At 35.1% G+C, this 72089-nt stretch overlaps 1 long non-coding RNA gene across 1 annotated transcript; it reads left to right on the top strand.

Moving 5' to 3' along the window:
- The first annotated feature begins 29205 nt into the window (after window positions 1–29205).
- LOC112415953 (uncharacterized) lies at window positions 29206–52571 on the top strand. Its single transcript, XR_003006398.1, has 4 exons — window positions 29206–29369; window positions 31756–31858; window positions 51783–51881; window positions 52427–52571. It is a non-coding gene; the product is annotated as an uncharacterized LOC112415953 (long non-coding RNA).
- Window positions 52572–72089: the final 19518 nt, after the last annotated feature.

Below are 72089 nucleotides of genomic sequence, written 5' to 3' on the forward strand. Positions count from 1 at the left end.
TACAGAATTGTAGAAACTATGTATATAGAAAAACACAATTTAATAACGATTAAAAAAAGAATTAGTTAACGGCAAAGACACAAAAATGAGTATAAAATATATAGCTGAATCACAATAATGGCAGAGCACAAGATCAATGGAAGGAAGCAATGATATCTTAATCTGAGTGATGAACAAGATAATAGGGCTCCAGAGATACATTATATCTTGAATGGTCCAATGTTCTTTTTTTTTTTTTTGCCACACCAAGTGGCGTCTGGTATCTTAGTTCCCCCTCCAGGGATAGAACCCATGCCCCCTGCAGTGGAAGCATGGAGTCTTAACCACTGGACTGCCAGGGAAGTCTCTTGAATGGTCCAATGTTTTTTATGATGCCTACTGAGTTTTCTGCTCTTCATCCTTTTCCATGTCTCCTCACTCTGGACTTCCAGTTCCGCAGACAATCACTGGTACACCTCCAGTACTGAGAAGAGACTGTGTAAGAGTGATCACTAAATATTGAATAAAGAAGGAAAAGAGTGTGTCTTTCTTGCTGAAAGAACCTAAAACACAACCTGCATCATGATTCACATTCACATATAATTTTCTCAGATACATTTCTCCATCTCCAAGGATAAAATCTTTGCGTAGACTGTGGGAAATGAAGTTGAACAACTGCAATTGCATCTTCATGGAGCTGCCTTTTAATGTGTACTATATCGTATTGTTTTTCCATGATACACATGTAAACTCCTCATTGAAAATAGCCATTACCCTTTCCAGGCATCAGCAGTCATACCTTCAGGCTACATTCTTTATTTTCAGCATGTCTATGTTTTGTGAAATTTAAAAGTTATTTCACCAAAGACTTGATATTTATCTTCTACCCAGGTTTTCAAAGAGCCTCAGTTCACAGTGAAAAGCTTAGGTCACCCAAAGCTAAGAGAAACTGAACAAATAAACACACACACAAGTGTAAACACAAAATCATGCACCCTGCATAAATCATAATTACTCACTCAGTCTTTATAATTGAAATGAAGTAGGACTAGAAATACTGTACAATACCCAATTTTAGAATAATTGTCAGCAGTGTGATTGCTTGTCCCTAAGATCTGTAATCACAAAATGTCTGAGATAAAATGGATAAGAGACATTATGTGGTACCACACTCTCATTTTCCAGCTGAAAAAAAAATAGGTTTCAAAACCAAGTGACCTGATGTCATATTCCAAGTATTTATCTTGATGTGATTACCACTGCCCTGCCTGTGTTGTCTCACTATATTATATTTTTCCCTCTCTCCTTCCTACCATGAAAATAGTGTCATCTGCCTACATTAAGTGACTTGACCAGGCTTTGTTTATTGTTGAGGTTTGATACCACCATCCAGGCTCAGCGTCACACAGCTCTCTGTACATGAGACGTCTACGAGTGGTTTTAATGATTAATCAATATATGTACACCTCTTTGAAAAATATCTGAAAATGAGTAAACATTTAGTAAATTTTAGGTGCCATAATTATGCCTAACTAGGCTGTGAGATTTCTATACCCTTACAACATATACTGTGTCCCTTCTATGAGGTGGCATTCCAATTTCTGGAGAAATAAATGGATTATTCATTGCCCATTCTGATGCAACTTTCAGTCTCCTGGAAGTGTGAAACGACAAACTGGTAAATTCTAATTTGCAAAATAAGTTTTATGAAATGAATATTTGCAGGACTTATAAGAATACAGAGGAAAAGTGAGTGCTTAGAGAATGAGCTGTTATATCAAATCTTGTTAGCTCTTTTTTTCCCCCAGATATATAGAATTATTTTTATTGCATTACGTTAGGTAGTTCAACTATGTGAAGAGGATGTGTATGGGTGGTGGTGGCCAAAGGAATTAGGTCAGTTGTTGTTATTGATATCTATTCTTACTATTTCCTTTTCTCTGTTTGCTTTACATTTATTTTGCTCATTTTCTAGGGATAGAAACTTAGATTAAGACCTTTTCTCTTTTATAATGCAAGCATTTAGTGCTATAAATATCCCTCTCAGCTTCATTCTACATATGTTAATTTATTTTCATTATTATTAAGTTCTCTGTATTTTTTATTTTGAGACTTCCTTTTCGATTTATGGATATATTAGAATTGTGTTGCCAAATGCCCAACTGTTTGTAGAATTGCCTGATGTATTTCTATTACCGATTTCTAGTTTAATTATTTCATGATCAGTGAGCATAATCTGTATGATTGCAATTCTTTTAAACTTGTTGAGTTTTGCTTTACATCCAAGGTGTCATCTATCTTGGTAAATGCTCCATAAATGTTTGGAAAAAAAGATGCACTCTTCTATTGTTGAATGGAGTGTTCTATGTATGTCAATTATATTTTTTGGATGATTATTTAATTCAGTTCTATATCCTTGACAACTTTCCACCTATTATTTCTACAAATTAATGAAAATGAAATGTTGACATGCCAAAGTAGAAATGTAGATATGTCAATTTCTCTTCCCATCTCTATCAGATTTTGATTTATACATGCTGTGGCTCTGTTGTTTAGTGTCTAATCATTTAAAATTGTCACTCCTTGGTAGACTGATCCTTTTATTACTATGTAATGTCTCTTTTTGTCTTTAGTAATTTTTTTTTACCCTGAAGCCTACTTTATCTAATAATAAATGTTTTTTTTTAAGGTAATATTTACATGGCATATCTCTTTTCATTCTTTTACTTTCAACCTACCTGTTTCATTATATTTTAAGAGTTTCCCACAGAGAGCATACTGTTGGGTTATTTTTTTCCACACTGCCAATTGTCAGTCTTTGTGTTTTCATAGGTGTAACCCATTTGCATTTTAGATAATTATTGTTCCATTAGATAATTATTCATAAACATTTAGATAATTACTTTATTAATTGTGACATTTTATATTCTTTCATTTGCTTTCTCTGATTCAAAATCCTCCTTTTTTCTTAACTTTCTTGTGGTTTACTCAAACATTTTTATAGGATTCTATCTTCATTTATTTATAGTGTATTTGAGTATATTGCTTATTATAAATTTTTTTTTAGTTTACTCTAGTTATTACAATATACATAAACAAGTAACTCTTTGAAAAGAAGCATAGAAAATGTACTTCCACGGAGGGCTTTTTATTCTCCTCATTTTTAAAATAAAATTGTCTTTGATATTTCTACTACATGCATTGAATACATCAGATAGTATTCTGATGTATTGTGATGTGCTTAATTATGATGTGTTTTCATATAGATTTTGTTAGGTTTATCCTACTTGGAATTCACTGAACTTCTAGAATCTGTAGGTTTATGCCTTTTATAAAATTCCAGAAGTTTTCTAGTTTACTATTTATTCAAATACATTTTTAACCACACTTTCTCTTCTCTACATCTAGGACTCTAATTATATGAATGTTATTTTTGTTATTGTCACACAGGTCCCTGGGACTCTGTTGTTCTTTTTTGTAATCTATTTCTCTCTGCTTTCCAGATGGAGTAAATTCTACTGATCTATCTTCAAGTTCACTGATTTTATCTCTGTCAACTCAACTCTATTACGGAGCCCATCTAGCAAGATATATTTTACCTGTTGCAAGAGTGTCTATAATTGCTAGGGAAGCATTTTACTTTAAAATCTTTGTCAGATAATTTCAACATCTAAGTCATCTCAGTATTAGTTTCTCTTGACTTACTCTCTCAGTCAGAGTGTGATTGAGCTGGTTCTTTTATGATGAGTGATTGATAATTGTATCCTGGATATTTGGGGTATCACACTGAAATTCCGGTATTTTATTTAGCAGACAGTTACTCTGTTTAACTGCAGTGCACAGGTCCTGGTGAAGGTAGATGCTCAGCTTTCTTTTGGGTTCTGTTGATACTACCCCAACAAAAGTGGAGGTCTGTCTCACACTACTCTGTTACAGTCAGGTGGGCATACAAGCAGCTCCCAGCTGGGCACTACCAGAATGGGAGGGTAAACCAGAGTGATGACTAGTCCTTGTTCACACTGCCTTATTCAGTCTTGATGCTGATGAAGGAGTGTGAATGTTCAGTTTCCCACTAAGTCCCACTGAAACTAGGTGCCAGGGGAATTTGGAGTGCTGAAAAGCCCCAACTCATACTGCCTTGTTCAGACTCTGGACTCTGCTGAAACACTCTGGCAGGGGAATCAAAGCACTGCCTGTTTCCACTAAGAAAAGGATGGAACGTTAGCTTCCTGCTTGCTAGATGAACACCACCACCATGTGAGAGTTTGGAGCATGGTTCCCTGCTTCTGCAAGGTGAGGGAATGGGCTGGAAGACCAGCTGCTCAGTCCTGCTAAAACCTCAAAGGTAAAAGTGCACATTTTCTGCTGATGTTTGGCTGGAATAGAGCAGGTATTTCCAAATTGCTTCCTGTTGGTAGTCGACTGTTTTCCTCCATTTGGCTAGAGAAATGAGGCTTTTCCTAGAGCTATTTTCATCTGTGCCTATTGGCAGGTCCAGATTGGAGGCTTCTGGAACTCCCTTTTCCAGAAGGGAAATGTGAGACAACTAGCTATTAGACTCATCACCATTTCATTCCTCGCATTCTAAGGTCCTTAGGCAGTCTGCTCCCTTCTTTCAAGCTTTTAAAGTTTCTGTACACTGGTTTGTTATATTATTCCCAGGGTTTTTTAATAGTAAAAGGAAGGTTTTGGGAGGAATAGGGCTACTTTATATTCACCAAATCTTCAGATTAAATGTCAAATAATTTTCCAGGATAATTGAATAAAACATTGAGGATTTACTCTTATATAAAAGGGATAGCAACCTCTGTGAATACTGTTCTCCCTCATTAACTTTATACCTTTGATTCAGTCTCTTAAATGTTCTGAATTTTGTCTCCTCATGAAATGGAATAGATGATTTGAATTGAATAGTCATGAAACAACACACTGAACACAAATATCAATATATACATTGACCTACTTCTCTCATTCTTGTTCTTGCTCCCATCACTTTTCCTCTCTAATCCTATATATAACTTATTCCTATTTCTAAAAGCATCCTGTCTTCTTCCCTCTAGCCCTATATACTCAGAACATACTTTCTATAGAGAAAATGTCTCCTGGGACTCTATTGCTGTCTTACGTGTTTGGTATTCCAAGAGAACCAAGGACAGTGCTCTGAATAGATGAAATATCTTTTGGCCTATGTCATAGCACTTGTGAAAAAACAGCTTGAAACCATATACCACAAAAATTTCACCAGAAAACTCATTTTTGTTGGATAAGGCATTGTCTTATCTGGGAGATGTCTCACTTGACATCCAATCAGTGACCATTAATGAATTAATGTTTTATTTGTGTTACTTGACACGTTAAAATAAAAAGAAGGGGTCATATGGATTTAAGCAAAGATGTTAAGAGGAGAAATACTGGTGAAGCAGATGAGGCACAATATAGTATCAGATGATTTATACATAACTCATGATAATTATCTCAAATTTCATCTAAGTTAAGGTAGCCTAAATCCATGTCATTGTGATACAAAGTCAGACAATGAATAAGACTGTGGCAATTTTCTGAACTTCAGTGGCCTAAAACTATTTCAATGATATGGAATTAAGAATAAACTTCTAGGTCCAATATAATTCATATTCAACCAAACAGGAATTTTGTTTGTCTATTTAAAATGATTTCAATATTTAACTTATAAAGTACTAATCTAATATTCTTTCCCTTAGAGTTTTTGTACTCTGACATATCAACTGATCTTCTTTTGTTATTGTTTATAGTTACACTTCTTCTTTAAAAAATGATTGAACCATGCATTCTGTTAGTTCCCTAAATTAGCTATTTCTCAAATACATCTGTACATGTAAATGTAATCTATACATGGCATGGAACGATAAAATAATGCCTTAATATTAACTTTATATTTTAATTTAACACAGGAAAAGTTAATTTATATATCAGTGTTATGCCAACAAGATCAAATGGACTTAGAAAAGTATTTTTTTTAATTTTTCCTGATTTCAAGATTACTATTTTAGAATAAAACTAATGATATTGCATTAATAATATCTCATTTGCCCCAGACAATCATTTCACCAATCCTGTCAATACTTTTTAAAATCCCTTACATTCATTTTTAGGTTTGGATAATAAAAATTCATTTCTTGCTGTTATGAAATATGTATAGTCCTTTCAAATAATGCCATCCACAGTTGATGTAATATAAATAAGAGTTTTTATACACAAAGATGCATAAATGCAACTATTATGAACAGCTTTTGTCTTCATTTAAGTATAATTTTATGCATATACTTGCATGTGTGTGAGAGAGAGAGAGAGAGAGAGAGATAATCCACATATGGGTTCAATATTTAATGTCTTCTTTTATGCTATTTCTATCAATCAGATTATCCCTAATATATACAGAGAAGTTGTTTATCTCCAAACTAGCAATTACAGTACTGCACTGATGGCACATCCATTCATATTCACTTTCTTTCTTACTCAATATATTCATTCCTTTTTCTCCACCTCCCAGCACAATCCTTCCTCATCAAATTCTAAGTGTTATCTAGTGTGTCTCTTTTCTGTTCTTATTTGACAAACATCAATTCTGAATCACTACCCTTGTTTGTGTCAGTTCTTTTCATATCCCCCATGTTGGGGATGCCAGTGAAGAGACAAATTTATGTTATGAAAACTGGGCACGTTTGTGTTTTGTGTCAGCTTGGCTGGGCATTCTCGCCTCTGGTTGCTGTCTCCTTTGTCATTGAAATATCTTTTGTATTGACTTACAGTACCCAAAGTCTTCATCAGGAAGGAAGCTGTTTTTGAATATGTTCTAAAGTCTACAGAGTAGTCCAATTGAAAAAATGATTGGGAATCATTAAATTGTCTCTAACATTTACAGGGCTGTGACGACTTTATTAGCTTTGTCACATAAACATTAATGTTTTCTCCTTCAAACTAACTGTGGTTTGTGAAATCTCACTCTGACTGTCATTAAAGACATCTCTGTTTCATTGAAAATTCTCACTGCACTGGTTCCTAGGTGCTTTCAAATTTCTGACTAAAATGTGTGCTTTCCTTGTGATTAGACTATAGGGCAGACCTAAACTTATTTTTTATATGTTCAATCACCTCTCTACTTCCATTTAGATTTAGAAATCTGACACCAGAGCTGACCAGAAACCCTTAAATCCACAAATACATATATTTCATAAGAATAGTTTTTTAATAAATAAGTTTAATAGGTTTCCTTTATTCCTTTGAATACTAGCACTGTCCAAATTAAACTAAGAACAAAATTTAATTGATTATTCATCCAGAGAGAACTTCTGGTTCCTTAAAAAGTACCTCAAGAGGACAATTATTTGGATGGAATAGGACTAAGGTGTAGGCCTCGACTTTTCAGGCCCAGAAAGATTTTCTACTCTTCATAGATGTGATTGTTTTTAAGAGAACCTAGCTCACACTAACCAAACAGAAATGGCTGATGTAAAATCCAGAGGTTCAATTTCTCATATCATTAAAATAATACAACTGGAAAACTAACAAATGTGCATGTTGGAGATCAGTGCAAGACCTTCCAGTGAGAAAGTTCTATTGAAAAGAAACTTCTAATCAATACATTATGTGTTAAGCACACTATCATAGCAAGGAGAAACCTTTAAAGATGCTAAAGGCCAGTGTCATCAAGTCATTTATAATTCATCTGTCTTTTCTGTAGGAGTATTTCTACTCAGCAGAATGCATGACTGCTTCAACTTATATGAAATATCTCCTCTTAACCTCTTAGGTACACTGACATATCCTTGCTGAATGGAATACATTTTCTAAGATGTTATGACAAGTCTTCCTCTTTTGCCCAATGTCTTTCCGAGGACAGAGTCTTATTCAATTAATTTGGGTAATCTTCTTAAGTAATTTTAGCTTAAAAAGTTAATTGGACAATACTCTTTTAAAAATTAGTTCAAGTTTACTTGATTAAGTTTCCTTAGCTACACCCTACCGAACAGGATAGTCATAATGTTTATTGTCCAAACTGAGACCCATGTTTGAATCCTATTTTGCTGAGACTACAACTGTAACTGGATTTTGTCAAACAAACTGGTGTATAATATTACCCTACTTGTAGGTAGTCTATACTTTTTCAGATCACTAATCGCATCTGTGGAATTTAGTTGTTTCCTCTTTTTACTTCAAAATTCCGGAATTAAATTTTTGTCATTCTTGACTTCTTAATGACTATTGTTCTTTCCTCTATATGGTTGCTTTAGACTCATTGCATACTGTTATCCATTTCTTTTTTTCTCACATCTTTATGATTTCAGTAGATTGCTGCAGACATTAGGATTGAAAAATAATAGTTGTTTGGTTACATATTATCCCTAACAGCCTTGTTAAGATGTCATATTTTCTCAATTTCATCTGAAAACTTCTTTTAGGGAAGCAAGGTTGGGACAACCTCAACACACATACTCCAAGTCACCCCAAAATGTATTTCCCTTGGTAGAGACAATTCTATGTGCTCATGTTATGATTAGCTGAGGCATTCTGGGTAATGCAATGTATATCACCTGCAGGTCTAAAGTTTGATATCTCCCAAGAAACCGCTTCTTTTCACCTCTCCTGGATGGATTCAAAGACACCAGTGGAGGATTCTGGTGCCATAGAAATTGGCAGAAGGATATAATTAAACTAACCTTGGCCCTGCCTTGCAGACTCTCTCTTGTCTAAGAAACAAACTTGTGTAATGGAAAGCCACAGTGAGTTGGGGCCATTTTACTATAGCAGTTAATCTTCCTTGACTGATACAGGTGCCATTGAAAAGAAATTAATGAAAACTCCACAGAAAAGCCTATCTAAAATCATGGGATACCCTGGTGAAATAACTACATACTTGTCAGAGCACATAAGGTCTTCCAATATTTTCTCCAAGCGTACTTCACTGATAGTTTAAATCATTATTTAATGCATCTAACAAATATACATTAATTGCAATTTTTCTTTAGATTTTATTCATTGAATAATGTATATCAAGGCCTTACTAAATTGTCTTATCATCATACACCTGTTCAACTAATCTACATTCTCAATTTACCACTTTGCCATTAATTCTTCTAGTCTCTAATCCATTCTGCCCAGCGTTTCCTGGTCAATCTTCATAAGGCACCATTGTCCATGCATCCCCAATGACTTCCTCTTTATGACAATATAAAGTTCAAACATTTTAGCCTTTTATTTAAACTTTTGCTAGCTTCTCTAAACTACCTAAAATGTCCAAATGACCAACTCCAATACTAATTGAACACCCACTATATTAAACCCTATGTTAGTCATGTATCATACTAACAAGTAATTTGTACTTCCTACTTCAATGATGAAGATAATAAGCTTTATAAGGAATGAATATGCTGCCCCAGATTGGATTGCTAGAAAGTGCCAGTGTGAAAACTATAATTCAAGCCATTTTCATTTTAAAGTTTGCCTATAATCTGCAAGTACTTTTGTCTTACATCATGTTTATCTCAAAAAGGATGAGTGAAGATATATAAATGGTCATGGAAACTGAAACCATTCAAAACTATCTTAGTAACCAATAGGAAAGAATTATGATTATTTCATGAACTTTAAAAAATTTTCAAATACTGCAAGCTTTCTTACTGATGGTAATAGAGATATAGAAAAATAAAAACAAAGAACGTAATATTTATTTAGTGTACAAATTAAAATATTAGAAACATTGAAAATTAAAGTTTTCTATTTTTTTATAAAAAACCTACCAAGAGTAGTTTGAATAGTGCTTGTCTTCTTCTTTCCCTATAACATACAAAATGGAGTGAGCATCTTTTCTAGTCTTTCTTAACATGGATCAATTTCTAACATGTTACCCTTTGTACTTTCAATATCATAAAAATTTCCAAGAATTTCTTAAATGTGAAGATTTTTTTGCCAACACTTCCTCTGGGAGATTTTGATTCTTCTCCTCACAACAAATTTCCCCATTTATGTAGATAAAATTTGCCTTTATTAAGTTCTTCCTCTAGAGTCAGTCTCTTGAGTGGTGGCAACATCAACATGTATATAGTCAACTCTTTTTTCTACAACTCCACTTACTTCCTATTTGAATTCCACTTTGTTTTGTTTCTCTGTTGCATTTTCATTTTTGCTGGCCAATCTCTCTTTCAATTCTCCAGTTTTGTAAAATGCCATGTGGGTTTACAACTGAAAGACAGGGAGGCAATTGCATGCTTACCTGTCTGTGCCTGACCTGACTAACAGGTGTGCAGTGACCAATCACGGACAGCATTTAAAATAAGTGGCATAGTTGGTCACTGATCATGCTATATATCTGTTAATTATGTAGCGATTTGTGGACTCAAGACCAAGTAGCAAAGTTTGTACTTTACACAATTATTTACAGTTAATATAGAAGCTGAAATTTGAGGCATGTTGTTGGGGGACTAGTGTTAGTTAACTAAACCATGACGACTCAAATTCATACATATTCATAAATTATTCTCAGTCAATTCCAATATTTATGGAAATTATTTTTTCTCTTATATATAATTTCTTTAAATCTTTACATGTTCTTGTGGCCCCCTTCCCTTCTTGATTTTTACCTAAGGATTAAGGCGGGGAATAGTCCATCGTCAGCACATTTATATTTGTTGTTTTCCTCCTTCTTCTTACTCTTCTTTTTATGTAGATTCTCTTAAGCTCTAGGGCAGGAGTCCCTAAAATATGTACCCCCAAGGGGCAAGCAAGGAATACAGTTGAGTATTGCAGAAAAGGGACTTATGGTTAACTGAAGGACTCATGCTCCTTGTGATAGACTATCTACTGGCTCCAGAAAAATCTCAGTGATTCTTGAATCTGGTCATGCCAGAAAGAGAACTCAATCCTCCCAGATATTTGGAATTTTTTCCAGTAGAAAGCAGAAAATTTTATTTTATAAAAATTGCCTTGTATGGCAGTTCCTCAAACAATTAAAAACAGAATTATCACATGATCCAGCAATTCCAGTTCTGAGTATATACTTAAAAATTTTAAAGCATAGACTCAAACAGTTATACACCAATATTTATAGCAGCATTATCCACAATAGACAAAAAGGTGAACACAACACAAGTATCCATTGACAGATGGATGGACAGATACATACAATAGAATAGTATTCAGCTTTAAAAAGGAAGGAAATTCTGACACATGCTATAAAATGGATGAATCCTGAAGACATTAAGCTAAATGAAATAAGCCAGTCACAAAAGGATAAATACTATATGATTTCACTCATATGAGGTTCTTAGAGTAGTCAAATTCACTGAACCAGTAAATGGAATAATGATTACTAGGGGCTGGAGGGAGGAGAGAAGAGAGAGTTATTATTCAATGGGTACAGAGTTTTAGTTTGCAAGTTTTTTGAACACTTAATGCCACTGAATTATATATTTTAAAATCATTCAGATATGCTATGGATATATAAAAAAGCATGCCTTACTTTAAAACTTGGTAATTCATTCATGAAAAAAAAAAAAAACAAACGTGTAGGAAGAGTTGAATCCAAGTGTTTTAAGGAACTAATGCTGATGAAACATAACGGTGGGCTCCATAAGAAAAGACTAAATAATTGAATATATTACTGATAGGAGAGAGCTTCTGTTTTGATTTGTTGAAGGTAAACACATTCTCTTAACATTTACATATCTGATGATTATATGACTTTCACACAGGCTAGCTTCTGCTTCAAGTAATTTTAAAATTATTTTTCCTCTTCCATTACTTACATAATTCAGATCCTAGTTCTGTAGGACATTTTCAGGTGATTTCTAGTTCTGCAAAATCATGTAAAAACTTTCTAGGCCTTTCTACATGGTTATAGCTAGAAATATTAGTCATGGAACTGATTGCAACCCCGTGGAAATATTCATCTAAACCCAAATAAAATATATCCCTCCTTAGCAGATTTTTAAAATGCTCATGGCCACTGTAAGATGAAGATGACTCATCATGAGGGAAAGTGAGACAGAAGAGAGGTCTTAGTGCAAAGAGTTAACCAGTTAAAAACAAGAGCATTCTGGGTTGAAAAATAAAAAAATTGTAATTCTGAGGGAGCAGTATACAACAAAAGAAAAAAGGAAAGAGTAAAGAAGACACTACAGAAAAGGGTAAAATGTGGTTTAATTAGCAGTGCTGATGATATATATTAAACAGTTTTACTTGGATAGTAAGATATAGACATTGGTATAACCTAGGAAGAAAGATAATGAGAATTATAACTCCATAAGATCCCTGGGTAAGGAAATTTTTAAATTTGAAAGAGGGGTAGGGAGAAGAAATAGAGTTTTGTACACAGAAAAATAATTATTTAACAGAGCTTTCTCAATAAAACAGGTGGAAAGAGATTCTGAAACAGAAGGCCAGTGCAATGAAGCAATGGTAATAGGACAGGGAATGTATGAACTTGGCTGAGTACTTGGCAGAGAGGGAACACCAGATTTACGCACTAATGGTGCAAGATATAACAAGGAGGTACTCAGAAGAGGAAGAGATGAGTAGAATCAAGAAGACTTACTTGCCCGATACATTTGCCATCTGTTAACATGACAGTGCGTCATAATGCAAAATTGTTCATAAACACTAATGAATCAACTTTAAAAAAATACAACCTGTGACATCTGATGAAGCACAGATAATTGAATGCTTGTCAATTTACAGATTAAGCAGAATTCATTGACAGCCTGAGTATTCAAACTGTCAACAAAATTGTGTGTCCTGTGAAAGAGAAATGTTATTCTGAATACTGTTTTTTAAAATAATGTCTTTATATTTTTTAATTAACAAATATTTTATGGTTATGTTCAAGATACTAACTAAGACTGAAGTTCTTAGAGAAAAGGTAAAATGTTGATGAATATGATACTAAGATTTGGAGATACCTTATATTATGCCCTGTCTCTCATTAATAGAAAATTGTGCAAATGTTCATAAAATCATAATAGAAAATTTAGAGGAAGATAAATTTTGAGCAAGAATGTATACTGTAATTATACCATCATTGAGTTGGTAGTTGATTAAGTATGTTTTCCTATTATTTCTTAGGATATGGTATATTTTGCCATGGAAAGAGCATTAGTATTTTGGATTGTAGAAGTGGAGGGTATTTTCAGAGGCAATCATGAGAGTAAAATCAAAATTCAGGTGTTTCCCTGGTGGCACAGTGGTTAAAAATCCACCTGCCAATGCAGGGGGCTAGATTCAAGCCCTGGTCCACGAAGATCCCACATGCCGCGGAGCAACTAAGCTCGTGTGCCACAACTACTGAGCCTGTGCTCTATAGCCAGCCAGCCACAACTACTGAAGCCCACATGCCACAACTACTGAAGCCCATGTGCCTAAAGCCCGTGCTCCACAACAAGAGAAGCCACCACAATGAGAAGCCCGCGCACTGCAACAAAGAGTAGCCCCCACTCGCTGCAACTAGAGAAAACCCACATGCAGCAATGAAGACCCAATGCAGCCAAAAATAAATAAATAAATAAAAATTTAAAATCAAAATTCAGAGATCTCATGTGTACAATTTATTTCTTCTCTAGCAGGATTGATTATTTTCCTCAAGGTAGATGACATGAAGACAATACTGGTGAAAAGAAAACTAAAATATAAACATCTCACTGCTACCATGGAGATAAGAGACAGCCCCACTTCTAGGCACTTCCATTTTTTTTTTTTTTTTACTTGATCTTGTCACACACTTTTATTTCTATCATTAGATCCTTAAAGTTCTATCTTTTTAAACTTCATAACAGTTGGACAGATGAGATGATCCACGCTTTTGTTCCTTCAAAAAGCAGACAATATCATGGTTAAGATATTATAAATGAGTAGTTACTGAATCTATTTAGTTGAGAGTCAAGTTGTTTACAGTCCATTCTCATGGAAAAAAATACAGCTCATCTGAGATTATAGCTGAAGTTGTATATTTTCATGATTTAGGCATAATGATGTTTTACTGATGACCTTCTATGTTGTTTGGTTGAGAATCTTAGGTGTTAGATGGTAGAAGGTGCGTGTATACATTATTTTAGCATGCCTAAGCCAAAAAATAATCATTAAATATTTTTGGATACTACTTCTGATTTAGTTCATAAGGATCATTGTAGTAAAAACTGAACTTGAACATTATTACTAAGAATACAAGGATATAAAAAATATATTCCCCTTTATTATAAAAATTTTACAGACACAGTTTGCAGAGATTACTTTTAAGTTTTAGTTATTAATTAGGATTAAAAAATAAATGAGCATAAAAATAGTTGGCTACTGTAAGGACAATCCTTTTAACTATAGTCACCATTTAGATTAAATATTAGATTTGAAATATAGCCTTTCAAGAACTGTAAGTGACAAACTAGGCCTTCATATTTTACTTTTCTAAGTAAAATAATTTGAGTATTGACTATATACTTGTACGTGAAGATGTCTCAAAAAAGTCGGAGCTTGTGAGAATCTGCCTAGACATTTAGGCATTAATCACTTTGCAATCCTTTTGTAACACAAAATTTGATTGACTATTATTACCAAAAATTGTTCCATGTGCTTCCAGATGAGTGTGATATAATATGTCAGGTAGTAATTTAAATAATTTCTCTTGAATTTAGAAATTAATGGTTTCTTATCAATAGATTCATAATGATATCACAAGATCATACAAGAATATGACAGTACTTAGTATTAGAGGCTCTCTGTTAAAAGAATTGAACCCTTAGGTTATTGTTGATTTTACATCATTGGCATTTGTTCTCTGGAAAGATAGTCATAAAAGGTATGTTTTAAATTAGTAAAGAAATGACAATCTGAAACTGCAAGCAAGACACAGTAAACTTTTGAAGAAAAGTAAATAGTGTATGATGCATAAAGTTTTTCTTTTTCTTTCTCTTTCTTTTCTTTTTCTTTCAGTTTTCTCTATTTCCTTTCATTATTTTTTTACCTAAGCATTGCTATTGCCTGGATTAACTAATGGGAATATGTCTCTAGAAAAATGGTTGTATAACAGACAGGAGAATGATAGTGTTCAAGGAAAAAAAAAAAAAACAACCCAGACGTATATTTTCTTTATAGTGATATATGTTCAAAAGGAATTTCAAAATGTAATGACTAAAAATATTTGTAATGATATACATAAAGTTTTTTGGCCTTAAGTAATTTCAGAACTGATTTTTCTTTTGCTACAGATTTGCTGACCAGTCATTACTGAGATCATCAGTTTTAACTAGTAAATTTATTTCATTCAAGTGAAAAATATATTTGCTAATTTATTCCTCATTATGTTTTCTTTAACATAGGATAAAACATGAGATTTTATTTCTTGAAAGGTTTAATAAAACTATTTTTATAGAACACTTCACTTTTAATCTACTGAAAGCCTCAATTCAATAATATTCATTGAACATCCAATATATATTAGCCACTGTATTTGACAATGAGAATATAATGTTGCACAAAAAAGAATACATTCCTGGATGACATGCAACTGGAAGGAGCCTAATATAGATAGAGTCAATAGAGGAGATTTAATAAAGAAACAGAAAAATGAGCTGTTCTGGATATTGAAGAATTAAAATTTCTATGAATAGAGAATTAGAATGCTCTGTGGAAAATAAAAGGAAAAAATGGGAAAGAGTGAAGTCTTCAAGATGGTGACACAGGATGTTCCAGATTCAGTCCCGCTCAAAGAAGACCAGCGATCAACTATACATAAATAAGACACCATTATGAAAATCTCAGAACCTGAGGATGAGGTTGAAGCAAGCTCATGGCCACAGAGACTTAGAAGGACAGCATTAGAAAGGTAAAGGAGTAACTACACTGACAGCATTGCCACTCCTGAAGCTAGGCCTGGGGTTTCTCTAGTGGGAAAAAGAGCCCATGGAGGACAGCCAGCACCCTCCAGTTCCCAGGTACCCCACTTGGGTCTCCCCTCACAAGGATCATTGGGGAAATCTGCTAGGCTTGACCACTGAGGAGCAGATAGAAACAGAGAAGCGGGTGCAGGGATTATAGCCACCAGCACTCAGATCTTGACAAAGCACATTCCTCTGGAAAGCTGTGCCCTGGCTGAGATCCCAGCCAATGACTGTCCCTCTGAATAACCAAGCCTGTGACTTGACCTGCCGGGGAAGCTAGGGGGCAGTTCCACTTGGTTTAGTTTACCAACCAGAGAGCTGTACAGACTTTGGAGCCCATCCTATGGCATCACCCAGGGAGGGAAGCAAATTCAAAGCCCTACCTACTGCTGAATATAGTTTACAGTGCCACTCAACCAGGAAGTCTAATCAGAGAATCCCCACAGCATTAGAGCTCACCCTAAAGCAGGGAACCAAGCCAACAGTCCTGCCCAAATGTGACATGTAGCCTCAGGCCCCATATAACAAGGGGCACTTAAGAGTGATCTTGGACAGCCTTGGAACCCACCCTACAGTACCACCCAGCTGCAGATCCCAGCCTTCGGTCTTGTTCAAGCAAGGAGCCCAGCCAGTGACCCAGTCCAGTCATAGCACATAGCCTACAGCCCCACCTGATAAGGGAGCCCAAGACATTGGCCCTGCCCAATCACAGAGCACAGTCCCTGGCCCCAACAAGACATGGTTGCAGCTGGAGGTCTCTCCAACCAAACAGCCCAGTTAGCACCCTTGTCCACAGGGAAGCACAATCAGCAGCCCACTTAATCATATAGCCCAGACTTCAGCCCACCCAACTTAGGAGGAAGACTTTTAAGATTTGTATTTACCCTTGAAAAATAATCTTATGGAGGTTGTGGTATAGATTTTGGGCAAGAGAGCTTCCACAGCAGTCTGTATTTTTAAAAAGCCTCTTTTGGGCTTCCCTGGTGGCGCAGTGGTTGAGTGTCTGCCTGCCGATGCAGGGGACACGGGTTCGTGCCCCAGTCTGGGAAGATCCCACATGCCGCAGAGCGGCTAGGCCCGTGAGCCATGGCCGTTGAGCCTGTGCGTCCGGAGCCTGTGCTCCACAACGGGAGAGGCCACAACAGTGAGAGGCCCACGTACGAAAAAAAAAAAAAAAGCCTCTTTTTTCTTTTTTTTCTGTTAATTCTCAAACAATCCTGGTCAGGGGTTTAGTATCTCCTGGGGTGTTTACATTTCAAAGATATGATGAGATTTACACCTTCCAGGAACAGAGAAAAAAATGCAAATTTTCTCCCAGGAGGTTTGTGTTATATTTTTCTCTTATCACAAGTCTAAGTAAATTACTATTGATATGTAAAATGTTCCTTTGTATCAGAAAATGAACTGCATAGGGAGCTTGTCCATCCCTTGCATTGTCAATCATCCCAATATCTTCTCCTTTTTTCTCCCCATTTTCCCAGGGATTCCACCTATTAGCATCCTAATGAGTCTCTGTCACAAGAGCTCAGATCTTAATCCATGGCAGCTTGCTCCCTCTGAGCTTTGCAAAATGACACTGAAGGTCTCCAATTTATTATCCTGTTCTCCCACCTTGTCTGCCAACCCTGAAGCCAGCAGAGCACTGGACCCCAGCACATCCTTCTCTATCCTCAGCTCTTCTTCCAACTTTCTAACTGGAGCACCAGCTCTGGTTTGGCATTGGTGTCCAGCCGGCCTGCCCACAGTAGAGGCTGACCAATGCAGCAGCGATTCTTCTGCCTTCTTTGCCCCAGTGTCTTAGATTCAGTTCCTCAAACAAGCATATCAGATCAGCCAGGTTTTCAGGGGTGTCCTCACACTCACATAGAGGTAGATGGCCAACTGAGGATTTCCCCTGTGGATGTCTCTTTCCCAAGGCCCATTTCTTAAGTCTCCTGGCTGGCTTGTCAATTGTTGGTTCACAAACTGGCCCCCATACACAGAGGGCAAGGAAAGACCCTGCAGAAAGAGGCTAACCACCCAAGATTGATAGGTGACAGGTTTAATAATCAAGGGAACTTACATACAAGGTTTGTCTTGGGTGGCCACAAGATGAGTAGAGTTCCACACCTACCTGCCAGAATCTAAAAGTTTATATACAGATCTTAACTGAGTTCTGTCACATGTACCATTAAGATAGTCTCAACAACACATTGCTCCCTCAAGGCTGGGTCCTTGAAAGCAGCTGCTACTGTTGGAACGATGGGCAGAGTGTAATTACTAAGGAGGGGGGTGGGGCATGGGGGGGTGGGGTGAGGAGCCTTTGATTGCCCACATCCAGCTCTTGGGTCAACAGGCTGTCATGTCTTCTTGACCAACTCCTCCGAAAGCATGTATACCTCAAAAGTTTAAGAATACTGTATATATTTATGAAGGTCAATTTAATTTAATGCAGAGAATAAGTTATAGATGCTAATCAGCTCTTTCATATAGGATAAAAAGATTTAGTTGAAATTTGTTGTTGTAATGGTTTTACAGTGAAAATGTTAAGCTAAGAGAGGTGAGACATTATCCTCAGACTATAGTAGAGGCTGCATAAGATGAGAGTATCTGATAAGAAAACTACACATGCATTTTGACAACAGGAAAAAGATGAGAAATCAGAAAAAACACTTCAAATATCAAAATACAGAATGATTTCAAAAACAATTCAATGCAATCAAGACAGAAAGAGTTGTGTTTTACATATGATATTTAACAAATGTCTATTTTCAATAGTAACAAAGAAAAGGAGGATGAAGATGATCAAATCCAATATTTTCAACAGTTTTTGGAAAGGGGACATTATTAGTCAATTGATAAAACTTGTGTCAAGAATCTACACGTTTTCACCATCTGTAATTCCATTAGAATTGATTAAACTTATCTAAGAAAATAGTCTTCTGAAATTACATAAAACATAATACATTCAACTGCTCATTCAATATACATTCATGCAGAGCAACCATCTTACTAAACCCACATAAAATGATCAATCTGAATTAGAATTCAAAAATTTCAACTACAAATTTATGAGGAGTCAATGTGAAAGAAGTTGAATAAATGCACCTGGAAGTAATGTCCAAAAGAACTGGAGAACAAAAATGTAAGTGTTGCATTTATCCTTAAAATAGGTTAGATTTGAAACTTTCAAAAAGAATGATCATACTTTGAACATTGATTAGAAAAAGCTAGAAATATAAATACCAGTGAATCTAGAGAAGCAGAAAAAATAATCTGCCTGAGTTAGAGAAATACAGAGCGTCAAATTTAAGGGATGTAGCATGGGCTAACAGCTCTTTGTTAAAAATCAAGGTTTTTGTGCAAATTGAATTGCTTATGAAAAGGAAAATTCCATTTTTCAAGCTTTTTATTTGACTATTAATGATTTATGAGTAAGAAAGTTGGTCAACAATGCATGCCTCAACAACAAAAAAAAGGCATGTCTTGTTCTTCAGACAACAGAGTACTATGAAGAGAAATTATTGCATATACGGTATTTTTAAAAATACATCACCACCTCACACTGGTCAGAATGGCCATCATCAAAAAGTCTACAAACAGTAAGTGCTGGAGGCGATGTGGAGAAAATGGAACCCTCCTACACTGTTGTTGGGTATGTAAATTGGTACAGCTACTATGGAGAACAGTATGGAGGTTCCTTATAAAACTAAGAATAGAGCTACCACATAATCTATTAATCCCACTCCTGAGCATATATTCAGAGAAAACCATAATTTGAAATGATACACACTCCGATTTTCATTGCAGCACTATTTACAATAGCCAAGACATAGAAGTTCCCTAAATGTCCATCTACAGAGGAATAGATAAAGAAGATGTGGTACATATATACAATGGAATATTATTCAGCCATTAAAAAAAGAATGAAATAATGCCATTTGCAGCAATATTGATGTACCTAGAGATTATCCTACTAAGTGACGTAAATTAGACAGAGATAGACACATATCATATGATATCACTTATATGTGGGATCTAAAAAAAAAAAAAAAGATACAAATGAACTTATTTACAAAGCAGACTCAAAGACTTTGAAAAATAACTTATGGTCACCAAAGAGGAAACGTGGTGGGGAGGGATAAATTAGCAGTTTGGGATTAACAACATGTATACACTACTATATATAAAATAGATAATCAACAAGAACCTACTGTATAGCACAGGGAACTCTACTCAATATTCTGTAATAACCTACATGGGAAAAGAATCTGAAAAAGAAAGGCTATACATAAATGTATAACTGAATCACTTTGCCTTACACCTGAAAATAACACAACATTGTAAATTAACTATACTCCAATATAAAAAAAATAAATAAATTAGAAAAAATACAATCAACAAACAGGAGTTGGAGGTGCAGTGGTACAACTATGTATAAAGTAAAACAAATATTAGAAAGCTAAATAACTTAAAGACAAAATAATATATCTTTCAGGAGCTGAAATGTGTCCCTCCAAAATTCATGTTAAAGTTTTAAACTCCAGTACTTTGGAATGTCACTCTATTTGCAGATAGTTCCTTTAAATATAGAGTTAAGTAGAGTTATTAGGGTGGACCCTAGTCCAATATGTAATCATAGGCCATAGGATTACAAACCTATGCCTATGTAAAACCAAATGAGTATAAATGAGTAAAATAGAAGTAGCTTCTTTCATGGTAGGCTAAAATATACTTTTTAAGCAAACAATTTTACTTTAAAATAACTAATACATGACAAAGTATTTAGAAAATGCAAAAATTTCTAAAAAAGATTCGCAAAGTGCAGTCAAATATTCCACACAATTCATCAAATTGAAATAAATTCCTAGAAAAGTAATTTTACCTAATATTATTTGTCTTAGTTAAAATAACATTTACTGGTGACTTCAATAAAGCAGTTCTGGTCAAAAAATCAAACATGGAAAGATCAATAACTGAATTAAATTCTATTAAGGTGCCCCATTTCCCATTTTAAAACCAAGCAAATAAATTTAAAAAAACTAGTTCCTGCCCTTCCCCTCCTCAAATTTTTATTTAAAATCTGAAATTCCATATTCAGAAATTTATAGCTTGGACACTTAAAACTCAATAAATATGCCAATATAAATGTATTTTAAGCTTCCTGACACCAAATCAAATAAATGCAAACTTGTTAAGTAAAAGAAAAAAATATTAAAGATGCCCTGGAATTTAAATCAAAAATAAATTTGAAGTGTATATATATATATATATATATATATGACTGCTCCTTGGAGAGTTTAAATTATTTGAGAGTTGAAATACTTGACTGTAAGTCAGAGTTCAAACTGTATCACTTGCTTGCCATGTGCTACTTTTTTAAACACTTAGTGTCCCATTTCTCAATCAGTGAAACCTCCTTTTACTCCTTTTTGCCATATGGCACCAGGGTCAGGATATTATATTATCATAAGAGCTCATATCCACTCTGTATTTGACTTGAACTCTTTGATAATTTTTTCCCTTCTGTCATTGTTTTCATACAAAGAAATTGAAGCTAAATGACTTATTCAAGGGCACTAGGCCAGCCAGCCTTATGCTATTGATTTAGATTAATAGTTTTTATTTTCCCAGTTGGGTTGACTTCTTGAGCCTTGTCAACTCTAATTCCATTTCCATAAAATTGGGATAATAAAACTTAACATCTAGATCAATTGAGTATCTCTGTAATTATTCTCTTATACATGTAAAGTACTTTGAACATGGAAAGTGAAGTGCAGTCTTTTAAATTGCAAGCTGCTTAAGAGTGAAGAGGTTGTTGAGAGATATTAGAGCTCTGTTTGATTTTTGGATGAGCTGACACTTGGCAGAGGAATTATATTTATTCCCTGTTGCTCAAGATAGTGACTTTTTTTTTGGATTGTTGGATTTTTTTTCTCTTTAATAAAGTCCAACAGAATTTAAGCATCCAAATATTATTGTCATCTCAAATAGTTACAATGGGCGACTGAGTTACTATTTATCGAAATATTCTGACCACCCTATTTTGTAGTCCAACCCTCTTTCCCAACAGTCTAAAACCCTCTTATCCTAAGATATCTTTTCTTGCATTATTTCAAATTACTTTTTAAATTATTTGATAATCACTTAATTACTTGTTTTTTATAAATTAGGTTTACTTTTAAAATTTTATCATTTTCTTGTCCTCCAATCATTTACTTATTTACAAATTTCATAGAGCAGGAATATTTCTTTATTGTCATTGTGGCAGTGGCTGTAGCGATTGACATCATTATTATGATTATGATTACTAACATTTTGATGGGTATACCTTAAACTTCTACATAATGTCTAGCCATGTTGGTGAAGGTCACAGTTAGTAGCAGAAGTTCCCTAAAATGGGACTTCTTAATCCCGACCAGTTATTCTTTCCTGATACCATGCTGTTTATCATTATCTATCTATCTATTTATCTATCTATCTATATTTATACCCAGATAAAATGTGTTCTTCTCCTCCTCTCTTTACATTTCTTCTTTCATTTTTCCTTTTGGGTGAGTGTGTATCAATCTGCCATTTGATACCTTTCCCAAAATAGAAAATTGCCTCTAGACTTAAAGTGCAGTTTGGAAATATAAGAGGTCAATTAAAATGTCTAACACTCAGAAATGCTGTATGATTGTCCTAAGTTAACAAATCACACAGGGTCATTTTAGTTTCCTCTCGTTGACTAATCTCCTTCTCAGCTTAAATCCCAGTTGTGACAATTAGTTCAGATAATGTGTGCATAACATTTATATTGCACTGCAAGACATACTCCACTTTTAGTATTACCTCTGCTGTGGCTCAAATATTACCATAAAACATGGATTTTGCTTATGTGTAAAATTAGATATTGTTCCCCAAAAAGGAAAACTATTTTGCACATGAGGTAAAACTGGCAAATAGTAGAATATTTTCCATCATAGTATTAAGCATTATATTATGCCCTGCAAAAGCTCAACACTCAGCTACAAACTGCTCATTTACAAGTGCTTTGCAAATGTAATAATTTATTGTCATGACATCTCCTAGAGTGGTTGGTAAAGTAATCCAGATATTTCACAATTTTAATACTGTCAATATCTCTAATCTAAATTTAACCAAAAATGTATTTTGTTGTGTTCAATATATTTCACAGTTAGGAAGTTAGAGCTATGTTGCCATAAAATATATATAGACTAATAAAAATTAGGGTGTTCTGGAGTTTGCAAATCATTCAATGTTAAGCTTTTCTTATATTTTTTACACTAGCAATGTTATAAAACAGTCTCCCATGTTATATAGGATGCCATCTTCAGTTTGAAAATAGCCTTTTTTGTTCAATTTCAGTGGAAAATATAGACTTTTAGAAGTTCTTCAATTTTCTAATTATTTTTTAAAAAATAGGAGTCAAAATTGCCTTTATCACTCCAATTCAAGAACTAATATGGAAGTTTTAAGTAGTGTTACAATACTATCATCTTTAAGTATCTGCATGATCTGTACTAAACATGTATATTTTATTAAATGTACATTGCAATGTAATGTATTACATAACTTAATACAGTGCACAAATGTACATTATACCCACTTTCAAATCAATACATTATACATATATTAAATGCACAATACTATTAATATTTTATTGAAATTTTATTAAAATATGATAAGCTCTAAGTTATCAGCACCTATGTGATATCTATGTTAAATGAAATAAGGATGACATGAATTTTCTGGTGCTTTACATTAGTAAGAATCCTGTTTAATGAATGCTTTCCATGGGCAAACAAAGAATAAATTATATTTTGAATATTTTAAAGAGTAGAAAGAAATGCAACTTTTCAGTTCCTCACTTTCAGGTGTTTAAATTTGTTCTCCTTGTAATAGGAACATTTAGATTACTACATTTTTAATAATCTGTTACATTTTACACATACATAGTCTTTATTTCTGAAAATGCAAGAAAAAAATGAAATTTATGACACAATTTAGGTATTTGCTTCAATAAAAATCATGCTTTAACAAAGTTAGGTAAACTGTTCTCTTCCTTTTTTTTTTCTTTTTTTGAAATTTAAAAATTAACAGTCCCACTTGGCTTATGCTTTGCATTATGTTATAAAAGATATTGTAATAACATGCAAGTTAATGAGATAAGTTGACTTTTTTTTAGTTTTATTTTTATTATTTTATACAGCAGGTACTTATTAGTTATCTATTTTATACATATTAGTGTATACATGTCAATCTCAGTCTCCTAATTCAGCCCACCACCACCATCCCCCACCCTGCTTTCCCCTCTTGGTGTCCATATGTTTGTTCTCTACATGTGTGTCTCTATTTCTGCCTTGCAAACCAGTTCATCTGTATCATTTTTCTACACTCCACATGTATGTGTTAATATATTTATTTTTCTCTTTCTGACTTACTTCACTCTATGACAGTCTCTAGGTCCATCCACGTCTCTGAAAATGACCCAATTTCGTTCCTTTTTATGGCTGAGTAATATTCCATTGTATATATGTACCACATCTTCTTTATCCATTCATCTATCGATGGGCATTTAGGTTGCTTCCATGACCTGGCTATTGTAAACAGTGCTGCAATGAACATCGGGGTGCATGTGTCTTTTTGAATTATGGTTTTCTCTGGGTATATGTCCAGCAGTAGGATTGCTGGGTCATATGGTAATTCTATTTTTACTTTTTTAAAGAACCTCCATACTGTTCTCCATAGTGGCTGTATCAACTTACATTCCTACCAACAGTGCAAGAGGGTTTCCTTTTCTCCACACCCTCTACAGCATTTGCTGTTTGTAGATTTTCGATGATGACCATTGTAACCAGTATGAGGTGATACCTCATTGTAGTTTTGATTTTCATTTCTCTAATAATTAGTGATGTTGAGCAGCTTTTCATGTGCCTCTTGGCTATCTGTATGTCTTCTTTGGAGAAATGTCTATTTAGGTCTTCTGGTCATTTTTGGATTGGGTTGTTTGTTTTTTTTTAATTTTGAGCTGCATGAGCTGTTCATATATTTTGGAGATTAATCCTTTGTCCATTGATTCATTTGCAAATATTTTCTCCCATTCTGAGGGGTGTCTTTTCATCTTGTTTATAGTTTCCGTTGCTCTGCAAAAGCTTTTAAGTTTCATTAGGTCCCATTTGTTTATTTTTGTTTTTATTTCCATTACTCTAGGAGGTGGGTCAAAAAAGATCTTGCCGTAATTTATGTAAAAGAGTGTTCTTCCTATGTTTTCCTCTAAGAATTTTATAGTGTCCAACCTTTAGGTCTTTAATACATTTTGAGTTTATTTTTTGGTATGGTGTTAGGGAATGTTCTAAATTCATTCTTTCAGATGTAGCTGTCTAGTTTTCCCAGCAACACTTATTGAAGACACTGTCTTTTCTCCATTGTGTATCCTTGCCTCCTTTGTCATAGATTAGTTGACCATAGGTCCGTGGATTTATCTCTGGGCTTTCTATCCTGTTCCATATTTTTGTTTTTGTGCCAGTATCATGTTGTCTTGATTACTGTAGCTTTGTAGTATAGTCTAAAGTCAGGGAGTCTGATTCCTCCAGCTCTGTTTTTTTCCCTCAAGATTTATTTGGCTATTTGGAGTCTTTTGTGTCTCCATAAAAATTTTAAGATTTTTTGTTCTACTTCTGCAAATAATGCCATTGGTAAGTTGTTAGGGATTGCATTGAATCTGTAGATTGCTTTGGGTAGTATAGTCATTTTGACAATATTGATTCTTCTAACCCAAGAACATGGTATATCTCTCCAACTGTTTGTGTCATCTTTGATTTCTTTCATCAGTGTCTTATAGTTTTCTGAATACAGGTCTTTTACCTCCTTAGGTAGGTTCATTCCTAGGTATTTTATTCTTTTTCTTGCAATGGTGAATGGGATTGTTTCTCTAATTTCTCTTTCTGATCTTTCATTGTTAGTGTATAGGAGTGCAAGAGATTTCTGTGCATTAATTTTCTATCCTGAAACCTTAACAAATTCATTGATCAGCTCTAGTAGATTTCTGGTGGTATCTTTAGGATTCTCTCTGTATAGCATCATGTCATCTGCAAACAGTGAGAGTTATACTTCTTTTCTGATTTAGATTCACTTTATTTCTTTTTCTTCTCTGACTGCCATGGCTAGGACTTCCAAAACTATGTTTAATAATAGTGGCGAGAGTGGACACCCTTGTCTTGTTCCTGATCTAGAGGAAATGCTTTCAGTTTTTCACCATTGAGAATGATGTTTGCTGTGGGTTTGTCATATAAGGCCTTTATTATGTTGAGGTAGCTTCCCTCTATGCCCACTTTCTGGAGAGTTTTTATCATAAATGGATGTTGAATTTTGTCAAAAGCTCTTTCTGCATTTATTGAGATGTTCATATGGTTTTTATACTTCAGTTTGTTAATATGGTGAACCACGTTGATTGACTTGCCTATATTGAAGAATCCTTGCATCCCTGGGATAAATCCCACTTGATCATTGTGTATGATCCTTTTAATGTGTTGTTGGATTCTTTTTGCTAGTATTCTGTAGAGGATTTTTGCATCATATTTGTCAGTGATATTGGTCTGTAAATTTCTCATTTTGTAGTATTTCTGTCTGGTTTTGGTATCTGGATGATGGTGGTTTTGTAGAATGAGTTTGGGAGTGTTCTTTCCTCTGCAAATTTTTGGAAGAGTTTGAGAAGGATGGGTGCTAGCTCTTCTCTAAATGTTTGATAGAATTCACCTGTGAAGCCGTCTGGTCCTGGACTTCTGTTTGTTGGAACATTTTTCATCACAGTTTCAATTTCATTACTTGTGATTGGTCTGTTCATATTTTCTGTTTCTTCCTGGTTCAGTCTTGGAAGGTTATACCTTTCTAAGAATTTGTCCATTTCTTCCAGGTTGTCCATTTTATTGGCATAGGGCTACTTGTAGTAGTCTCTTAGGATGCTTTGTATTTTTGCAGTGTCCATTGTAACTTCTCCTTTTTCATTTTTGATTTTATTGACTTGAGTTGTCTCCTTCTTTTTCTTGATAAGTCTGGTTAAAAGTTTATCAATTTTGTCTATCTTGTAAAACAACAAGCTTTTAGTTTTCTTGATCTTTGTTATTGTTTTCTTTGTTTCTATTTCATTTATTTTTGCTCTGATCTTTAGGTTTTCTTTCCTTCTACTAACTTTGGCTTTAGTTTGTTGTTCTTTCTCTAGTTCCTTTAGGTGTAAAGTTATATTGTTTATTTGAGATTTTTCTTGTGTCCTGAGGTAGATTGTATTGCTATATACTTCCCTCTTAGACTACTTTTGCTTCATCCCATAGGTTTTGGATCATCGTGTTTTGATTGTCATTTGTCTGTAGGTATTTTTTGATTTTCTTTTTGATTTCTTCAGTGATCTCTTGGTTATTTAGTAACATATTGTTTAACCTCAATGTGTTTGTGTTTTTTACGTTTTTTCCCTGGTAATTGATTTTTAATCTCATAGCATTGTGGTCAGAAAAGATGCTTGATATGATTTCAATTTACCAAGGCTTTATTTGTGACCCAAGATGTTATCTATACTGGAGAATATTCCTTGTGCACTTGAGAAGAAGGTATAATCTGCTGTTTTTGGATGCAATGTCCTACAAATACCAATGAAATCTATCTGGTCTATTGTGTCATTTAAAGCTCATGTTTCCTTATTAATTTTCTTTCTGGATGATCTGTCCATTGGTGTAAGTGAGGTGTTAAAGTCCCCCACTATTATTGTGTTACTGTTGATTTCCTCTTTTATAGCTGTTAGCATTTGCCTTACATATTGAGGCGTTCCTATGTTGGGTGCATATATATTTATAATTGTTATATCTTCTCGGATTGATCCCTTGATCGTTATGTAGTGTCCTTCCTTGTCTCTTGTAACATTCTTTATTTTAAAGTCTATTTTATCTGAGTTTTGCTACTCCAGATTTCTTTTGATTTCCATTTGCATGGAATAGCTTTTTCCATCTCCTCACTTTCAGTCTGTATGTGTCCTTAGGTCTGAAGTGGGTTTCTTTTAGATAGCATATATATGGGTCTTATTTTTGTATCCATTCAGCGAAACTTTGTCTTCTGGTTGGAGCATTTAATCCATTCACATTTAAAGTAATTATTGATATGTATGTTCCTATTACTATTTTCTTGTTTTGGGTTTGTTTTTGTAGGCCCTTTTCTTCTCTTGTGTTTCCCACTTAGAGAGTTCCTTTAATATTTGTTATAGAGCTGCTGAATTCCCTTAGCTTTTGCTTGTCTGTAAAGCTTTTGATTTGCCGGGTAGAGTAATCTTGGTTGTAGGTTCTTCCCTTTCATCACTTTAAATATATAATGCCACTCGTTTCTGGCTTGTAGAGTTTCTGCTGAGAAATCAGCTGTTAACCTTATGGGAGTTCCCTTGTATGTTATTTGTAATTTTTCCCTTGCTGCTTTTAATAATTTTTCTTTGTCTTTAATTTTTGCCAATTTGATTACTATGTGTCTTGGCATGTTTCTCCTTGGGTTTATCCTACCTGGGACTCTCTGCACTTCCTGGACTTGGGTGGCTATTTCCTTTCCCATGTTAGGGAAGTTTTCTACTATAACCTCTTCAAATATTTTCTCAGGTCCTTTATTTCTCTCTTCTCCTTCTGGGACTCCTATAATGCACATGTTGGTTTGTTTAACGTTGTCCTAGAGGTCCCTCATGTTTCCATTCTTTTTTCTTTATTCTGTTCTGTGGCAGTAAATTCCACCATTCTGTCTTCCAGGTCACTTATCCATTCTTCTGCCCCAGTTATTCTGCTATTGATTCCTTCTAGTGTATATTTCATTTCAGTTATTATATTTTTATCTCTATTTGTTTGTTGTTTAATTCTTCTAGGTGTTTGTTCTTTAATTCTTCTGTCTTTGTTAAACATTTCTTGCAACTTCTTGATCTTTGCCTGCATTCCTTTTCTGAGGCCCTGGATCATCTTCACTATCAGTATTCTGAATTCTTTTTCTGGAAGGTTGCATATCTCCACTTCATTTAATTGTTTTTCTGAGGTTTTATCTTGTTCCTTCATCTGGTACATAGCTCTCTGCCTTTTCATTTTGTCTGACTTTCTGTGAATGTGGTTTTCTTTCCAAAGGCTGAAGGATTGTTGTTCTTCTTGCTTCTGCTGTCTGCTCTCTGGTGGATGAGGCAATTTAAGAGGGTTGTGCAAGCTTCCTGATGGGAGGAGCTGGTGGTGGGTAGAGCTGGGTGTTGCCCTGGTGGGCAGAGCTCAGTAAAACATTAATCTGCTTGTCTGCTGATGGGTGGGGCTTAGTTTCCTCCCTGTTGGTTGTTTGGCCTGAAGCCACCAAGCACTGGAGGCTACAGCCTCTTTGGTGGGGATAATGGTGGACTCTGGAAGGGGTCATGACAAGGAGTACTTCCCAGAACTGCTACTGCCAGTGTCCTTGTCCCTATGGTGAGCCACAGCCACTCCGCCTCTGTCAGAGACCCTCCAACACTAGCAGGTGGGTCTGGTTCAGTCTCCTATGGGGTCACCGCTCCTCCCCCCTGGGTCCTGATGTGCACACTACTTTGTGTGTGTCCTCCAAGAGTGGAGTCTCTGTTTCCACCAGTCCTGTTGAAGTCCTGCAATCAAATCCCTCTAGTCTTCAAAGTCTGATTCTCTGGAAATTCCTCCTCTCATTGCTTTACCCCAAGGCTGAGAAGCCTAATGTGTGGCTCATAACCTTCACTCCAGTGGGTGGACTTTTGTGGTATAATTGTTCTCCAGTTTGTGCGTCATCCACCTAGCAGTTATGGGATTTGATTTTATTGTGATTTCACCCCTCCTACCATCTCATTGTGGCTTCTCCTTTTTCTTTGGATGTGGGGTGTCTTTTTTGTGAGTTCCTGGGTCTTCCTTTTGATGATTTTTCAGCTTTTAGTTGTGATTCTGGTGCTCTCACAAGCGGGAGTGACAAGCTGGCTTTTATAATTATAAGCAATAAGGTAAGTTTATTAATTTTCTATAAGGTTCAAATTGTTGAGTTTACCTCTACATTTGCTTTAAAGTATCCAAACATAGACATTTGATGAATGGTTTCTCATTTGCTAAATACACCACTATCCAGATTAATCCTTTCCTAACTATCGTTCACTCATGTTACAGACTTTATTCATTCATTTATCATACCTATATTGTGTCCTGTAATTTCCTAGCTAGCTCCTCAGTGGTTCCAGGAAGTTTTTTAACTCCCACCTAGTTTTCAGTCCTTCACCATAACACCTCCAACTTAACCACCTTTCACTTCTACTCTCACACCAACAGCTCCTATTTGGTGAACTACAAAAGCCCATTCTTATTCCCACCTGTCTTTCCTCATTCATGTCCTGACTAATCTAACTGTAATCTCTTTTGAGCCACAGCACTTGGAGTGTGTAATTAAGTTTTGTTACCACATAATACATTTTAGTTGTTTATCAGATAGGTTAATTATCTTTTCAAAACTGCAATATAAATTTTGCATATCTTCTACGGGAAGGTAGCATCATTTGTTCCAAATGTTTCTTTCTTTCCTAGTTAGGTAAGCACACATATCACATCAAATTCTTTATATACCTTTAATCCACGTTTTCTATTATCACACTCCCTGATTAGTAAAGACCCTCTTCATGTCACAAAGATTATTATAGAAGCCTCCCACCTGATAGTCCAGTTGACTCTTCTACACTGCCAACAAATTCTTATTATAAATTCAAACCTTACCACTCTATTTTCTTCATACCATACTCTGAAGACCTCCAGTGCAGAAGAAAGACCAATCTCATAAACACCAGATCTTTCAACATTGGCTTGTGTTTTGCTCTTCTGTTTCTTTGTTTTCTGTTTTTCTCCAAAGGTGTACTGAGCTTTTTACTATCTTCAGAAAACATCTGTCCCTTTCATGGTTTTGTGTGTTTGTTCATATCAACTCTTTGGAAAATCATAGAAAATGAAAGGAAAAAACAGTGATAAAATAACTTTTTGATACTCTATTGCTTAAATAGATAGCTACACTGTTAAAGTTTTATTTCTTGCTCTCCTTCAGGATAAGGCAATGTTATAGCTTTCAGTCTTCCTGAAGTCCCTTATTTATGCAGTGAATACACCCAGCAATAACCTATTTCTCATTTTGTTAAAGTACTTTGTCTATATCTCAAGTTCCTAAAATTTTGGTCTCATAACTTCTTTACAATTTTGAAAATTCCTAAGCTTGCCAATTAAGTTGGTTTTATGTGGGTTATATGGATTGAAATTTATTGTATTATAAATACAACTATTTTAAAGTAATTATGCATTAATTCATGTAAAATAATAATAGAGCAATTGCATGCTACCATAAAACAACTTTTGTGAAAATTAACTAGATTTTTTTTTAAAAAAATGGGAAAGAGTGGCATTAAATTATCTTTTACAAATTTCATTAGCATCTTGCTTAATAGAAGGCATCCATGTCCTCATATCTGCTTCTGCATACAATTGTTTGCAATATGTTGTTTTGGTTGGCATATGTGAAAAAAATCCAGCCTCATACAAGTAGATAATTGATGTGTGTAAAATTTCTATGTAAATTTTTGTTTCTTTTGATATATTGATGCTCAAAGTGGTGAATAGCCAATATGTCTTGATTACCAATACCCAAGTGGATCTGTTCTCTTACCCAAAAATTGATGCTGGTGTATTATGATCATTTTGTCTTTTTTGGAATCAAAATTTCATGTGAAAATATTGTGGGAGGGAGATACTTCTCAGAATTATCAACTCTGTATTACTGAGGCAATTATATGTGCAATCTTTCTTCTCCATTCTCTCCTCATTACTCCACCCTAAGGTTTTCATTACTCTTTTGATTTCCTGTGTTTGTGATACAGTTGGCCAGTGAATGCTTCCTCAAGGGCTGTCTTCTCACCCAGATGAAATTTTTACAGCTTTTGAGAGCACCAGCTTTACCTTCTAAAATATCTACATGGCTTGGTAAGGAATGTTCTTACTTTAACACCTCTCTTCTTTCATTGAGAGTCTCGTACAGTATACCCCCTTTTTTGTTTTTAACAAATGAAATGATGTCATATTTCTTAATTAAATTGGGCAAAAAGAGATTGAAAATCATAATGTTATATTATTATTAACTAAATTGGTTAAATTTAAAAAATTTGTAAGGAGGTAATATTTCGTACTTCTGTATCCCTTATATCTTATGGTAATAAAACATATAACATATACATTCAGTAAATACTTGTTGGTTGATTAATATTTGTGTTAGATTGGTTACAATGGTGGCCCAGTTAATGACCTCTTGTATACAAACAACATGATTTTGCAGCTTCTTCCTTCAACAAGTGAAATTTATTTTCTCACTTCTGAAATCTGTGCTGGACTTGTGAGTTTTTTGAAAAATGGAATAAAAGACATGCTAAACAAATTCTGATCTTTGTCTTTAAGATCCTTGAAAGCAAATTATCTTCCTTTTCCCCCTTCTCCTCCCTCTTTTTCTTCTCTTTCTCTCTCCCTCTCTCTGTCTCTCTCTTTCCCCCTTCCACCTCCACCAGGAGTAAAAGCATGGAGTAGCCTGCTGGAGTATGAGAGACAACATGTGAGAGTGTTCCATTCTATAGGTAGCTTACACCGAGAAGCAGATTGCAAATTCACAATTTTCAGCAGGCACATAAGAAATACCACTGAGACCAGAAGAATGACTCAAATGAGATCAGGCTAAATTATTGATCAACAAAATCATGAACAAGATAAATGGTTATTACTTAAATAACTACATTTGGGAAAGTTTGCTACTAAGCAATAGATAACTGATACAACATTGTACAGGATTATATATATATATATTTGTTTCTTTTTTATGTAATACTGTCTGGGAATTATATATTTTTGGCCTGAGATCTGAGGTGAAATTGATTACATGATGAAAATAAACTTTTCAGACTTAAGATTTATAAAATTCTCATTTCTTAGTGAATTTCATGTTCAATTTTAATCTCTTCCTCAGTCAAGATTATCCATGATTCCATGACTATGGATGGATAATCCAAGAAAGCAATAATACTCTTGTCTTAGAGAAATTGCTTTTATAAATAACTGTTAGATGCTAAACTTTTCTTTTTCAATTCAGCACTGCCCCAATATAATCTATTTAAAATATTTCTAGTACTATTCTAACTCTGGCCTCATAGTATATTTCCTGTAGATAATAAAGCTAAGAAATAGTGATCCCTGGTGATGAATCTCATAATTCCTTAAAACAATAGTGATAAAATGAGTGGTGCAAGATTAATTTCCACTTCCTATTCCCTCTTTAATTTTTATTACAATAAAAATGGAGCAATCCTTGGGCTTCCCAGGTGGCGCAGTGGTTGAGAGTCTGCCTGCTGATGCAGGGGACACGGGTTCGTGCCCTGGTCCGGGAAGATCTCACATGCCGCAGAACAGCTGGGCCCGTGAGCCATGGCCGCTGAGCCTGTGCGTCCGGAGCCTGTGTTCCACAACAGGAGAGGCCACAATAATTCACTCAACAAAGAGTGTATTTACTCTGAACGAGGTATGGGCTAGGATCATAACACCGTATACAATGGAGAATAAAATAAAAATGGACTCCACTATTATGAAGCTTATAGTAAAGCAGAGGAAGACAGAAATCATTCAAATAACTACACAAATTATATATCACAGTAAGAGCTATAAAGGAAAATAATAGGATCTATAAAACAAAATTGCAGAGGAGGTGGCCTATAATTTAGATTGGGGATCCATTAAAGTGTCCTGTTAAAAGTGACATTCATCAGAGAGTTAAAGGTTGAGTAAGAAGCAAAAATATTGCAAGTATGGGGAAGATAATGCCAGAAAGAAGGACTAACACATGGAAATGCCTTAACATGGGAAACACATTGCTATATGAAAGAAACAAAATATCGATGTGTTTGAGTTAGATTGAGCAAGGGATAGAGATGATCTATTAGTTGGAAAGGAAGGTAGGCAGTTGACCTTGTGTGGCTAGGTACACCTTGATGAGAATTATACTTTATATCCTAAGTGCACAGTGGGTCAGTGAAAGGATATAAGGAAGTTGGATGTATAATTCAATACATACTTTCTCTTTCTTTTTTCTTAGTTAAGCATTTTACAGACATAAAGTGCATAAATCATAAATATATATCTGTATTAGTCCATATTCTTCAGAGAAACAGAAATAGTAGGAGATAGATAGATAGATGATAGATAGATAGATAGGTAGGTAGATGATAGATAGATGATATATTTATCACAAAGAATTGGCTGACATGATTATGGAGGCTGAGAAGTCTCATGATCTAATGTCTGCAAACTGGAGATCTAGGAAAACCAGTAGTATAATCAGTCTAAGTCTGAAGGCCTGAGAACCAGGGGAGCCTATAAGGTGTAAACCCCAGTTCACCAATCAAAAGGATGGAGAGTGTGAGATGAGCCCAAGGAGGTATGCAGGAAGCAAAACAGGATAAATTCCTCCTTCCTCTACCCATTGTTTTATTCAGACTCTCAAGGGGTTGGATGATGCCCACTGACATTATTGAGTCCACTGATACAAGTGCTAATCTTATACGGAAACACCCTCGCAGATACACCCAGAATCTGCACCCCCCCAACCTCCATAGCCATGATACATAAAATTAACCGTCATAGTATTCAAAGAATAATAACAAGTAAATACACCTTTGTAACCTGTGTCTGTTGTCAGAGACCACTCTCAGTAACTTCTCCCTGTCTTTATCCCATCCTTTTCCTGGAATCTATCATCCTCTTGACACCCAACATTTTAGATTAGTTTAACCTCTTTAAAACTTTATATAAATGGAATCACATAACATTCTGTGTCTGGCCAGTTTTGTTCTGTTATGTTTCTACCTGCAGCAGCAGTACTATACTCCACCTATTTTCTGTATAATATTCTGTATTCTAACTATAGCACTATTTATTTATTTATGCTATTATTGATGGGCATTTAGGCTACATCTGGTTGCTCTGTAAAGCTAATGTGACCATGAATATTTTTGTACATTTTTGTTGTACCTATGCACACATTTTTGTTGAATATATACAGAGAAGAAAAATTGTTAGACCAAAGGGTATACGTACATTCAAATTTAGTAATAATAATAAAAAGTTTCCAAGGCCTATTGTGCTCAATTGCACTTCCACTAGTGGAATAAAGTAAAAGAGAAATACATTTACTATAGGGAAAAAATAACAAAGAAACTTGTCTGTTGGGATTTTGGCATTGGATGGAAAGAAAAAGAAATCCCTCCTGAGAATTCATACTCACAAACTGGTCCTCATCTGGATTTGCAGCTAGTGAGCTGAAACTTTCAAGCTGAGAATTTATTTTTAAGTGATCCCGTATAAGTATCTTCAGGCACCAGGCAGAAGCAAATGCAAGTACTCTCCAGAGAAATGCTTCTTTCAGTCAAGCCTTACAGGAATCTCATAGATAATGTTCCAGAAGAAATAAAATCACAATTAAAAAAAAAAAAAATATATATATATATATATCACACAACCAATAATAAAAGAAATAATCATGAGCAAGAACTTACAGAAGAGACAGAAATGTCAGATTGCCAAAAAGTACAGATATAGGGGTTATAAGTCAAAATAAAAGTTAATTAATTATATATAGTTTTAGATAAATAAATAAAATAATTAAAGTATGAACACTTAAGAGACAATGCAAATATCTAAGGAGTCAAGAAAAAGGATCAATTAACATGTAAATGGAATTATATAAATTTTGCAGATAGAATCACGGAAGGAAAAAAAGAAGTTAAATATGTTAAAGAGAAGATAAGCAATGTGAATGACTGAGAAGATGTAACATGTTTAGATGCATAAGAAAGAGAAGTGACAATATTCAAAAAGATAACAGCTGATAATTTTCCTATACTTAAAGAGAATAATCCTCAGATTTAGGAAATATAATCAATTCTTAAGAGCATTAAGTGAAAATAAACCTGAACTTCGACATGTCATTGTCAATCTGCTCAAAATAAAAGCTAAAATAATTTTGAAAATTATATTGAGAGTAAAGATAAATAGCCTACAGAGGCACCATGATGAGACTGAGAGCTGACTTTCCAATAGCTAAAATGGTACTTAGAGGACAACATCATTTTGTGCGTTGTGCTAAGAGAGAATAACTGTGAGCCTGAAACTGTATACCCAGTGACCATAGCAGATTATATAGTAGTTACATGGGCTACCTTGGGGGGCTGAGTATGGGGGGAAAGTTAATGTGGGGGGAGGAAGAGGAAGAAGATAAGGAGTAACCAAGTGAAAACAGGGGGGAGGCATATATCTGATCACATGATACACTGAGGGAGTATTATGTATTATCTGAGTATATATGTATAAAGAAATTAAACATATATTTTACAAAAGAAGAAAAAAGAATGAAGACAAATAAAGACATGTTTATATGTGGGTACATATAAACAAACATTTCTTGAACAAAGCAATAGTATTCTCACATTTGAGAGGTGTATTAGTTTCCTTGAGCTGCTGTAATAAAGTACCACAAACCGGGTTGCTGTATACAACAGAAATTTCTTCTTTAGCACTTTGAGAGGTAGGAAGTTGAGAGCTCTCTCTGAAGGCTCTAGAAGATAATCTGTTCCATGCCTTTCTCTTAGCTTCTGGTGTTGCTGGCAAATCTTGGCATTCCTTGTCTTATAGACACGTCACTCTAGTCACTGCTCCATTGCCCCATGGCATTCTCATTGTGTGTCTCTGTATCTCTTCTCTTCTTGTAAAGATACCAGTCATATTTGATTTAGGTCCCACCTTACTGCAGTATGACCTCACTGTAACTTGATTACATCAGCAAAGACCCGATTTCCAAATGAAGTCGCAGTCTCAGGTACAGAGGTTTAGAATTTAAACATATCTTTTGGGGGACACAATCAATCCACACAATGGATTAAAATAAGATACTAAAATCTAAACAAGAATTGAAAAGAAGAGAAAGAAAACTGAATTACATTAAAGAATTAAATGTTCTTCAGTCCCTGTAATATTCTGGAGGAGAATAAAGTTATTAACTTTAGACTCTATTATTTGAACACGCATGATGAAAATATTATTTGTATATAATCAATATTTAATAAAAGATTAAAGTGAACTTATGGACATGTTTATGTTCCTATAGGAATAGAAGAGTTCTTAGAAGAGATCCTAAAACATAAGCAAATAAAGGGAAAAAACTAAATTTTAGAAAATTTCCATATGCTAACAAAGGAGTTAAATGTATATGTTTTGTGACTTCTTTGTTACACAGAACTGCTCTACAAAATGACATTTGCATCAGTGGAACTTTATATTATTCAAGTTAACAAAAAAGTAAATATTTTCTTCATGATCTTTCTACCTGAACTTCACAATTTCTGCTTCACTTACCTGGCTTTATGCAGGCAAATATTAGATCCATCTAAATTCCAATAATAACTTTCTCTCTAGTTGGAGACAGTTGGAGCAAGCTTATTTGCTATTTTTACCTGCTAATTACCTATTTGCAAGAGAATTTTAAAATGCTACCTAATCTATGCCCCTACTTCCTTATGTTATATGCAATTCCCTGTTACTTTGTTTAAATAGGTTATGCCTTTAACAGTAATTGTCTGGAAGTGAGACTTGCCCCATGTCAGGTCACTGTTGCCTGTACCAGTTATTCTAATTTTAGGACATCACAGGCCATATGTGAGAGGGAACAAGATTCTATAAAGTTTGGGCACTGCATTTCACATTTACCAATTATCAAGGGACCTGAATGGAAAATGCAATTTTGTGAAAATTCTTCCTAGGAGAACTCTTTGCTGCAAAGGATTGATAGGTTCTTACGTGTACAAATTAATTACTTTTTTCACATATTATTTGTGGTTGGTCTCATTCTTCTTGTCAGAAATGACAATATCTGTTCTAATGTAGGTCAGGAAGGAGAACAGGCTGGGAAAGTCTAGGTCTTTCTCTGTTAGCAATTAGAAGCTGCTTGATGCTTTCAGTGCCTGTGGATAAATAAAACTACTGTAACTGCAGAGCCATTTTTAGAATTGCACACCCACTGAGACATTTTGACCTTCAGCAATAAACTACTAGGCAGTACTTGAACTGTTCATATCAGTTAATTAGAAAATGAATATGTAGCTGAATAGATTAATTCAACAACTTACCTAAGCACAGCAACAGCAACTTCACACCTCTACTATCTTCTGTTTCTCCCTTTTCTCTTTTTCTTTTAAGAATAACCACTCATATGTGAATTTTCCATTATAAAGAAGCCAGTGAAAACAAGTTGTCATTTTTCCCATTAACTGATATCAACAAAATATTTTATCCATGTTTCTTGAGCACAGAGGCTGTAACAGACTCATCTATGAAGCTCACAAATGGCCAGAACCTTAACTCATGTGTTCTGGCTTCTTCTCTCCCTCACAAAGAAACATGGCCAGCCCACCAAAGAGTAACTCGGATATTCATTCATTTACGTACTCCACAAACATTTTCCTGAATGCCTAGTGAAACAAGCATCATGGTATAAATGAAATAGAAAGCAAGGTCACACTGGCTTGGAAAACTTGCTTTTTGATGGAGCAACCATGAAATATATAAAAATGATCATCAAACATGTGAAATAATGTCAGATTTTGATATGTTCTATCAATGAAATAACACATGTTTACATGAAAGGATCTAGGTGGGTCTACTTTAGATAAAGTGATCAGGAAAGACCTCCATAGGGGAGAGTGTTTGCTTTATGAATATTGTAGAGTCACTCAAGTCAAAGAAGAGGAAAGAAAAATCAAGGTTACGAGAATAGGAAATGAATCCCCTGCCTCCATGTCCTATTCCTCTGTTGAAACTGGTAAAATGTGCTGATTACAGTTTATTAAGAAAAACACAGGGTTCCGTACGGTTAGAAGACAGGCTGGAGATAGATGAGCAAAACACTATGAAAAGGATTTTGGATTTTATTCTACATACTGCAGAAAACAACTTTAAGCAGGGGAATCATATGCATTGCCTTGCATTTTGAAAATAAGTTATAGGCTGCTATGTGAAGAATGAATTTGTTCTGGACAAGAGATAAGTGGGAAATCAATTAATTGGTGAAAAGTGTTCTCTTTCATTAGGATAGTGTTAATTGAGATGGAGAGGAAGGGATACCCTAGGATTTTTCTTGTAAAAGATTAATAAACAGAAACCTCGATTAAATAGGTTTGAGACACTGGACGGGGATCTATCATGTCCTATGAAGAGAGCAAAACCCAACAGGAAGGAGAAATAATTCTCTTCTTTCCTGGCAAGGACTCAGCCAATGAAAAGCCACGAACTCTGTCTACTATAGCCCTCTCAACTTCCTTTTCCTCTGTATAAAATGTTCTCCTTCCCTTGCCGTGTGGGGCTTGCCTGAGGCTCACCATGGTTACAGACCTGGGATTGAAATTCTCTTCTGATCCTGAATAAACTCTTCTTTGCTGGAGAAATATCTGGCAGTCCATTTGTCTTGGGTCAACAGTCTTCAGCAATTGGTTAAATGATGATGCCATTTCCTAAGATGAAAATCCTGGGCAAGAACTATATTGAAGGGAAAATCATGACTTCTGTTTTAAAAATGTAAAGTTTGAAATAATTAAGCTATATCCAAGTAGATTTGTCAAGCAAGCTGTTGTAAATGTAGCTCAAAAGAGATATCTAGTCTAAAAACTGTGTATTTTAGAGTTATTGGCACATAGGTGGTGTTTAAAATCATGGAGATTGATGGAGTCTTTTAAGGAGAGGAACTTCAGGATTTCAGTGTCAGGTCAAAACATGATCTTAGGAATGGAGCCTGTGAAGGAGTAGTCAATGAGGGAGGAGAGGCCCTCGAAGAGTGTTCTATGATAAGGTAGAAGATGCGTTTCAAGAAAAAAATGAGCAATCAGTAGTCTTGGACATCACTCACAGATCAAGTGAAACGAGGAACTAGAATTATCTAGTAGATTTGCTTCATGGAGGCAGTTGCTAGTGTTAACCAAAGTAGAGTTATGCAATGACTTGGTAGGTTCTGCTTCCCTGGGAGAGATTCACTCAGCACAGCCTAGACTCACTTAACTCACAAAAGAGGAAAATTTACATCAGTAACCCTTTAGGATGTCATGGGACCTCTCTTTCCTATGGCAAAAATTAGAACCAAAATACATGTGTATTTATGTAATTATCCACTTAGTAGTGGAACTTCTTACGAGTAGAAGTGGTTCTTCCTGTTTTCACCATTCTTCCACACATACATTGTCAGATTCCAAGTGAAATAGTGTTTTCTTGATTGCATTTTTTCTAGAAATAATTCTACTCAAAGTAATAATGGAACAAGTTTCTGTCAATGTGTGGTTGTACTCCCAGACCACTTGGCATATATTATCACTGGCAATATAAATCAGACAAAATATTTTTATAAAACAAGCCTTCTCTGTTAAGATAAATGGGTAGATACTACAAACGTCTTGAGGATTTTTCAGTCAGTTATTATATATGAAAGTAGTTTAATACTGAAGGCATACTATTTTATAGTTTCATGACCACGTGTGATGGGTAATTATTTTAAATTCATGGATATTATTTACATGAACATATTCAATCTATTGGATGTTTAATAAAGTTTCTTACCACTTCTCCTTACTGAAAGTCCTAATCACTTTTTATTCTCCTAGAGTTTTCAGAAACTGTGGCCTTATTTTGAAAATGTCACAATGGCACTGCATTATGATTTGCATTCATGATTTTCAAAGTGGACTCTGAAGCGTCAAAGCACACTTTTCCCCTGGGGAAAGGTTATCAGAATCTCAGAGTGTTGGGAGATGTGTGAGTTTCAAAGAGTAGCTTTTAAATAATCAATGTTTTCATTTAAAAAAAAAAATTAGAAACATCTCAAAAAATAAATATAAAGGGGGTATTATTTTGTCATATTTTTCAAAATGGATCCTGTTTAAAAGCTAAACAACTGTTTTGTCTTATACAACTATTTTTAGAGTAAAACTGCATTTTATGCAAATTGGAAAAAACATCCAATCAGAACAGAGGAATGTAAAGAGTAATATACAGTTCTGTCTTTTACCTCCTATATAATAATTTGTTTTCCATTCTTCAAGTTTTTATAGTAATTAATAAGTTCATATACATATAGCGTAATTTATGAACTTTAATCAGGAACTACTATGAAAAAAAGGAAGCATTTAGTTCAGTTACTCTACTAATTTTCTTTGTCTCTGTTTGACAACAGTTTAACCCTTTAATATGGAAAATCCCTAATACACCACAGAGTTGAGAGAATAGTATATATAATAGTGTATATAATAATCATAAATATATAATTTCCATCACCTAGATTCAAGAATTACCAGCCTATGGCCAGTTTTGTTGTTTTTATTCCCCCAACCAATTCTTACCCACCTCAGATTATTTTGGGATGAATTTCAGACATTGTGTTAGCTTCTCCCTAAATATTTTAGTACACCAATCTAAAAGATAAGAATTATTTTGCTTTGTACATAATCGAAGTGTTATTATCACATTAAAATTATAATTCATACATATCATTAATTATACATGAGCTTATTTATTTCACAAATTATTGTATTTAACAGTTTGAATAGTTAAATCAGGATTCATGTAAAATCTATATACTAGAAGTTGATGTGTCTTAAGTACTTTTTAACCTATGTGTCCTCTAACTTTTCTTTATATATTTCTCTTACTCTTTTATTGAATATTTATCAAAATTTTAATATGTACTCTATTTTTATATCTGTTATTTGATATCATCTTTTAATTAAATTTTGTTTTCTGATGCTTCAACTTTAGACGGTACATTCTGACTTCAAATTATATAGAAAGAGTAAAGTAGTGCACTTTCACTTTTTTTTCACCTCTGTCACTCTTGGGATTCTTTGAGACTTTTGGATCTGTGGTTTGTGGTATTTCCTTCATTTTTGGAAAATTTTCATCCACGATCTCATTAAATCATTATCTGTATTGCTCTCTTCTTCTTCTCCTCAGAGACCTCAATTGCACAAATGTTAAGCCCTTTAATGTTTCCTCAAACTCTTGGATTTTTCGTGTTTATTTGTTGCTTTTTATTTTCCCTCTTTATGTCTCAGTTTGTATGTTTTCTATTGAATTATCTTCATATTTACTGATTCTTTCTTCAATTGTGGCTGGACTAGTGAAGAGCCCAACAGGGCATTCTTCATCTCTGATGCTGCATTTTTTATTTGTGGCAGTTCAGTTTGACACTTTCTTTTATAGGAGAAAGAGATGACCATCTTACAACCATATAATAAGAAATCAACTAAACTTGTAAATTCTTAAAGTGTGGATATAGTATGTAAGTTTGGAATAGCTGTGGGGCTTAGAGAGACAAGAGTCATTTGCATTCACCACAATCCCTTTTCCATGGGCCTTGATGAGGTGCTTACAACTGGGGGAAAAATAGGAGCATGGAGGAAGTCTCCATCAGTTGCACAAGAATAGACAAAGAAGTCCTTGGTGGCTGGGAACAGGCATGAAACCCCACCTACTTCACAATACCATTTTTTCCTGTTAAGCAAATGCCTTAATAATCTACCATCCTTGGGATTTTACTTGAAATTGCATTCTGGCTAATCTTCCCCCTGGTCCTGTTTTTGTTTTCCTTACTCCTTTTGCAGTCTCTCATGGTAAGATTAATAATCAATTCTGGATGGATTCTAATTTCATAGTCTCTCCTGGAAAACCCAGGGAAGACAATTCTCTTTACTATAGAAAGGTAAATAAAATTAGTATGATAAATGCTGTAATCCAACTTATACATAACAGGCATTAGGACCACACAGCAGAAAGTGAGAAATTATTTGGGACTGGGGTGCTGAAGAGACTTGAAAGATAAACAATAGTTAACCATGCTGAGATTGGGTGGTTGAGGGAGGAAGGTTTTCTACATAGTTGTAAGTCAACATTTTTACTCAAAGTGAATTTCTATATCATGCTATGTAAGCCTATACTTCTTCTCAAATTTTTTTTTTTTAGGGGGGTGTAGAGGTAGCAAAAGAAAGAAGACATGAATTATGGAACATAGTCTCAGTGAGCAAACCATGTGTGCATGATGTTGTGTAAGACTGCCTTTGTTTGTAATTAAAAGTTCATATTGTATATTAGTACATTCATTGACTACCTACACTTGACAACCAGCTACTGAACAACATAAGGAGACTTCTATGCTAAAAAGACAGTTAAATTGTGAGAAAAAACTGATAGTGGAACATAAATAGTTTTAATTTACATAAAGATAAATATTAATAGATAAAAAGTTATTAAAGAGATTGAAGGTGACTTGAATTCTCTGAAATCAAATGTGATATATTTTGATGAAGGACTCCAGTGCACCTGAAATGAATGTTCTGCTCTTAGGTGGAAGGTTCTACAAATGTCAATGATTTCAAGTTGTCAATGTGTATTAAAAGCACACTAGATTGAGAGTGCTTGGCTTCAAGCACAAATCTGACATTTACTAAGTCTACAGAGAAGAACTTCTAGTTCTCAGTGTTTCATTTTCTCCTCTTTTTATTAAGAATTACATAATCTTCAGAGAGTTGTGAACATTGCTGCAACTTTAAAAACAGTTGACTATAAAGCATCACACAAATGAAACCTCTTTTTATGAATTCTTTGATTTAAGATAAACTGAGTCACTCTATAACCCTTACACACACCAAAATATAATAATTTTTATATTGACAGTCACATGTTCAATCTGGTGGGGTCTATCATATTGACAAATGTACCTGTCTCCATTTCCCTTTCCCTAAAATTGGGGTGAACTTGGCTTCAAAGGAACTTATTCTCTCCCCTTAGTGTTCTTGTTCTTTTTTGATTGACATATAATCCAATGACTTTGGAAATCACGTGATGAATCATAGGTGTACATGTCATGGAAAAGAAATGGCAAGATATAATGGAAAAGACAGCAGGAAAAAATAAGAAACACTAATTCAAATTGCAGATCTTTTACTATTTAACTTTCAATGTGAAGGAAAGCTAACAGTGTTGAACGTAATGAAAAACATTTTAGACTTTAATCCAAGACTATCCCATAAAACATGCCTATGGCAAGTTTCCTGTTGTATTTGAAATCTTGTTTTTTATGTACAAATTATTGAGTATTAATCATGAATTCATTAACTATGATAACATATATGACAGATATAATGCAGTACTTGGCAAATAAGTCAATTTTATTTTTTAAATACTTTTTCCTTCTCTTCCACCTTCTTTCCTTCCTTCCTTCTTTTCTCCTTCTTCCCTCCTTCCATCCGTAACTTACTTCCTTCTTTATTTATGCTGCTATTTATAAAATAATAATATTGGACTGTCTGAGCTCTAAAGTTTATTCTAGCTCAGTGATTCAATGATAAGCTAAGACTGCATATGAAACTCTCATCATCTCTGAGAATTTACACAATCATGTCATGGATGGTGCTCTATCCTCTGGAAATATAATCGCTTCTGCCCTGGATCAGAAGCAACTTAAATGAGTAAAATAATAACTGGAAAATTTGGCTCTTTTCCTGAGCCTAGAGCATATCAAAAAAAACAAGATGGGGCTTCCCTGGTGGTGCAATGGTTGAGATCCGCCTGCCGATGCAGGGGACACAGGTTCGTGCCCCAGTCCTGGAAGATCCCACATGCCGCGGAGTGGCTGGGCCCGTGAGCCAGATTCCCAGATAAGAAACCTGATTCAAAGAGGTCAAAGAGAAATTAAAGAATTCTAATATTTGAACAAGAAAGTCCTTCTCTAGGATTTTCTGTTTCTCTTTGGTAAGGTTACAGGCAGGAAATAGGTAGTTAACAAATCAAACTGAAGAATATCATTATTCTCATTATTATTGCTACCATTATAATTGTCAAAATGTATGAAATACAAAGCAAAATTTCTTCCTGATTTTCTATGCAACTCTTGAGCCAGATTTTCTCAGTCTAAAATGTCTTATAAATATGTGGGTCAATTATCAGAAGTTACATGAACTCTTCTATAACATTAAGATAGTGTTTTTATTTTAACACTTTTAATATCAAATAATTATATGGCTAAACGGGGGGGGCGGGAATTAACCTCTTATATAAGTAATGCCTGTAATATCCTTTCTGAAAAATAAATTTTTTAGCTGAAATGCCTGAGTTTAAAGCCCAACTTAACCATTTCTTGCCCAGGTCACTTGCCAAATTATTTACCCTCCTATGCCCCATTTACATCTACTGCAAAGTGAAGAAAGGAACTGTATCACCTGATTTTGTAATAAGGAATAAAAATTAGACCATATATAAATAAAGCACTTAACACACAATTGCATCCATATTAAATGCTTGATAGAATATAATTTTATAATTGAATTATTGGCTTTTCATTTGAATGATCAGAAAAGGGAACCTAGAGAAGGTAGGTGACTTGTTCAAGGTCACATTGCATGCTAGTGGTCTTTTAACTGTGTAAGTCACATTTCAGGGTCCTTTACTGATAATTCACAGTGACATTGAATAGATCCTTACGATTAATAACAATATTGGGATAGCTTGAGGGTTTCTTGGGTATTTTTTCTCATCTTTTCCTTTGCAAATAATATGCAGGTCAACTATTTGTATTTAAATTGTCTCTACTGAGCAGCTAGTAGGACAATATCATGTTGAATATTTTCAGTTGAAGTGGTAGATTTTTTACTTCAATTAAAAAAGAGTGGTAGATTTTTGTGTCCATCCATATTCTATTTCTTTGTGTTTTATTTTCAATATGTATGACAAAGGTTAGTGAGACTAATTAGTGAGACTGCCAGAGAATGGGTTAACATTCACTAGCAAATCGGAAAGTACAAACATTATATTTGAAACAGAAGAACTGCCTAAGTATTTTTCATAGTAAAGTTTAAGTAGCTCCTTATTTAAAAGTTACAGAAGTTGTTATAAGTTATAGAATTAAATTATGATTTTGCTTATAGAATACAGTATGAAGAAGCATACTATTTCTCAACATGTAGTCTATGAGTCATCAGCATGAAAATCTCCTTGGGTGCTTTGTAAAAATGTATAGACGTCTCCATATATATATACTGAGTCAGACTGTTTAAAATCAGTTTGAAATCTGGTACCACCACATTAGATTTACAGAATTTGGGCAAATTAATCGCATGTCTACTTAGTTTACTCATCTGTGAAAAAGAGACAATGTGAGTACCTACTTCATGGAGCTACTGTAGAATTAAATGAGCTAATGTATGAAATCAATTTGGCACCCCATAAGTGACAGAATGTGGGCCTTGGAAGAGCTTTTTAGGTGATTCCTCACACTGCAAACTGTTGAGTTAAATTGTGATGTCCCTAAAGACAGCATCTGATTCATGCCTCTTTCTATTTCAGTGTCTAGAAAAAGAAGTAAATTCAGAAGAGGTCTGTTAATAATACAGATTATTCAACATTTATTCTATTCTCTATCCTCTCACCCAATCCCTAGGACAATAATTTTTCTAGATTTCTGAAATTAACGTGGATCTCCCTCATTCAGTACAAATACTAAAGAATCTTTGATATCATTCTTCCTTCCTATATATAAGTATCTCACAATGTATTATATTTCATAGATAACTAACCTTGTAAGATGCTTCTCAAAAAATTGTTTCATAGTCACATATTTTGAAAAATGTTACACCCACTATAAAGTTGCAGAAATGTATAATTCATATTAAAGGATACAAGAAATCCTATATCAAAGAAACTTGATTTATTTTTTAATTCAGGATTTCTTAAACTTACTTGATTAAAGAAATTTTTCACTGCATAATACTTATAAAGATCCTTTAGCATAAGTAATCGTCCTAGTACATTCTTTTGTTCATCTGATGTTTTCAAAATTATCCCTTTCCTCCGTCTTTTCCCTTTTGTGTGTTCAGAAGCTGACATTGGAATTAAGTGCATGGGCAGCCATATATGGCTTCAAACCCTGATCCTTCACTTAGTCACAAAGTTATCCTAGGCAAGTTAATTAAACTCTCTAGACCTCCATTTTCACATTTGTAAAATGGAACTAGTAACACCCACTTTTTGGAGCTTTTGTGAGAATTCTTTCTATGATGTCCATAAAGTACTTACCAGCCTACTGGCTGTGAGAATGACCTGCTAACTTCCTTTGTATTGATTTCCATTGTTGCCTAGAACTCTAATAATGTGAAATGTCCTTATTTTCTTTTCATAACAGTTTCAAATCATTCCTTTTCTTTAAGTCATTTCAAATATCCAATGCAGTGGACTGCATTTGACTGCCAGAATGAAGCAGGTCATTGCCCATGATCATTCAGAGAAAGAGCAATTAATAAAATATTAGAACAAAAACTCTCAGTCCAACATGGAGCCTTTTTCAATGTTATCCTTATACTTGTCACTACTTTCTCTTCTGAAATGGTTGCTGCCAATATCTGCTAAATTCTAAGACAAGTATAAGAGGGAAATGAAAGTCAAGCTCAGAAAGAACATGTGTTTTATATGCATCTTGCTCTTTTGAGGGGTAGTGTGGTGTGGATAGGCATTATCTTTCCATTATCACTTTCTCCTGCTGACTGCTGACTGTCTTAGGTGGCAAGGGGGACTGGTAATTGGATAACAGTATTCTAACCCTCTTGGTATTTTTTTTTTAATGTAATGAAAACAGCTTCTTCTTGAAGTCTCCATTTTGCACTAAAGGCAAAATGTCACCAGGAACAATAAGCAAAAACAGGGCCTTTAATAATGATTGGTCAGGGGCTTCCCTGGTGGCGCAGTGGTTGAGAGTCCACCTGCCGATGCAGGGGACGCAGGTTCGTGCCCCGGTCCGGGAAGCTCCCACATGCCGCGGAGAGCCTGGGCCTGTGAGCCATGGCTGCTGAGCCTGCGCATCCGGAGCCTGTGCTCTGCAACGGGAGAGGCCACAATAGTGAGAGGCCTGCGTACCGCAAAAAAAAAAGAAAAAAAAAAAGATTGGTCAGGAGTCCTTCTGGAACCACTCACTGGTCATCTGGTTTGGAATGAGTGGTAGTAATTCCCAGCTTACACTTCAAAGGCAAAATCCCCCTTCATGACCTCCATTAGCACTCCTGGCCTGGATCACACATCTTGTACCCTTAATGTTTCAAGTGTGATTCATTCTGAAGGAATATATTCCATATAAGTATATGGAAAGGTTATAATCAGGGATAGTTTCACCAGACCTTTTCTAGGGCTTCAGGGTGTAGGAAAACCTTAGTGACTTAGGTGTCCCCCAAGATATGGTTCTCAGTTCTTCAATCTCAATTTTTTATTTCTTTCTGCATCGACTAGCACACTAACAATGAATCATGTCCTAGGGACAGAGTCAAATTAACCAAGGTCATCAGACTGATACAAAGGTCAGGTTTCCATTTCATTAATTAAGAATGACATAGATAAACTTTTAAAAGATCTGAAATAATCTTATTTAAATTGCTTCCCAGTTAGCAGAAGTACCTAGGAAACTAGATTATAACAGGAAATCTGAAAAGAGAAGGATAAGAACTTCCATGGGAAGAAAGACAGTTTTATCTTGCTTGCATTATACACTTGAAGTAAATTTAAATTACAGTTGACCCTCAAACAACAAGGGTTTGAACTGCACTAGTCCACTTATAGGTGGATATTTTTCAATAGTAAATACTATAGTACTACATGGTCCATGGTTGGTTGCATCTGTAGATAAAGAGGAACCGTGGATATGGAGGGCCAACTATGAGTTATATAGATATTAATCCCTTCATTGTTCAAGGGTCAACTTTATTCCATTTGCTCATATCTTATTGCAAGAGCAAGAACATACAAGGTCATAACCAAGTCATCAGTTTCTCTTTTGCCCCAAGAATATTGTTCACAGAATAGAAAATTTTAAGTTTTTGCTGATATGACCTAAATTTTTTCTTGACTGGGTATACCTTTTCAAATAACCATATTCATTTATCCAATACTTGGCAAACATTTAATAAGCTCCTACTATCTGTTAGACTCTTTACTAGGTGCTAGGAATATAGAGATAAATAAGAAATTGTACCTGGCCACAAGGAAGTTAAAGTCATAGCTAAGACAGAGTGTGGATTGGTTATAAGCAAGTTGAATTGAAATTAATTACAGGGCTTCCTTGGTGGCGCAGTGGTTGAGAGTCCGCCTGCCGAAGCAGGGGACAAGGGTTTGTGCCCCGGTCCGGGAAGATCCCACATGCCGCAGAGCGGCTGGGCCCGTGAGCCATGGCCGCTGAGCCTGCGCGTCCGGAGCCTGTGCTCCGCAACGGGAGAGGCCACAACAGTGAGAGGCCCGCATACGGCAAAAAAAAAAAAAAAATTAATTACAATACTATTTAATGAGTGTTATGGTAGAGATAAGCATGGGGTTCAATGTGACCAAAAAGGAGTAAGATAATTCAAACATGAGGAGTTGGGGAAGGTTTCTTGGAAAAGATAACATTTCGGCATGAGCATGCCTAGTAGTAATTAGAATTATTTGGTAACTATGGAAACTGCTGCTAAATAGCTTATCAACAAGAGAATGTATAACACTTAGGTAACCCATTAAATCAAAAAGACAAACTGAAAATTTGGGAAGGAAAACAATAAGGATAACTCCAGAAATCTTAAAAGCAGAAATTTATGGGATTTTCTCTCTTGTGATACTGGCAACATGACAAATCTGATGATATACCAGTTCATTTGTTTGTTTTTGCTTGTTTGTGTTTTTGTGGGTGTTACTCCATTAACAGTTTCAAAAGAACTGATTGGGGTCAGGTGTCTATACCTGGATAAATCAGTTACAGCCAAAAGAGCAGGATAATGGAGCTTAGAAGTGATTGGTGAAGACCTAAGTCAATATATTTGGTGCTTCTCAAGGAAAAAGCTTGGTATGAGTTGGTAGTCACCCAAAGAGATACCACTATGCTATATTACAGTCTTATTAATTCTCTTAATTCCCAATGCCCTCAGTATAAAGTTCAAGCAGTGTATTATAGCTGACAAAGGCCTTTACAAACTTACACGGCTTCTGCTAATCTTTCTGGCCTTATTGCATAAGACAACATCTTGAAATCTAAGCACCAACTATATTGAGTAATTCTTACCAGGCCCCATGAATGTGGCTATGTTCTTTCTTTCCTATAGGGCTTTGCTTTTGTTATCATCTTGAAACATGCTAAAAGGTTTGAGTTCCTCTTCTTGCCTGATTTCTATTATTTTTAGCTCCTAGCTATGTAATCATTTCTAGTAAGAAGACTTCATGACTCCTAAAGAAGGCTCATTTGAGTTACCACAGAAACTTGTACTTACTCCCATCATACTATAAGTCTATATTCTATCTCCCTGGGATAGAAGTCGTATCTGTCCTGTTTTATATTATATTCCAAGAGCCTACCAGAGTACTAGCACATAGTAGTTACTCAATAATTATATATTTAATTATTAAAATTAACACCAGCTTTAAATTCCAAATGTCTATTTATTTGTGTATATTTTTGATATTTTTCTACAAGTTATGTTTCTTTCACCATTGTGTTGTATCCTTACAGTGTAGTGCTTGAAGTATAGCTCAATAAGCATAGGTTGAATAAACACCAAATGAGAATAAACTTGCAATGTTAAAAAATGATGTGTTCTTGCATAAACGATAAACTCCATGGTTGCAGAAACCTGTCTGTCTTTACACCTCAACATTCTCAGGGCCTACAACAGTGCCTGGCACATAGTAGATGGCTCATACTTCTTGTTGAATATATAGGTGAACCAGTTATTAATACCAACATAGTATTAATATCCATAAAACTATTCTTATTGTGGGAATTCCCTGGTGGTCCAGTGGTTAGGGCTTGACATTTTCACTGCTGGGGCCCGGGTTCAATTCATAGTCAGGGAAAAAAAAAAAAAACAACTATTTTTATTGTAAGAATTTTTTTAAAGATAATTTAAGTTCAGTGTCATTATAATGATCACCCAGTACAACTGTGCTGTAAAACAATGGGACAGAGGTGTACAGTTTCCAAATTGAAAAGATGGCAATTAAGCTGGCTTCATGTTCTGACACTTCTGTTTCTCTTATTTCAGTGATAACTTCATATGGACTAGAAATCATTAAGTGTTGTTTTATTACATATAATAAATATTGATGGATTTCCTACAAAATAGTCAATTTGCTTTTGTTTCTTATTAAAATAATAATCACAAATACTTGTCCTTCTACCTCTCTCAGCTAAATTCAGAAGAGGGAACTTTAAACAATGTAGATATGCTAAAACACTAAGATTTTTCTTTTGTTAGGTGGGACCCCCTTTTCCAATCCCACTCCCTTTTTTCTTCCCATTTATTATCAAAGAGGCAGAATATCTCACCTTCATGTAGGTGCAATTGGCCATTTCAGAAATGGGTGTATGTCATTTAAATTTTTGTGAGTGTCCACCTGGCAGGTTAGGCTTCTGTGTATATCAATCCCAAGATCACATCCTTGAAGTAAGAATGATAATTGGAGAACAAATTTGGCTTTGAGAGCAGTAATCTTAAGACAGCATTTCCCTTAATATTATTAGAGGAAAAAAAAATATGTGTGATTTCTCCAAGTGAAATGGAAAGAGCAAAAGGAAAAGAAAAATTGTTCAAAGTGGCAGGGTCTCTGCTTGTTCAAATTCTTAAAATACAGCTTAACGCACAATCTCATAAAACACTAAATGAGAGAAAAGAGGGGGAAAACGTCCTTTTTTTGTATTCCCTCAAGAAAACACAAAAAGACAGATGGCCCAAATGAGAGGGCCTCTGGTCAGATGAGATCTTAATAATCTTCTTTTGCTTTGACAAAGGAAAGCATGTAGTGAACTGTGTGATGACTTTGTTCTCCCAGGAGAAAGGAAAACAGAGAAGAGAGAAAGATGCCTAAAAATGGTCACATCGTTGACAACGTGAGTTATGATGCTTCGTTTTGTTAAGTAGTGAAAGAACAATAAGAATCTTTCCTTTTATATCTTGCGCTATCCCTACTTATAAAATCCAAAGACAAAAGTTCAAAACAGTACAATTTTTTTTCTTTCTGTTGTATAATGAGGGAAGAACAAAGAAACTTGTTTTACTCTGTCTCTGGGAAATGAATAATGGTAAAAATAAGGAGAGAAAGCAGAAATAACCCAAACCAACAGAGCATTAAAATCTCACACAGAACTGTTTGTGGAGCTCCAATTTCATCCTTCATAAGCAACTAAAGACTGTCTTGGATTTCACTCTCATCCACAGTTTCATTTCCTATAAGTCAGTAATGCTTATGGAGTGAAATTCTGGACTGACTAGCATGATCCTTTTAAGCATATCTTCCTGGCTGGAAGATAAATCAATTTCCCCTTTCAAGACTCAACACCACTTCCTTGTAATATACTTAAGGAAAATCTTGGGTAGAACTGAATTTCAGAGAATCATGTATCCAATGTCTAACTCATTCTTTTAAATATTCCAGAAAAGAAGCAACAAAGAGATTGTCTACAGCATGAAGCATGATATAGTGAAAAAATTGTTTTATTTTGTTTGTTTGTTTTTCAAATTCTGATTGTGACAATTGGTTGTGTAGCCTTGCTCAGATTATTTAGCCTTACTGAACTGTAATTTCTTCAGATATAAAGTTTTTTAAAATCTGTACTTCAGATGTAGAAAACAAACTTACGGTTACAGGTGGTGGAGGGGAGGGAAGCGGGAGGTATAAACTGGGAGATTGGGATTGGCATATACACACTACTATATATAAAATAGATAACTAATAAGGACCTACTGTGTAGCACAGGGAACTCTATTCAATACTCTGTAATGATCTATATGGGAAAAGAATCTAAAATATGGTGGATATATGTATATGGATAACTAATTCACTTTGCTGTACAGCAGAAACTAACACAACATTGTAAATGTACTCCAATAAGAATTTAAAAAAAGAATGCTTTGCAGATTAAAAACCTTCCAAAAAATAAAATAAAATCTGTACTTCAGAAGGATGCTGTAAAGTTTAAATATCCAGAAAAATATAGAACACAACACATTTTAGGGTTTTTCCTTACTACATATTAAAACATTGAATATTTGTGACATATAAAAAGCTCTGAAATGAACTAGAGCCAATGGCACAGTTACAGCCTTCTTAATTAACAGATTCCAGCAATATAGAGATTGGTCATCTCCAGCCTATAGACCAAATTCAGTCCTCACATGATTTTGTACACAAAATTAATTGGAAGGCAGGCATGCCCGTTTATTTCTATACTTTCTGTTGCTGCTTTCATGCTTCAGTGGCAGAATTGTGTAGTTGCAATGGAAATCCTATGGCCCCCAAGCCTAGAATCTTTACTATTTCCACCTTACAGAAAAAGCTGAGGACCCTTAACTTGAAAAAGAGGAAGGAGAGGTTGGCAAAAATTCTAGACAATTTCCAAGGTTGTAAAAAACAAAAAGAAAACTCCCAAATGTATATATATTCCTAGCACTGGTATATTCAACTTGCTCTGAGATGAATTTTATTTAATATATTCACCTTCAAAGAGTTTTCCCACTCAGTAATATAGATGGAAATGGAATATATATGTTTTGGTTCACTTTGCTGGACTTTTTTCACAATATGAGTAATACCTGTACCCTTAGAAAATATAAAAGCTCAATAAATTATAAAAGCATCTTGACTAAGGCCAATCATTTTTATACTCTCTTAACAATCCTCCCTCGATTTCCATTTATAATCGCCCCTTTCTTCATAACTGCTCTCCCAAACGGCAACTGATATCTCAATGAAAAAGTGTCACTTCTACTGCTGAGAGCAACATTAATTATTCATTATTTAGTTCAAAACATTCATTTTAGAAGGAAAAAGCAGAGGGTCAGAGAGATGACATGAATAGCTCTCAGGGCTGAACAGCATCAGAGCTGAAAGGAGAATCCAATGTCTGGGCTCCGGCTTCAGTGATCCCTTAGAGACAACACGCTCCACTCCAATGTGGCCTACCTCTGTTCTAATCCCAATATTTCTATTAATATATTATCTTTCTTTTTTTGCATTTTCAACTTCTATCTCTATCTCCTCACCCCAGCTTAAATAAGCCTTTGTATTTCCCCACCAAGTTTAGAATATCACCATTATAATTTAGGAAACAATTATGCACATAGATTGCTCCTTCTTTGTTTTTTCTTTCTACCGCTCATGCTCTTATGCATTTTCCATGGCCACACACAGTCTGACACGACTCTCTGTTTTATCACCAACGCCTAGCAATCAACCTACACTGTTATCTCCTTGTGGCCCTCTTCTAGCTCTTTTTCCCGATGGCAGCTGACTCCCTGTAACCTCCCTTCCTTTTTAAATTTTTACCATACCTTATCCCTCTGAAGACATTTTCTTGTGACTCTCTTCCTGTTTCTCCAATCTTTCTTCTTCCACTCTCTGATGTCTTCTCTGCCATTTTTTAAAAATTATTATCTCATCTGTCTCATATTTTACCTGTTTTCAGGATTTAGACTACCTTTTATTTATATTACATCCAAGAGTGTGGCTTTTTTTTTCTTTTTTTTTAAATTTTTAAATTAAATTTAATTTAATTTTTATACAGCAGGTTCTTATTAGTCATCAATTTTATATGCATCAGTGTATACATGTCAATCCCAGTCTCCCAATTCATCACACCACCATCCCACCCCCTTCTGCTTTCCCCCCCTGGTGACCAAACATTTGTTCTCTACATCTGTATCTCAATTTCTGCCCTGCAAACCAGTTCATCTGTACCATTTTTCTAGGCTCCACATACATGCGCTAATATATGATATTTGTTTTTTCTCTTTCTGACTTACTTCACTCTGTATGACAGTCTCTAGATCTATCCACGTCTCAACAAATGACCCAATTTTGTTCCTTTTTATGGCTGAGTAATATTCCATTGTATATATGTACCAAATCTTCTTTATCCATTAGTCTGTCGATGGGCTTTTAGGTTGCTTCCATGACCTGGCTATTGTAAATAGTGCTGCAGTGAACATTGGGGTACATGTGTCTTTTTGAATTATGGTTTTCTCTGGGTATATGCTCAGTAGTGGGATTGCTGGATCATATGGTAATTCTATTTTTAGTTTCTTAAGGAACCTCCATACTGTTCTCCATAGTGGCTGTATCAATTTACATTCTCACCAACAATGCAAGAGGGTTCCCTTTTCTCCACACCCTCACCAGCATTTGCTGTTTATAGATGTTCTGATGATGCCCATTCTAACTGGTGCAAGGTGATACCACCTTGTAGTTTTGATTGGCATTTCTCTAATAGTGATGTTGAGCAGCTTTTCATGTGCTTCTTGGCCATCTGTATGTGTTCTTTGGAGAAATGTCTATCTAAGTCTTCTGCCAATTTTTGGATTGGGTTCTTTGTTTTTTTTAATATTGAGCTGCATGAGCTGTTTATATATTTTGGAGATTAAACCTTTGTCTGTTGATTCATTTGCAAATATTTTCTCCCATTCTGAGGGTTGTCTTTTCATCTTGTTTATGGTTTCCTTTGCTATGCAAAAGCTTTGAAGTTACATTAGGTCCCATTTGTTTATTTTTGTTTATCCCTCTTAGAACTGCTTTTCTGCATGCCATAGGTTTTGGATGGTCGTGTCTTCATTGTCGTTTGTCTCTAGGTATTTCTTGATTTCCTCTTTGATTTCTTCAGTGATCTCTTGGTTATTTAGTAATGTAGTGTTTAGCCTCCATGTGTTTGTGTTTTTTTATGGTTTTTTCCCTGTAATTCAATTCTGATCTCATAGCATTGTGGTCAGAAAAGATGCTTGATTTGTCTTCAGTTTTCTTAAATTTACCGAGGCTTGATCTGTGACCCATCCTGTAAACTGTTCCGTGCGCACTTGAGAAGAAAGTGTAATCTGCTATTTTTGGATGGAATGTCCTATAAATATCGATTAAATTTATTTGGTCTATTGTGTCTTTTAAAGCTTCTGTTTCTGTATTTATATTCATTTTGGATGATCTGTCCATTGGTGTAAGTGAGGTGTTAAAGTCCCCCACTATTATTGTGTTACTGTCAATTTCCTTTTTATAGCTGTTAGCATTTGCCTTATGTATTGAGGTGCTCCTATGTTGGGTGCATGTATATTTATAATTGTTATATCTTCTTCTTGGATTGATCCCCTGATCTTTATGTAGTGTCCTTCCTTGTCTCTTGTAACATTCTTTATTTTAAAGTCTATTTTATCTGATATGAGTATTGCTACTCCAGCTTTCTTTTGATTTCCATTTGCATGAAATGTCTTTTTCCATCCCCTCACTTTCAGTCTGAATGTGTCTCTAGGTCTGAACTGGGTCTCTTGTAGACAGCATATATATGGGTCTTTTTTTTTGCATCTGTTCAGCAAGCCTGTGTCTTTTGGTTGGAGCATTTAATCCATTCACGTTTAAGGTAATTATTGATATGTATGTTCCTATGACCATTTTCTTAATTATTTTGGGTTTGTTTTTGTAGGTCCTTTTTTTTTTTTCTTTGCAGTAAGCAGGCTTCTCACTGTTGTGGCCTCTCCCATTGCGGAGCACAGGCTCCGGAGGTGCAGGCTCAGCAGCCATGGCTCATGGGTCCAGCCGCTCCACGGCATATGGGATCTTCCCGGAATGGGGCACGAACCCGTGTCCCCTCATTGGCAGGCGGACCCTCAACCACTGCACCACCAGGGAAGTCCCTGTAGGTCCTTTTCTTCTCTTGTGTTTCCCACTTAGAGAAATTCCTTTAGCATTTGTTGTATAGCTGGTTTGGCGGTGCTGAGTTCTCTTAGCTTTTGCTTGTCCGTAAAGCTTTTGATTTCTCCATCAAATATGAATGAGATCCTTGCCAGGTAGAGAAATCTTGGTTGTAGGTTCTTCCCTTTCATCATTTTCAGTATATCAGGCCACTCCCTTCTGGCTTGTAGAGTTTCTGCTGAGAAATCAGCTGTTAACCTTATGGGAGTTCCCTTGTATGTTATTTGTCATTTTTCCCTTGCTGCTTTTAATAATTATTTGTCTTTAATATTTGCCAATTTGATTACTATGTGTCTCGGCATGTTTCTGCTTGGGTTTATCCTGTATGGGACTCTGTGAGCTTCCTGGGCTTGGGTGGCTATCTCCTTTCCCATGTTAGGGAAGTTTTCACCTATAATCCCTTCAAATATTTTCTCAGATCCTTTCTCTCTCTCTTCTTCTGGGACCCCTATAATGTGAATGTTCTTGTGTTTAATGTTGTCCCAGAAGTCACTTAGGCTGTCTTCATTTCTTTTCATTCTTTTTTCTTTATTCTGTTCCACCACAGTGAATTCCACCATTCTGTCTTCCAGGTCACTTATCTGTTCTTCTGCCTCAGTTATTCTACTATTGATTCCTTCTAGTGTAGTTTTCATGTCAGTTATTGTATTGTTCATCTCTGTTTGTTTGTTCTTTAATTATTTTAGGTCTTTGTTAAACATTTCTTGCATCTTCTTGATCTTTGCCTCCATTCATTTTCCGAGGTCCTGGATCCTCTTCACTATCATTATTCTGAATTATTTTTCTGGTCAGTTGCCTAACTCCATTTCATTTAGTTGTTTTTCTGGGGTTTTATCTTGTTCCTTCATCTGGTACATACCCCTCTGCCTTTTCATCTTGTCTATCTTTCTGTGAATGTGGGTTTTGTTCCACAGGCTGCAGGATTGTAGTTCTTCTTGCTTCTGCTGTCTGTCCTCTCAAGAGTATGGTTTTCATCCTAACCATAGATATATCTAGCCAGAATTGTGACAAAGGTTTCAGGCAAATCTCCAGATCAAGTCCCAATGAAGTATCTGTTTTTCATCTCTCCTATATCAATGAATAAGTGAATTGTATAACTACCAATTCTTGAATCCTTGGTTTTTTAAATCACTTTCCCTCCCTCTCTCCTTTCTACCCTCCCTAACTCCTTTCTTCCTTTTCATCTTATCCATATGTAATTAGTTGCTATGTGATTGGGATTCTCACCCACACTACATTCCCTATTTCATTCACGTCTCTTTTTCTTCTATTTATATTATTATCTATTATTTTCACCTCCATAATCCAGACATCAGACACTTCTCTCTTTTACATTTGTGGATGAGAGAATGAGAATAATCCTGCACCTTCAATATCATCAGCAGTCAGACAGAAAACATTCAGTAAATTCACCATTCATCTTGTTGTTTCTTAGAGAAAACCATTTTCAAATAATGTGAAACTCTAATAGAAGAAAGAACTAGAAGGAGCCTATCATATCCATACGAAGATCATGCATTCACAAAAACTTAGACAAAAATCATGTGAATAAGTATACTCACATTTGCAATGTGAATATAAGCAGCGTATTTTTAAGCTACATTTAGTTTGCCCTCACTATGTGCCAAAACACCATTTTGAGTACTTTACACATATTAGCCCATTTGATTTTCCAAACTATCCATGAGATAAGTGCCAATATTATACCCATTTGCAATTAAGAATAATAATGCACAAAGAGCTTGATCTAGGAACTTGTAAGTGGTAGAGGATAGATTGGAATTCAGTGGAGACTAGACTCTTTAATATAAAATTATAATTCCAATCTAGAAATGTGAATTATTTTTGGAAGAAAATTATTACTTATTATGACCAATATATTTTTATTCATTCATCATATATTCATACTTTTCCCTCAGAACCTAGTCTGTGACAGGCAGTGTATAGTCTGGGGATCCATCAGTGATAAATAGATATGTCTTTTTCCTCATGAAGCTGGCTGATGTATTAAATGCAAGATGAAGGGAATAAGGAAAAAAGGAAATGCAGGGTGATTCTTAGAACTTTTGTTTGAGCAAGTGGGTAGATTGTGACACTTTTTACAGGGAATGGGGGACCAGAGCCTTGTCCAGACCCATTTTCAAAGTATAATTAATTGACAAGACCAGGAATTTTCATTGTTGTTGCTGCTTTTTGGTTTGTTAGTTTGTTTTTATCAGGAGGCACATAATGTATGGAATGTCTCTTTTATCTGTACTAGTATCTGCTTGTCGTTCAATGCTGAGATCCATCAGAGGCAGGAAAGAGCTTAGAGTCAAATTCTATATATTTCATTTTCATTTTCTTGCTGAATACTTTTATAAAAAGAAATCATCAACTATTTGCTTACACAGTTTTTAATTGATACAAGAAAGAGAATAAACATTTGATTATTTTCCTTAATTTGCCATCTTTCAAGATGATTGTATATATGAACAGGCATGTGTGTGTGTGTATATAGACATATTCATGAATTTAAATACATTTGATGAGTTTCAATCCACAGCAAACCTTATACTTTTCAAAGCTCAAATTTCTCACCTTTGGTCATTGTGAGCTTGTTTAGGTTGATACCTGAATCCTTTGGAAATGTTTTATAAAAAAAAAAAAAAAAGATTTAATTCAAATTCAGGACTATGCAGTTGTACTTAAAGCCTTCTGTCTTACCTTTGTTCTTCTTTTCCTTTCTTCGACACAGAGAATCCTCATTTTCCAAGACACAGGGGATGATAAATATATTTATTTTTAATTATTTATTTTTAATCAGAAATCATAAACACAGTGGTCTCAGAATAATATTATACAAACATCCATAGTACAAATATCCTTAAAATAAGCAATATAATTGATAAAATAGTAACTTTTTCTGCATTTGCTCTCCCCAATCTCCACCTCCACATTTATGCAGTGACACATGTATTGTCATGGGATATAGCTATTATTCATTATACTCTCTTTCTTTTGTTATTATATAGTCTTAGTTCTATCAGTAACCATATATCTAATTCTTACTCTCAGTCCTTATGTCAATGTGTCTATTCATTTTGTGGTCTGATGCCCTTTCTCTAGTACATTCTTCAGGAATGGTGCACTAGAAAAATATTTCCCAAGTGCTTGCATGTTGATAATAACTTGTCTCCACCCTTTATCATTGACAGTTACTTTTACCTTTTACTCAGTGTAAACTCCCTGGACACTTTCTACCTTTAAACATCTTAAATATTGTTCTCTGTTTTCTTGAAGCAAATGCATTGTTCTTAAAAAACATGAGGATAAGCCATAAAAAAGAACAAAATAATGCCATTTGCAGTGACATGGATAGACCTAGAAATTATCATACTGAGTGAAGTAAGTCAGACAGAGAAAGACAAATATTATGTTATATCACTTATATGTGGGACCTATTTACAAAACAGAAATAGAGTCACAGATGTAGAAAACAAACATCGTTACCAGGAGGGGAAGAGGGAGGGAGGGATACCTTGGGAGATTGGGATTGACATATACATACTACTATATATAAAATAAATAGCTAGTAAGAACCTAGTGTATAGCACAGGGAACTCTACTCAATACTCTGTAATGACCTATGTGGAAAAAGAACCTAAAAAAGAGTGTATATATGTATATGTATAACTGATTCACTTCACTGTACAGCAGAAACCAACATAACATTGTAAATCAACTATACTCCAAAAAATTAATTTAAAAAAATATGAGGATAATCTAATTTTCTTTTTCTTGCAAATTCTTGCTCATTTTGCCTAAATGCAAGTTTTTATTTTTCTAAATATATCGATAATTTTAAAGAATATATCTTGATTTTATTTTTTTCTGAGTAAATATTTTTAGACACACAATATGCCCTTTCTTTTGTGTGTGTGCCCTTTCAATATATTGTTTCAAGCAGCTTTTAAAATTTTCTTGATGGTTACGTTGCATTTTAGCTTTGCACTGTATTGCTATATTATTTTGGTTTTCTTCTTTGAGGCCTCCTATTATACATATGCAATTTATTCCTTGCCTTTATTAAGTATTTGCTACTTTCTCTCAAGACTTTTATCTCGTCCTTCACTCTTTTTAAATTTTAAAAGTTTATTCTCCATCACTTTCTATTCCTTTCAAGGCATTATCTCTTATGATTTTTCATTACTGGATTTTTTTATATTACTCTTCATAACAAATTATTTTTCTTTATTCTTTCATTATTTACTTCATTTTTGAATATTTCTGATTTATGTGGTTTTTCAGATCTTGTACAACTTTCTAAAAATATATATTTAGCTGCTTTGAAATGGTAGATTATTATAAAACTAGACCCTATCTTATCCACTCACAAAAGAATTAAAACTAAATAGACTAGACTTTAATGTCAGACCTGAAACCATGAAACTCCTAGAAGAAAGCATAGGAAAAATGCTTCTTGGTATGAGTCCTAGCAATAATTTTGGATATGACACCTAAAGCACAGCAACAAATCAAAACTACACAAGTGGGACTACATCAACATAAAAAGCTCTGGACAGCAAAGGAAACAATAAACAAAGTGAAAAGACAACCTATGAAATAGAACAAAAATATTCACAAACCGTATATCTGATAATGGGTTAATATACAATCTCTCTTTAGAAATATGGCATCTGAATAAAGGCATTAATGGGACAAGAGAGAGAGGCCTGAGTATACACTCACTCATTCACTCACTTATCAAAGATTTTAAACAGTTCTAATTTTTGTCACATCTCTGCTAAGCACTGAAATATGAGTGCTTAAACTATGAGTGAAAGTGTTACTCTCCCAGAGAGATTCAGAATAACTAATATATTTTCATTGTTTTAGTCATCAATTACATAAATGTTCTACCAGTATTAATTGAATGAAGATCATCTTCCAAAAGGAGTATAAAAAAACACATAATTTCAACAAAAAATTTGAGAAAGAACTGCATTTATTAAAAATCTCAATATCACCAAGAAGGAATTCACTTCTTATAACGTTTTCTATTTTACCTCATAGTATCTGGATCATTTTCAAATTCTTATTGTGTGTTTTTTAAAGAGTTGTTATGGAGTTTGAGTACAGAGATTCATTCTTATCTAGATGTAGTGAGATTTTTTCTTATTGATTTTTTGAATTATTTTCTTCCCCTCTAAGATGGAAGTTGCCTTAACAATCCTTCTGAGGCTTACAAAAGAGAACCAGCACAAGCAGAGAGAGGTTGGTTATTCTCTTCCTAAGAAACAGGAATTTTGTAATGAGAGCACATAACAGAATCTCCCTGAGGGCAGAAGAAGAGTTTAGCTTTCCAACTCTGCATGGGAAATGATTCACTAATTAGTAGTCCTAAATGTTAGGGGAAGAGAAATGGAGAAATAAAAGCTGCTTATATGGTATTTTGTGTGTCATGAAAGTGTTGTATGAAACTTCGCTTCTTCATGGAAAATACCATTCTGTAAAAACCTGGTCCTATAAACTGTTAAGTGGGTTCCTACAGCTGCAGACTGATTAAAACCCAGAAGGTAAAGCTAAAATAAACAAATGGCCACCTTCTGCTGGAACAGGTGTTTGTGTCCTCATTTAGAAACCAAACTAAATGAGAGGATGCAGAGGGGTTAGAAGAGACCATTGCCTGGATTACCAGGATCCTGGCATTCTGTAATTCATTGCTGTTTGTACTTGAACTTAATACTGGGGATTTTGATTTGCCAAGTTAGTTGATAATGCCTTGAGGATTAAACTTCAATATAATTAAGAAAGCCTCTATCTTCTCCTGGTAGGATTCCCACACTCAGTGCTGCCATTTTTTCCCCTTGTTTTTATTGTTGACCTCTCTCTTCACCCTGCACTACTTAGAAATCAATTACAGGGCCCAAATTAAGGAGAGTTCCTTTCACCTCCTCACAGCAAATGAAAAGACACTACATGCAGGATAAATTAAAAAACAGAATATATTGGATAGCATGCTATGAAATTTAATGAGTACCTTTTAAATATCATTGTGTTATGTGATATTGGGTTCTTTTCTCCTCTCACTTTTTTTTCCTCTATTTCATTCCTTACCACTTTTCTAACATACTTGCCATTTGCTGAAAGCAGAAAAAAAAAATGTTACTCTCATTGTTTTAAAGACTTTGGGCCTCTTCTTTTCTCCTTAAATGATATAAATGCATGAAAGTCATTTTAGAGTGGTTTTGAGAAAGTGTAATTGGCATATTCAAGAAATCTTGGGGGCAAATAATTTCCCAAACATATTTTCAATAGTTCCTTCTTTAGGATGAATCTATTGTTGTAAGATCATATAAATAAGTAAATAGGATATTGTTTTAACTATTTCAAAGTGCTTTATGAATACAAAAGGGAGTTGAAATAGAAGTGCTGTTTGAAGCCCATTGGGAATAGACACCACAATAAGTTGCAAGACATCTGCCAAGGACTTGCAAAAGAAGGTAGGGTGGTTTTGTGACCCTTAAAACCTTCTGGCAGGAAGTAGGGATTAAGAAAAAAGAGCTTTTAGGACACTACTTGATAGCTGATTATTTACACCGTTAAGTTTTGGAATCTCAGTGGCAGTATGTGAAACTCCAACCTAGAAAATAGGAAGAACAAAATGTAGCTGTTGACTGCTTCGACAGCAAAGCAAAGGAGAAGTGGCTGCCTTGAGCAACTTGTGAGCCCAAATTTTCTCAGGGAAGACAGTGTGGAGTGTTTACCTTTGATCAGATTTGGACCATGATCAACAAACATAAGCAATAACAATACTCGGACCTGTAGATTCATGGAGGGATGTTTTAGTTACAATAATGTTAGATTGTTGTTGTAAAGACACACACCTTACACTTTCAGAGTCTTAACAAAATAAAATTTTATTTCTGCTCATATTAACTCCAGGCAGGTATGAAGAAAGCTTTCTTCCTTGTAATCATTTCAGAATTCAAGGCCCCGCTATTTCATGGCCACTTTAGACTTTTAGACTCTTTCTCCCCTTTCAGCTTGGTGCTGGAAAGGCACATCTTCTTATCCACTTTGATCCAGAAGTGATATATATTGGGTCTTTTCAGATCACAAGGCCCACATAGATGTAAAAGGAATGCCCCAAAATGTAGTCCCTGGCTAAGACACCACTGCAGTTCTACAGCATGAAAGAGGAGTATGCCTCTTTGGTGGTTAGCTATCAATTTCCTCAATAAGGAAGCATAAACTAGTATAAGGAATTTTAGGTGCTTCAGTGCTGATGAAGATGTAAAGAGTCATAGAAAAGAGGAGGCCCTCAAGCTTCTTAATGGTATGGATGTATGAAGTGACCTACAAGTGGGCATATGAGTGAATTTCCAAGGAATTCAATACAGCACCATTAAAAGAAAGTGTCAGCATTAAAGGCTTTCAGTAGCCAAAGTAAACATTTAGTTCAGTGTTGTTCCAATTCCTTCCATGTTCCCTAAACTCTCTTCCTTTTCTACTCCCCTCACCCTCAATCCTAGACCCTACACTGTTGGAGTCAAAAAGGAAAAAGAAAAAAAAGCTGATAACAAAATGTACAATAGAAAGAAATAAAAGTGGAGAGAGAAAAGGGGCTACACCCCTCCTCTCTCATTGTAATCCTAAAGCATTCTCAATAGAGATATTGAGAGTAGCATGCAATAGAGTTTAAGATTGTATCTTATTTTAATATATACTGGATTAGATATTAATTACTACCCAGAGAAGTTTTGATTACTTGAAAGTAAGAAAAAAAAAAAAAAAAAAAAAAAAAAGAAAACACTAACCTTTAATTTCAATCAGTAACATGGGAAAACCCTGCTCCAGAGAATGAATTTGAAGGAACAGTGAAAAAAATATAGTCGATTTATGATTACATCCCATGAATTGTGCTTTAATCAGAGAATGGGATAAATAAGAGGTGTTGTGTTGACTATATGAGAGAAAGCCTTTCACAGGTATGAAGTTAAATGTTGTAGTTGATCAGTGTTCTTGTTAGATGTGAACTGATTTCCATACCTATAGTATTTATTAATTATATATAATTATATTTAATACACTCTTCTTCCTTAGTATACAAAAAGAGCATTATTTACTCTTTGGTGATTTATGATTTGGAGGGTTTCAGAATCATTTTAAAGTAATATAATTAAAAAAGAAATAGGACATATTAGAAAAATTCACTCTCTTCTTAAGCCTTTCCTAACACTTTTCTTCCTCTTTTCCAAGTAGAATTGATCCATCTTTCTTGCCTTTTACTCTGTTACTTGTGCATATCTGTCCTTCCTGTTGGACTTGAGCATTTAGAAGGCAGTGACCTCTTGGTGTGGAGAAAAGGGAACCCTCTTGCACTGTTGGTGGTAATGTAAATTGGTACAACCACTATGGAGAACAGTATGGAGGTTTCTTAAAAACTAAAACTAGAACCACCATATGACCCAACAATCCTACTCCTGGGCATATATTCATAGAAAACCATAATTGCAAAATTTACATGTACCTCAATGTTCATTGTAGCGCTATTTACAATAGCCAGGACATGGAAGAAATCTAAATGTTCATCAACAGAGGTATGGATAAAGAAGTGGCACATATATACAATGGAATATTGTTCAGCCATAGAAAGAAACAAAATTGAGTTATTTGTAGCCAGGTGGATGGACCTAGAGACTGTCATACAGAGTGAAGTAAGTCAGAAAGAGAAAAATAAATAGTGTATAATTACACATATAAATGGAATCTAAAAAAAAACATGTTTCTGAAAAACCTAGGGACAGGACAGGAATAAAGACGCAGATGTAGAGAATGGACTTGAGGACACAGGGAGGGGGAAGAGTAAGCTGGGACGAAGTGAGAGAGTGGCATTGACATATATACACTACCAAATGTAAAATAGGTAGCTAGTGGGAAGTAGCCGCATAGCACAGGGAGATCAGCTCGGTGTTTGTGACTACCTAGAGGGGTGGGATAGAGAGGGTGGGAAGAAGGTTCACGGAGGAAGGGATATGGGGATATATGTATACATACAGATAATTCACTTTGTTGTATAGCAGTAACTAACACAACATTGTAAAGCAATTATACTCCAATAAAGATATTTAAAAAAAAGGAAGAAGACAGTGACCTCTGAATTTCCTTTATTGTCAAAAATATCTTATATGTAGGTGGCCTGGTAAATAGAAAGACTCACTGATTTGAAAAAGAGGCTGAAAGTTGAGGTTTTATAATAAATTCCTGAAATTATCTTTTTTTTTTCTTTTAATGAATTACTATTCTGTCTTAAAAGTGGAACACAGAAAAAAAATCAGTTAATTGAGGCTTTTGGATCTTAAGTTCCTATTAATCAAAGTTTTAATGAATATAGACATAGAAGACAGATAAAGACTTTGACAAGATGCCTCTCTCGATACCATAATGAAGGTTAATATGTAAAAAGTCCCTATAGTAGAGACCCTGTGGGAGATATAGCTCATAAGTGTTCCCTACATAATCAGAATTCTGTGTTTCTTTCTCTTTTACATGATAATTTCAAAGTGATACTGAGCTGAACAACCTAAGGAAAGGATTAGTCCAAGAAGGAATGATATTTCCAATAGGGTATGTACCCTTGGAAAAAAGTTATCACACTTCAAGCTTGGTAGTGGTTAGGCTCCATGCTCAGAAGAATTTCCTGGGTATACTTAACCTCTTCCAATTTGTAAAATCTGTGTTGTCATTTACCTTCAAAGTCAAGTTATAAAGGCTTTTATATCCAAATTGAGAAAACAGGCTCTTTTAATAAATTATTTTGTTATTAAGCCACACGTGTCTTTTTGTTAAATTTTAAATTAAATTTATTTAAGATTTCTGATACTTTACAAATAAGTCAGCATGAAAGAAACTCTAAACTTAATCTGTTGCCATTGTCAACCTAATTGATTATCTTAGGGAAGCAGGTTGTATAGGAATGACAAAGTATGATTTGAAAGAAGTATATTATCAAGGTGTTAAGTTAACTATGAAATAATCATAGAGCTTTTAAATGTTCAGAGTCCTGTTAAATGTGAAAAGAAAGTAAATGCAATATGCTCAATATTTTTTCATATTTTCCTTTGCCTTTGGAGGTCACCAAAATTATTCCTATTTGCCAATTTTCTTCCTATTAGGTAGCACATCAGAGTAACTGCCTTGTTGAATTTCTTTGATGCTAGACGTTTATGACATGCTGGACTTTTAGTGCTTGAGGCTGTTTCTAGCACATTCTCTAATTATGCTTAAATAGGAGCTGGCTCTTGTATAAAACAGCAAATCTGGATTTTTAGAGCAGAACAGTTAAAACTGCATTGATGCAAATCCAAGAAGAGTGAGGTTAAACTTGGAAGCCAGTTTAGCCAAGTACAACAGTTCAAGAGAGAAGCAATTAATTCTTCCGTATTTTCCAGGGGGCATATTTCAGTGCTTCCGTATTTTGGCCCCCCTTAAACACTTCTTTCCTTTAACGTGTGTAACTCATCACTGGCCAGTACCTTTCAAGTAGACAACCTCAGCAATTTAAATGCAGACACGTTGGGTTTTGCTGTTCTTGTTCAGTGATTGTAAGACACACAATTTGCCATTTGCCATCATTCTCTCTACAACCAATACCAAAAACCAGGTTTGTCTGTGACTCCCTATACTATTTTTTTTTCTGAATCTAAATATATATTATTAAATGACTGACAGAATACTCCTATCATGAAAATAACATCAAAGAGAGAAAAGAGACAGGGACTTTGGTTTAAATTTGTTCCCCAACTCATGGCATGCATTTAAGCAATTCTCTTAAACTTTGAGTCTTAGTTTTACTATTCATAAAACAAGAACTTAGGTTGAATTATTTCTTTTTCCCCCAAACTGGCCAACTGTTCGATGATATGATGTTCATTTAATTACCATAGCTTTCTGTTTATTTTCTTTCATTGAAATATTAACCTTATACAGTAAGCATGTCCAAATCTTCAGTGTACAATTCAAGGAATTTTTAAATATGCATGGACCACTCAGATCAAAGTATAGATTTCCAGCCCCAGTGGGCTCCCTGGTTTAGCCACTGAGTCCATATTCCTCACTACTATCTTCACTTTTGACACCACTGCTTAGTTTTTCCTGCTTTTGAACTTGATGTAAATAGAATCATTCAATATGTGCTTTTATTGGTGCTTGGCTTCTATTGTTCAACAATATGTCTTTGAAAGTCTTCCACACTCTGATGAGTAGCAATAGCTTGTTCTTTTTCATTGTGGTGTTATATCCCATTGTGTGCGTATATCATTTGAGTTCTTTTAAGTTTTTGGCTATCAAAAATAAGGCAGCTGGTAACATTTTTGAACGTGTCTTTCATAAAATAAACAATTATTTTGAGGGAGGAGATATATAACCAGAAACAGAACTACTGAATCATAGGTTGATCATATGTTCAACTTTAGTAATACTTCTTTATACCCATTCTGTTATTTACCTTAGATTTTTCTTTAAATTATTGTTTTCAAATTTTAGCAAACTTATGGTTGTATAATGGTGTACTACTATGTTTTTTTAAAGATTTTAACATTTTTATTTAAAAATATATTTAATACCTCTGAAACAGTAGGTTTGATGTGGTACTTTTTAAAATTTACATTAAGATAGATCTAAAATTATCACACTGCAAAATATCCCTCTATGTAGAACTTTAAATACTCTCATGTTAACCACATTTGTTCTAGATGATCTATTCCTAGGTCACTTCTCTGAGAAATTTTCATTCTAAAAGAGAAGATTTCTACTATATAATCAACATTTTTAATAAAATCAAAAGTATAAGTAGTCATGATTTCACAGCTAAAGAAAGTTTGAAAAAAGAAAACATTTCTAAAATATATATACCCAATACTATCAGGAGTTAATATGAGAAAGCTAGTTTTGAGATATCTATGATTACAACATAACTGTTGTGGCAGGTTTTTGGTCTAGTATTAGCTAAAGACTCGGTCAGTCATATATGATTCCATGGCTACAGCTGATTGCAAGACAGGTGGTCACAGATCTGGGATTCTTAATATCCATGGAGAGGGTGGACTCAAACTCCAGAAGCCGGGAGGCCACAGTTAACAACCATCAAGATAGGGGGTCAGCTAAGTGGGTTTTTGACCCACAGGGGATTCAGGAGATGTCATTCCATTCCTAGGGACAAAATAGACAATTAATAAAGGTGTTGTTTAACATCTATAAAGAGAGAGAGAGAATAAAAAGGAAAAGGCAGGAATGCAAGATCAAGAAACAGTCATGCCACCTCCCAAAAAAAGTCCCAATCTCTTTCTAAGTTTCCAAATCTAATTCAATGTTGTGATCCAGAATCCTATAATTGAATAGTAGCCAGGCCTGTAATAGGAAGGATCCTGTCATAGGTCCTTCTACAAAGGGAACTACGGCCATTTACTCTGGTAATTATACACTATGGAAAAGGGAATACCCTTACATTTTGAAGGCTATTGGGCACAAAGTCTCATACCTAGAGACTCAAAACATCTCTTCAACCCTTCATCAGAGTGGAAGCTTAAGTGATCTAAGTAATAACTGAGGATCTAGCTAAAGTCTGGTTCATAGTGTACCCACTGGATCCATGGACTCACCCACTGGCCATTTTCCCAATCCCTGAGTGCATAATTGGAATTGATGTGCTTGGATAATTCCCACACTGAGTCTCTGACTTGTAGCTAAGAATTATCTTCCCAAAGAAGGTCAAGGAGAGGTTTTAGAACTTGTCGCTTCTCCCACACCACAATAGTATATCCAAAACTGTATTTCATCTTAGAAGGTGGGAACAGCAGAGATTAGTGTCACCATTAAAGAACTAAAGATACAGCGGTGATGGCCCCTATTGTATCTCCATTTACTTTGCCTGTGTGGCCTCTGTAGACACTGGCTGGGTCCCAGAGAGTGATGGTAGATGACTAAAGGCTCAACCAAGTAGTGGTCCCCACCACAACTGCTGTGGTAGATGAGATGTCAGTGCTAGAATATATTAATACGGTTTCAGGAACATGATAGGTGGCCATTGAATTGTTAAATATATTTTGAACTTCAGTTACAATAGGGGAACAGAAACAGGTTGCACTCCTGTGAGATAGACAATATTTATTTACAGTTTTACTTCAGGGCTATTAACTCTCCTGCTCTCTTTTATAATAGAGTCTGAAGAGATCTGGATTTCCTATAAACCCCCAGAGACCACTACACTGATCCATCATGTCAGCGAATTTATTTGGATTGAGCAGGACAAGCAAAAGATGTCTAGAGTGCAGGCGGCCTTCATAAGACACATGCGTTTCAGAGAATGAGGGATTAACTCTACAAAGATTCATGGATGTGTCTGTTCAGCAACCAATGACATTTGTGGGGGTCCTTTGGTCAGGTATTTCCTCCAAAGTAAAAGACAAATTGCTGCATAATGCATGCCCGAACACCAACAAGCAAGCATAGCACCTATTAGGCCTTTATTGATTCTGGAGGAATCACATTCCACTTCTACTCATACCATTCAGGTCAAATACCTGATGACATAGAATCTTGCTGGCCTTGAGGGGATCTATATCAGGAAAGGGCTCTGCAGTAGGTCCAGGCTGTGGTACAAACAGCTCTGGGTCATACCAGCCTACAGATCCTTTGAATTGGGAAGTATCTAAAGTATGAATAGATGATGCATGACCAAATGGGAAAATCACAGCAGCAGTCTTATAGAATGCTGAAATGACCTCCTTAAAGGCATGGCTAAAGTAACAGTCAGAGGTAACACTGAGAAAGAATAGTATCCCATCCCTCAGAATGGAGTGTATGCACTCAGTCATAGATCTCTGTATGATTCTGTGTCCTCAAAAGAAAGAATACATACAAATGAAGGGGTGGAAGCAAGTGTGATCATATTACTGTCACTCCTTAAGGCACATTGGAGAAGTTTTTACTTCCTTTCCCAAGAAATCTGGGCTCTGCAAAGTTGTAGGCTTTTGTCCCCAAGAGTGGTGCATGCTTGGCAGGGGACAGGATAAGGTCTCCTTTGATATACTAGATGTAGCGACTGCCATGACATTTTGGATTCCTGGTGACTAGGAACCAGGAGGTGAGCAGTGCAGTCACCATCCTAGAAGTGGTCATTAATAATACAGAACAGCAAGACAGTTCAGGGCTGTATTAATACAGTGGGGCAGTGAGGAATATCTGTGTAATACGGGTGAACCTCTTGGTGCCTCCATACTCCCTTACCGTATTGTAAATGTGAAAAAACCCATGTGACAAACCTGGCTTAAGAAGGTGCTATGGACTGAATGTTTGTGCCATTCCACTCCCCACAACTTCATATGTTGAAGCCTTAATCCTCAAGGTGATAGTGTTAGGAGGTAGGGCCTTTGAGAGGTAAATAATCATTAGGGTAGCACCCTCATGAATGGTATTAGTGCCTTTATAAGAATACACAGGAGAAGGATGATCTTTCTTTCTCTCTCCATGTGAGCACATAAGAAGAAGGCTGTTATCTGTAAACCAGGAAGAGAATTCTTACCAGAACCTGGCTACACTGGCACTCTGATCTTGGACTTCCAGTCTCCAGAGCTGTGAGAAAATAAATGGTTTATTTTAAGACACTCATCTTATGATATCTTGTTACAGTGGCCCAAACAAGCAAAGACAGAAAGTTATGATTATCAAGTGTTAAGAACACTCAGTAAAGAAATGTTATAACACCAAATTGACCACTGAGACTGGGGAGGTGATAGACAAAGGGAAGGAATTTTGAGTGGATATTGTAGGAGGGAGTTGATAAGCACCTGTTGTGATACAAACATCAACTACAGCAATGGATCAGTATTTGGTCCCACTAATGTCTCAAGTTTCCCCTTAAGAAGAAAAGCCCATGGAAACTTTGGAGGAGCTGGCCATGAAAATGCCCCTCTCAGATCTCTTACAGCAGCAAGGAAGGGGAAGTGTTGTTATGAAATTAATTTCAGCTGCTGACTCTGAAATCCATCACCAAGATTGCACCAAAACCACAATTTCCCTTAGCTGCTTCAAACTATCAGCCAAGCACAGTAGGGATATGAATGAAGGCTCTTTCTGAGAGCCACGAGATTTTTCTGACCAACAGCTTAGGATCAAGAACACTGACAGCCTTGCCAAAACTTTTTTTGAATTGTGCAGCATTCGAAGACCTCCCTTCCTTCCTTTTTCCCTTTCTTCGTAAGAGGCAGACCATCATCATGGTCAGAAGGTTCTCCCACCCTTCTCTGGAGCCCTCCTCATCTTTCCTTCCATAAACCTCTTATGTATCCAACCTCATCTTGGAGTCAGCTTCTTGGAGGTTACAGAC

This window comes from Neophocaena asiaeorientalis, unplaced genomic scaffold (assembly GCF_003031525.2).
Source record: "Neophocaena asiaeorientalis asiaeorientalis breed wild unplaced genomic scaffold, Neophocaena_asiaeorientalis_V1.1 scaffold288, whole genome shotgun sequence".
Classification (NCBI taxonomy): Eukaryota; Metazoa; Chordata; class Mammalia; order Artiodactyla; family Phocoenidae; genus Neophocaena; species Neophocaena asiaeorientalis.